General features: G+C 41.6%; 9 protein-coding genes across 9 annotated transcripts; 5 read left to right on the top strand and 4 right to left on the bottom strand.

The window, feature by feature from the left end:
• Nucleotides 1–40,640: 40,640 nt before the first annotated feature.
• K441DRAFT_705171 (lanosterol 14-alpha-demethylase) lies at nt 40,641–45,532 on the top strand. Its single transcript, XM_067653574.1, has 10 exons — nt 40,641–41,034; nt 41,097–41,646; nt 41,708–42,300; nt 42,353–42,483; nt 42,543–42,559; nt 42,614–43,288; nt 43,700–43,932; nt 43,991–44,188; nt 44,237–45,304; nt 45,357–45,532. Exons 1-10 carry the CDS (start codon nt 40,987–40,989, stop codon nt 45,414–45,416), a joined length of 3,573 nt encoding a protein of 1,190 aa, XP_067504876.1. The 5' UTR covers nt 40,641–40,986; the 3' UTR covers nt 45,417–45,532.
• A 2,487-nt stretch (nt 45,533–48,019) lies between these two features.
• Nucleotides 48,020–48,550, bottom strand: K441DRAFT_501276 (prenylated rab acceptor 1; the record flags this gene model as incomplete). The annotated part of the gene is made up of 1 exon (XM_067642011.1): nt 48,020–48,550. The coding sequence occupies one exon, from the start codon at nt 48,548–48,550 to the stop codon at nt 48,020–48,022; it is 531 nt and encodes a 176-aa protein (XP_067504875.1).
• Nucleotides 48,551–48,817: 267 nt separating this feature from the next.
• On the top strand, nt 48,818–50,802 carry K441DRAFT_609786 (uncharacterized protein). The gene is made up of 3 exons (XM_067645516.1): nt 48,818–49,342; nt 49,437–50,341; nt 50,394–50,802. Exons 1-3 carry the CDS (start codon nt 49,270–49,272, stop codon nt 50,619–50,621), a joined length of 1,206 nt encoding a protein of 401 aa, XP_067504874.1. The 5' UTR covers nt 48,818–49,269; the 3' UTR covers nt 50,622–50,802.
• Nucleotides 50,803–50,804: 2 nt separating this feature from the next.
• On the bottom strand, nt 50,805–51,265 carry K441DRAFT_80512 (uncharacterized protein). Its single transcript, XM_067654463.1, has one exon. The coding sequence runs from the start codon at nt 51,160–51,162 to the stop codon at nt 50,932–50,934; it is 231 nt and encodes a 76-aa protein (XP_067504873.1). The 5' UTR covers nt 51,163–51,265; the 3' UTR covers nt 50,805–50,931.
• A 53-nt stretch (nt 51,266–51,318) lies between these two features.
• K441DRAFT_557147 (uncharacterized protein) lies at nt 51,319–53,309 on the bottom strand (the record flags this gene model as incomplete). Its single annotated transcript, XM_067643365.1, has 3 exons — nt 51,319–52,400; nt 52,475–52,586; nt 52,647–53,309. 3 exons carry the CDS (start codon nt 53,307–53,309, stop codon nt 51,319–51,321), a joined length of 1,857 nt encoding a protein of 618 aa, XP_067504872.1.
• Nucleotides 53,310–53,766: 457 nt separating this feature from the next.
• Nucleotides 53,767–56,524, bottom strand: K441DRAFT_80392 (P-loop containing nucleoside triphosphate hydrolase protein). The gene is made up of 7 exons (XM_067654462.1): nt 55,606–56,524; nt 55,515–55,552; nt 55,220–55,274; nt 54,931–55,140; nt 54,841–54,870; nt 54,701–54,777; nt 53,767–54,651 (listed from the first exon to the last, which is right to left on the bottom strand). The coding sequence occupies exons 1-7, from the start codon at nt 56,240–56,242 to the stop codon at nt 54,097–54,099; spliced, it is 1,602 nt and encodes a 533-aa protein (XP_067504871.1). The 5' UTR covers nt 56,243–56,524; the 3' UTR covers nt 53,767–54,096.
• A 547-nt stretch (nt 56,525–57,071) lies between these two features.
• On the top strand, nt 57,072–59,163 carry K441DRAFT_658789 (ornithine aminotransferase). Its single transcript, XM_067648420.1, has 4 exons — nt 57,072–57,492; nt 57,548–57,909; nt 57,962–58,663; nt 58,733–59,163. Exons 1-4 carry the CDS (start codon nt 57,312–57,314, stop codon nt 58,916–58,918), a joined length of 1,431 nt encoding a protein of 476 aa, XP_067504870.1. The 5' UTR covers nt 57,072–57,311; the 3' UTR covers nt 58,919–59,163.
• A 1,832-nt stretch (nt 59,164–60,995) lies between these two features.
• K441DRAFT_695880 (ABC multidrug transporter-like protein) lies at nt 60,996–66,031 on the top strand. Its single transcript, XM_067652844.1, has 3 exons — nt 60,996–61,587; nt 61,639–64,056; nt 64,105–66,031. Exons 1-3 carry the CDS (start codon nt 61,204–61,206, stop codon nt 65,695–65,697), a joined length of 4,395 nt encoding a protein of 1,464 aa, XP_067504869.1. The 5' UTR covers nt 60,996–61,203; the 3' UTR covers nt 65,698–66,031.
• A 371-nt stretch (nt 66,032–66,402) lies between these two features.
• Nucleotides 66,403–67,430, top strand: K441DRAFT_80314 (uncharacterized protein). The gene is made up of 2 exons (XM_067654461.1): nt 66,403–67,277; nt 67,330–67,430. The coding sequence occupies exon 1, from the start codon at nt 66,415–66,417 to the stop codon at nt 67,249–67,251; it is 837 nt and encodes a 278-aa protein (XP_067504868.1). The 5' UTR covers nt 66,403–66,414; the 3' UTR covers nt 67,252–67,277; nt 67,330–67,430.
• Nucleotides 67,431–69,998: the final 2,568 nt, after the last annotated feature.

The following is a 69,998-nucleotide window of genomic DNA, read 5'->3' as shown; positions in this document are numbered from 1 at the left end:
TTACACGCTATCGAAGATATATTAATTCGGATATTTAAGATTCCCTTAGAGCTGTGCCTCTTAAAGTTGTTATATGGAAATAGCTGCCGTAAAGTAATATCTTTACTCCTTCAACCTAGGAATAGAAGTAAACTCAGTGTCTATAAAGTAGGGTTCAGTAAGACTTAAATAATATAGCTTAGCTAAGAAGTATTATTAATTATAAAGCTAGTGGATCTAGCTACTTATAGCTACATAGCGTGGTTTTTATAAGACATAATTATTAAGTAGAAGGGAATTTGTTACTTTATTTAGTAAGTACATAAGAGTACTTAAATATAGCTAAGTTTAGGCGTTATACTCTTATAGGAATCTTTATATTAGCTTTATAACAGAATAGTTTAATAATATTAGTATTTAAGGTAAAAAAAAGCTATTTATATATTGTAATAAAAATAGAACAAACCTATTTTAACTAGAAAATGCTTTAATATACCTGGAAAGGTTAAAGTTAAAGACAATAGATTCTAAGTTAGAGCGCGACTTATCTCTCTTTAATAAGAAATATAGTTATTTTCGTAGAGATGTAAAGATCTGCTTATTGTTTCTAAAGTTTAAGGACTAAAAGGTTAAAGGAGCTCGGACCCTAGGTCGGGAAAACATTCTCCGACTTATTAACATCTTTAAGACAGAGGGCTGCTACCGCTTAGAGCTGGAACACTATATATCGGCTCTAATTAGCTAAGAGACGCTTAATAAAGGTCTGCGTAAGTCTAACTTAATACAGGCAGATCTTCTAGACTGTTAAAGCGAGCCGCCAGAACTACTGCTTGACGATAACTCTACGGTGGTTTGCTTATATAGTCAACATTGCATTAAAGTAGGTAAAGCTTATCTTACCGTAAGGGAAAAGTAGTAGGTTATAAGGTTATATCTTAATAGTAAGTTAACCTAAGGTATAGAACAATGTAATCTAAAACCAATCTATAAAGGCCTTCCATCAAGTTATATCTTAGAACTTCGAACGAAATATTTAAATAAACGCCCATTCTGCGATGGCGATATATTTCGACACCTTCTATATTTCTAGCGTTGTGTAGATCTTATATAATAAAATAAATGGCTTTCCAGGCTTTCTAAAAGCAAAAGAAAGGATATTAAAAAACTACTTAAAAAGGTGCCGCGTCTCCGCAATGCATTTAATAACCTCCTTCCACTTATTGGGCTTTAGCTAGCACTTTAGCTAGGCACTTTATATTATATCCTTACTTTAAAATGCGATAAGGTAATTATAATAACTAAAGCTTGCTAAAATTTATAACTAACATTGTATAGGAGCTCATTTACTATCTTAACTATATTTATGGTTTATAGTTATATATATTTAACGATAATAAAGCTCTTATACCTCTTTTAGATCCTTATATAGTTTTTCTTATTAAGCTTCTTATTCCCTAAGATTCGTTACACAATAGATTAGAGATTAAAAATCTTATAAAAGATGGTTAACTCTTTCTAGCTATTATTTCTCACTAGGTACGAAGCGGAATCTTAAAGCGCCTAAGAAATTTTCTAGGACGAATTCCTTCCCTATATACATTTCTTGAGGATATAAAATATCTTAAAGCGTGCTTTAAGGTGGTTAAAAGACTTCTGCCAAATAAATTTAAACGTATAGTGTGGATAGCTATAGGACGAGCCTACCTGGGATTAAATTAAAGCTAAATAAGTATATAAATAGTAGAAAGCGTTTATACTACAGAGGAAAGTAATTTAAGGGAATTAAAATTTAGGCTCGGCTACTTGCAAATTTAGCTTTTTACTATGCGACACTTTCCTTAACTTACTAGTATAACACCCCGGAAGGACCTTAGTAAGCCTAAACTAGAGGTTAAGCTATGCAATATATTATAGAAATAGCTGGGATTCCTTATATAAAGACTAGGCTTTAGCTCTAATAAGATTACTTAGTTAATAAATGCGAATTATATAGAGAATATGGTATAAGACTTCCTTAGCACAACTCTCCTTAGAACTCTCTCTAAGCTTAAGCCGAGCTTTATACTTTAGTAAGTGCAGCAAATTTATTAAATAATTAGAGATATACCAAGTCGCTATCCTTAGATAAGTTTCCTATCTTTTATAAATGACTCTATTCGTTAGCCAAAAATATATTAATATGGTTAACCGTTTAAACAATCCCATATTGCTAATAGGAGATATTTATTTATTAGAAATATAAATAATCAGCAGCCTACTTAGGTGAAATAATATGCCTTAACGTTTTATATTAAGCGAGATATATTCCATGCTTTTTTTAGGGTTCCCGATAAACCTTTAGAGCCGCTTATTAGACCAGTAGGCACTCTCCTAAACCCTAACTTAGAGCCTCCCTTAAGCTCTAACTTAGGAGCCCTAGGCCCTAGCATAGGGAACCCCTTAAGTCGTGATACGGAGAACACGACGAATCCCAAGTTAGAAGCCAGTCAAAGGCCAACTACCGACGCACTATTAAGCGAGAATGACCCAATACCCTTACCCGATAACTCTGCGTTCTCAGAAATAATTTAGAAAAAGCTAATTATTCTATATCTTTATGCGAATCGCAGGCTTTATATATTCTTAGCGTTATCTCCAAGATTTAAATACACTTTAGTGGATTTAGCAAATACTAGGCATAATTTTTTTGTTGCCAATAGAGAGCGTTTTAAGTGGATAGGTGTAAGAGGTATAGGGGAGATAATAAAAGGGTTGGTCTTTATAGGGGATACAAATAGGCTTAGGGAAAATGCTTAGTCCTTAAATCCAATTCCAATCCCTAACGAAACAGCCTATAAGATACGCCGAATCTCTTATTTTATTTAAAGTGGAGATAATATAGATACTCTACTACATTAATGGCCTTTTAACTAGATCCCTAAATAAATGTATATATTTTTAGATATCTTATATATAATGTTAAGAGAACTGTTTTAAATTTATATAATATTCTAGCACTTGTTTTATTTTCAGAATTCTTTTTTTAGAAGAAGTATATATATATATATATATATACATTATAGTAAAGCATAATGTTTTAATAAAGAGAAAAATGTCCTTATAAAGACGGGTTACTAAATTCCTAGCACATAATAAAAACGCCAAAACGATTAAACCTATTACAAATGAGGATTAGGATCAACCTAATACACTTATAAAATAAAAATACATTTATAAGCGCAAGCGTATACCATTCTATATTCCGCTTAAAGTTAATAAAGATTTAGGGCTCTTCTTATTATTATCTACCACTAACAGTAAAAAAACTACTCTACTATTAAAGGTACCAGAGACCCTTATAGTCTTAGGAAGTCCGTAGAACTACTACCGCAAATTACTTAAAGAAGATTAGGCAGGACCCGCGGTTATTACCTTTAAAATAGAGCCAACTTTCCCTATTGTGGTTGTTAAGATAAAAGTAACAAGTAAGACAGTAAACGGTTTAGAATGCTTAAAGTTACCTCACCCTAATATTGTTAATATTCTGGAAGTATTTAAAGAGGGGGAAATGGTATATCTAATATATAAGTACCTATTCGTATCGTTAGCAGATATCTAGGCCAGCCCTTCTAAAACATTAGTAGAGTTTAAAATTACTATAGTCTGCAAGGAGGTAATATAGCTATTCTATTTAAAGCCAGCCTCTAATTTTAAATATAGGTAATCTAAGGACTTCTATTTATCCACAGCATTTATATTATTTATAGCTTACTAAATTGCTAAAATCTCCTAATTTTAAGGAATGGGGAAATTAAGATTAGTAAGTACTTAACGGTATATACTAAAATAAAAGGCTAACGGTTAAGTAGCAAATATAGGTGAAAGTATACTTTAATTGGATTCTTATTTGGAGGATGTTAATATAAAGGCTGTTAGTCATATTATAATGCAGCTAATAGAGCCCAGAACGGTTTTGTAATAACTAACTAGTCTTACTCTACAAAACCCAGAACGCTGGTTAGATATAGCTTAGGACTTCCTTAATGGAACCTCTTTATAGCCGCTATTTTCTCTTAGTAAAGTACAGTTTCTAGGTTTTATCTCTTGTTATAGGTTTAACGGTATAATAGGACGAGTTTTTGCTTAAATTACCAGGCCCGTCGTGCCTAATCCTATATATTTAGGTAGCTAAAAGAACAATAAGGCGGAAATAGAAGATATTTCCGGCCTTATTCTAACTTTAGATACAGCGCTGAATTAGCTAGTTATAGTATAGCGCGTATAAACGCTAGAATTAGTTAAGACGTAACTTAGCGTGCCTAAAATGTTGTAGGGGGCATTAGAGCGGCTAGTATAGTTAGTAGGAATATAATCTTTAAAGTAAATAATAAACTTAATTAAAGATGCGTTAAATAGCTAAAAGTGCAACTTATAGAAATACGCCTCAGGTTTAATCTAGATAAGGCCGTAGCTTACCTTTTACTTGGCTGGCAGCTTACTTAATTACGCTAAACGCTTACCTAGCTTACTTAGCTTACCTTAGGCGCTTACCCTAGGCGCTTACCCAGCTTATACTAGATACCTTAGGTCGCCTAGTAGCCTTTATAATAGCCTATGCCCCAGTCCTTTTTTTGCTATATGGCTTAGGAACTTTTAAAGTTCTATATAAGAAATAGCTTTACTAAGATCTGTACACTTCCCTACCTCGCCTACAACGTCTTATTGTCGGCAACTCTCTATATCGGAGACGTTAACACTAGACCTACTTAAAGAACACATCCGCGAATATTAGTACTGCACACCTATGCTTAAAAAAAGGTGCTTTATTGGCCAGGAACTAATTTATGACGCTATTAATATAGTATATAAGGGATTAGACGGTTAAATGTATAGCAATATAAAAGAGGACAATATACTAGTGCGGATAGAGTTACCGCTAAAGTATTCTATTGTTTATAGAGTGCTTTAGTTAAATACTTTAACTAGGAATTAGATAGCGCTAAGAGATATAACTCTACTAAAGGCCTATAACTAAATAGAGCCAAGTTATTAGGATATAGCATTGGTTAGTTAAAAAACGTATATTTTATTTCGTGGATATTAGAGTGTAACTATAAATGGCGGCTACTGCGTTGCCTTTTTAATATTAGACATATTAAGCCCCCTAGTACTTTTGGCCTTCTTTACCTTCTCTAATAACTGAGCGTAATAGTAGGCCTATAAACTTCCCCGGGTTCGACCTGGGAATTTCTTCGCAATATCCTTCCACCGGACGTTATTACTCCTCAATAGAATTAACTTGTCGTTATCCTCTTTCGTAAATGCTTGTCTTATTTATCGGCGTAAACCTAATAATTAGGAAGATGTAGGCGAACGGAAACCCGATAATGCGCGTAAATGGGAAATTGGTTTTTGGGATAATACGGGTAGAGGACTTTTATGTAATAAGGTTAGATGGTTTTCTAGAGGCGAGAGGTATAGGTCGTATATTCGATTCCTAACAGTAATAGTTCCGGCCTAAGTTAAACATCCCTATATAATTATTGGCTTTACTAAGGAGCGAGGAGATAGAGCGTTGGGTAATAAATAGAGCCTAGTATTTATTGGGTATTGTAAAGTTATTTCCTTAGGATAGATTAAAGGGTTAAGCTTAGCAAACTTCTTTAACTATAGTTCTCGCTTTGTTTTAGGAGGATTGTTATTATTAAATCCGACTATAGTCCCCGGGCTACTGCATTCTAGTAAATTAAGACTATTAATCTTACTATTGGGATTAGAGACGGGATAATTGAGACTTTTACTCCGTATGCTTATAAGGGTCTCTATAAAGTTGTTAATATACGGTTTATAGGTTAGGGTTAGGGTCCTTAGGCCTAACCTATAGCATTAAATATACGGTTGGGGCTTATAGTTCTAGACTTGGGGCTTGCAGTCCTAGACTTTAGTAGAGAATATATTCTAGTAAATAAAAGACGTATACTACGAGGGGGTGATGCTTAAAAACTACTAGCGAAAGTAGGAGCTTTATATCTTATAGTCTAGGGGGACGGTTTAAAATCACCTTTTTAGGGCTCGCTAACGCGGATAGGCTTGTAAATACTATATATAGCCTCTAGCCACTAATACTTACACCTTAGAGATGAGTATATTAGTAGCGGCGTTTACTATCTAAGTAAAAGATCGGGGAGGTAAAGGCGCTATATACCGAGTTTAAATTCGATCCTATATGCCGCAGTCTGTCACGCAGCTTAAGTGTCTTTTAGTAACCTAGCGCTCTAACTTAGAATTACGTAGATCTACTATTAAGTTAACATTTATACGCTAGTGGCGAATAGGTAGCAACTAGAGTCTTATAGATACTTCTTTAGCTAGATTATTAGCTATTAGCTAATATCCTATAGATGCTTATAGAAAATCACGTAAACTTCTAGCTCTATATGTTTAGGTCGCCTATATGCCTAAAAGTTGGCGATGTATAAATAAAGGATGCCGTGTTTATGGTAGCGAGTGGAGCTCTTTAATAATACGCCTACCGCCTACTTTATCGTCGTATGATTAGACTTAATGGTGGCGAGCGGGGCTTTCTAGTATAATTGCTGTATTACTAATACGTCTACCGCCCACTTAATTGTCGCCTAATTAAGCCTGCTATTGGCAAGCGGGGCTACCTAATATATTGTAAACTGTAAGGATAAGGCCTAAGCAAAGTCTCCCTGCGGGTATAGCAATTATATAATCCGGACTTTTTAATGGTAGCACTACCGTGCAGTATAGAGAGTACTAGGGAGTAAGTACGGATAACCCGTTTTTACCGTAGACTATAAGATAAAACAGTAAAGTCTAAGCAACCCCTTAAAGCTATCCTATGTCCGAGATCGTTGGCTAAATCGCTATAATGATGCTGTAAGGCGCTAAGATAAGAATTGTCTTATAGGTTGCGGCAGATCCTATACCGCGTCATATTAAGGGCGAGTGGAGTTAATGGCCGGTGTATTAAGGCCAGAACCTAAACTAGCTTACGAGCTAATAAGCTATAAGACAGCCAAGTTTTAGTATAATAGAGTCTCTCTAATGGTAGAGTAAGTCTTTAAATAGTCCTAAGGCAGCTGGAGGTGGTATAAACTCATAGTTTATATCCTTTAACGTAGGCGTATAATATAGGACGCCAAAGTAGTTAAAAGATAACGCTGTCTAATCTAAGAGTTAAATCGCGCTGCTGATGGGGTTGCTAAGTAATTAAGATATATCTTTAAGCGCCTTATATACAAGATAATAAGTATAACTACTAAAAGGTTGCTATATTAGCTAATAGAGGCGATTTATAAAAGGATATTCGCTATATAACTATCTTAAGCAGAGAACTCGCTGGCGTGGCTTATTATAATAGTGGTGCGCAGAGCTAGACGCCGGAGTTGCTTACTGTAATAAGGATCCTACAAGCTGGTCCTTATAGATTATTAAACGGCGGCTTAATTAGTTGTAGTGGCCTAAAATATAAGCGCCTAATCCTATTAGTTGTAAAGGACTAACTTACTAATACATACTAAGCTAAAAGGACGTGATATAATCTGCGCTGTTAGTTAGGGCGTTGCCTTACCTAGTATAGAGGACTTTAGTAAAGCCCTTTAAGCATTACACATCGCGGTAAGAAAGGAATGTTTAAGCTTACTATAGTTAAAGGCGTGGTAATATCTTTTACGTAGTTAATAGTAGTATTTAAATTAAAACAAAAGGGTGTAGTTTATACGTAGTTTTACTATTAAAGAATATCTAGAGCTATAGAAGGAATAGAAAAGGGTTAGCGGTATAAGTAGTATAGATAATATAAAGCTGTAGGAGAGGAATAGTGGTTAGAGCTGGAAATAAAACGGCGATAGGAACTATGCTTTTATAGATGACGTTAACGCACAGGCCTTTAAAAGCGGCGGTGTTCGCCTTATAAATCTACGGTTTTTATTTACTAAGGGGTAAATACTTAAAAAAAATTTACTTTTAACCTAGGGTTTTACTAACTATCTACTAGAATATTACCTTATACAGTTAAAAGAGTTTAAGGAATCCGATTTTATGACGTAGGACTACGCTAATGCTACTACGGCTCTTCTTAACCGCATTAAAGAACACTTATTTAGGTAAGTGCTGAGAATTTCACTTAACATTATATCATTAAGTGTTTAGGGGACTTGTTGGTGTATGCGTGTAGGATCTACCGGACCTCTTTGCTGGCCATTTAGGCCCATAGTGATTTGCTTAGACGATAGACTGGTGCCAGGACGCTTAGAATCCAACTTTAAAGGTGCCGTTTCCTGGCTTTGCAAGCCCTCTATAGACCAACTAATCCTATTAATAGGAGACGCCTTTTCTATATCTAGCTCGACAGATTACGGGGTACTCGGTCGTTAATAAAGCTTAGTAATTAATATACTGTATTTAGAATCTCGATCCCAACTATAAGCGGCTATTAAAGTGCCAATAAATGCTTTATAAATTCGAGCATCTAGTTATTAAAGAAAGTCTACTAGGGGAAATAAATATATATTACATAGCTAGATTAGTACGTATATCCTATCTATCAGCATATAATTCTTAATGGCTTTAAGGACTTCTTTACACCGCCTATCCTTTTTATAACCAATAAACGCGAAACTGCATCTTAGTGACTATCTATTTCTTTCAGCCTCATCTAACGCACGCGTAATAACTACCTTTGGCGATAGATACTAGACTATCCTTATCTCCTCTTTGCCCTTATTTATTTTAGTCTGCACTATAAGTATAGAATAATACTAGCGCTTTAGAGAATTATTATAAGATCCATCTACTACTCCGTTAAGTATAAATACCGGCCTATCTTTATCCTTAGAAATTCCCGTTAGTATCCACTCGCTAGCAGGGCTATAAATTATATTAATGTACTTTAGGAGTTTAGGATCGTCCAATGACTAGTGGACGATCTTTATACTGTAACGTCTATATCCTAATACCGCTTTAAGCCCAAATATTTAACAATTATTAAGATGAAGTTTTGCCGTTATAAGAAACTTATTAATAAAACTCTTATAGCGGTTAGTTTTCTTCTATAAAAACATAAACTAGTTACTTATATAAACTTTTAGATTCTTAAATACTCTAGCTAAACTAAAAGCAGCTAGCTAAAGAATATTACCCCCAACTAGTGCTCCTACGGCTGAACTAAAAACGGTTGGCTAAAGGACGTAGTCCCTAACTGGTGCTACTGGAGTAAGGCAAGGTAATATCTTGGTCTTATTATCCTTATCCGTTAGGGATTTAAGAGATGATAATTGTGTAGGGGTTAAGGGTGCGCTTAGTTCCTCCTTAAAGTGGCCTTAAGTAAGCCTATTCTCTACTCTAGAGTATATAAAGGGGGTTTTAATATCACTAGGGTAGGTCAGGTCCTTATTAGCATTCGTAAAAGAGGGAAAGGGCTGGCTTAGTATGCTAACACTAGAAGGAGTTGCCGTCGCTCTAACACCGCTAGGAGAGTTGAGTTTAGAAGGTATTAGCCTCTTATTAATACCTACTAAAGGGCAAGAAAGATAGGGCCAAACGCTCGTCATTATATCGTCTATACTAGAGTTAGTAGTAATTACCGTCTCCCTAATACTATAAGAAGAGTTAAGCCTAATAGGTATTAGTTCCTTATTAATATCCACTAAAGGGGGGAGACGAAGATAGGGTTAGATGTTGCTTGTTATATTATTAACGCAAGAGTCTATAGCGTTCTTATTAGCCTTATCTAATAATAAGTCTCTAGTGCGTATAATTCGCCTTTAGTTACTTATAGAGCTAGCAGCCTAATAGCTCGGAGTTTCTATAGGAAGTTGTTAATAGATTTTCGTTGCCGGTTATAGGAAATAGGAGTGGGGTATACTAAGTAAACATTTATATAAGGGAAGTACGGCAGAGCTGCTGGCACTAAGCGGCTTCCTATACATAGGGCTGCCTGAATCCTTTACAAGCTAAAGCGCATGGCGTATACGCCTATAGCTAAATCAAAACACGGTAACAACTTAGAAATACTGCAAACGTTTATATATAAGGTTTATTATTGGTTGCACTTATATCTAAATACCTTATTATATCCCAAGGGAACAGCTTAGCGTTTAAATATAATAAGGCCAAATAGAAGCAAATAGTAAGGCCTACTCCTATAGTTCTTAGAGCTTAGAGAATTGCGCTAAGACAGTTGGCATGTATAGGATATTCTACTCTTAATTTTATAGTGGAGACTTAGCGACTAGAAGAGCAAATGCCTTGCATTTTTAGGTACTGCTTATATAGGCAGTAGCATTATAGGGCATAAATTTGCATAAGGCATAGCCGCGTTAATTAGGGTACGATACACTGCTAATTTCATAAGGCGAGACAGGCACTGCTTATATTAGGCTTTGATTTAAGTGCCTATCTTTAATAATCCGTATAGCTATACCCCTACACGTACCACCCGCCACTTATTTTTATATATTATTTTATATAGGATCCCACGGGAGCCCCTAAATAGGTTTATCGGTTAATTCCCCTTAGGATTCCTTATTCTCTAGAACTAAAATATAACTTAGTGAAAACGTGCTGGTTATAATATTTACATTAAAACTAACCAGTAGCACTTCTAATAGCTTTCGGTATACGCCAGCTTATAGCCTTTTAGTTTACTTTATTTAACCTATTATCTCTTAGTCTCTCATTTACGCGTTCTAAAAAAAATTCCCTTTTAGGTAAATTTATATTATTCCAGCCGCGCCCTAAGCTAATAATATTTCTAGCTTCCTTATTCGTAAATTTCTGTTAATCCTTATTAAAAAAAGGTGCCTTAGCCTAGGCCTATATACTTGCTAGAAAACGCTACTACTGCTCTAAGTTATACTAAACTGCATCTCGCACCTGCTTTACAGTAGCATTAGCCCTAATATCCATTATGCGTAGTAGCGTTTAGAAATGGGTATTAGTGAAATTACTAGGTCCTAATATGTTATAGCGAAGCGGGGTTTCGCGAACAGAGAATTTTAAGTTATTTAAGTGTCTTAGCTAACGCCACCAGAATTACCCCTACTAGTTTAGTTTTATAAGACTGGTCCTCCCGCCTTCCCTGGGATCGCACTAACTATTTGGCTAAACGCCGCTGGTTCTAGCAGCCGCGCCAGACGCAGCCCACCTAATACTTCTACCACGTTACGGAATATGCAGAAGAACTATGCAAGGTTACGATCCAGGCAGCCCCTAGCTAATACGTTAGATCTTTCTCTTACTAATTGTCACGGGACACCCCCGTAACACCTTGCACACGTCCACCTATTTCCACCGACTTAGCAATTAGAGACTAACCACAAAATGGCAATCTAACGGCAATCTAATGGCAATCTAACGGCAATCTACGGCATTCTGCCATATTCTGCCAAGTTCCACTAAATTCTGCCAAGTTCTGCCAGGACCACAACCTAAACCCTATTCTGCCTATATACGTATTAACTAAGNAACTAAGTTAACAATATATNCCCTTTCTTTCCGTTTTCCTACCTTCTTTCCTTACGTAACGTCTTAACTTTATTACGCAGTTTATATACATAGCTTAATAATACCTACTTCGCTATATATTATTACCGCTTATGCTTACTCTATAACACTACGTTACATTAAAAACTTACACTACCCTCTAAAAATACAAAACGACCCTAAAGCCCCCACAACAGCCAACGCTATTATAGCTGCACTCTAAGAATAATTAGTAGGTATATAGAAGTCCTTTACGGACGCCCTTATACAGCACTAAGCCACTTTAATTTAATAGCAAGCCAAACAAGAAGTATAACAATAATAATTAATTAAAGCACTTTAAGAAGAAGTCCGCATCCTTAAAATACCTATATTAAGGCCCTAAGACCGAACGCTATCTCTGGAGATAAATACGCGGAATATAAGCCCTAAATTAGTAGTAGTTACTTACCCTATAGAACCGACTACTGCACTAAAACGATCTGAGAAACTACTAGACCCCCTAGTATTCACCAGTAAACAATAAGAGCTTTAGTTATTTTTAAGCCGGCTTAAGAATAAGCTAACCGGTAATACTAACCGCTACCCAACTAAAGCTAACCAACTCTATTACGCCCTAAGTTGACTAAGAGGAGACACAGCTAACCTTATTAAACCTTTTTAACCAAACTTAGTATAAAGCCTAGTCACACTTCTTAAAGCCACATATAGTAACCCAAACCGCTAAGCTACCACTTAAAGAAAGATAAACTAAATAACTTAAGAAAAGAAAAGTTTCCTAGTATACTTCCCCAAATTTAACCGCTACACAAAGGAAACAGGCTAAAATAACTCCGCACTAATTAACAGCCTTATTAAGTCCTTAAGCCCTAAACTAAAAACCTCCCTAATAGGCGTAGACCTCCCAGAAACTCTTAACGCCTACGTAAACATTATTAATAAACGGTATAACAATATACTACGCCTTACACTAAAGCCCGTTTATTAGTATAACATAACAACCCTATAAACGTCTATTAAGTTATCATCTTAACCTAAGCACCCTAACGCTATGGATATTAACACTAGGACCCTAGGATACGCCCTATTAGGGTCCTCTAAATAAGAATAACGCATTAAGCTAGGCCTCTGCTTTAAATATAAAAGTAGCTCCTACCTCTTAAACCACTGCTCCGTCCCTATACCCCAAAACAATTTACAAATAGCTAGCACTGGCAGCCGTTCACCACATTAATCTTCCAGTTACCGTCCCCGATCTTCATCTAGTTCCACCCCTACGTCTAGTAAGTACTATTTATAAGGACGAAGCTACAGCCGACGTCCTATAAGAACCCTACCCTAATTGCCTCTAAAAGGAAGGTCCTAGAGCTAAGTCGCTCTCTAGGACAGCTCTACTATAGGATCTCGTTAAACGCATTTAATGTTATAAACTCTAACTCTTAGAACCATAGCATAACCATTAACTGTTATCTTCGGTAGAATGGTTAATAGGCTAATGCTTAAATCCTAATTAACATAGGAGCTAGCGGCATAGGATTTATTAATAAGATCTTTATATAAGATAATGGTTTTACCCTAACCCCCCTTAACCGGCATATTAACGTATTTAGATTTAATAGCAAACGCACCATCTTAGGCTATATTACCCACGTAGTAACCCTAAAACTCTAATACCTAAACTATAAAGAACTAATTAAGCTTTTTATTACCACCCTAGGTTACTTAGTAATCCTTAAATAACCCTAAATAAAGCTATATAAGGTGACTATTAATTAGAATAACCTTAAGCTTCTATTTACCGCCTTCCGTTATAAGCAGAAGTGCTTTATAACTCGCTGCTTAGACCTAGAACCAAAATCTAAAGATTCCACCAGATTTTACTAACGTAAGATTTCTACTAAATTCCACTAATATAAGAATTCCACCGACACCCACTAAGGATCCGAAAATTCCACTAAGCTCTATAAGTTATTACTAAGCACTATACCGCCCTAAACTAAACAGAAACTTAAGCTTAGCACACGAAACTACCAGAAGGACTAGTATCCTATAATAAAAAGAATACTTAAAGAACCCAAACCTAAATCTAACACTAACTCTATACCTAATACTAAACCTAAACCTAAATAAGAAACTACAGACGAGCCGAACGAGCTCAGTACCCTAGATATCCGCATAATTAGAGCTACTCCGTTAGCGTAACTTGCTAAGAAACCTAAATATACAATCTTTGCTGTCACTATAGCTAATATTAAGAAGGCCTTAGCACCGAAGAAGTATACCGACCCTACTACAAAGGTACCAGTAGAGTACTATAACCGCCTAGAGGCATTTTTACGGAAAAAAGCTAATAAGCTACCGGAACACCAATTATACAACTATAAGATTGTACTTAAAGAAGGAAAGCAGCCTAGATTTAGACCCTTATATAGGATATCCTAAAATAAACTCTAAGTACTATAAAAGTATTTAGATAAGAACCTAAGTAAAGGATTTATTAGAGCAAGCTTATCGCCTATAGCCGCACTAGTAATCTTTATTAAGAAACCCGGCGGCAGTTTACGCTTCTATATAGACTACTAAGCTCTTAATACCATTATTATTAAGAACTAATATCCGATCCCATTAATATAGGAGACACTAAACCAACTAAGTAAGGCTCGTTACTACACAAAGCTTAATATTATCTCTACATTTAACCGTTTTCGCATTATAAAAGGGGACAAATAGCTTACTGCATTTTGTACCCAATATGGACTATTTAAGTACTTAGTAACACCCTTTAGCCTTATAAACGCCCCAAGCTTATTTTAACATTATATAAATAACACCCTGCGCCCCTACCTAGACATCTTCTATACTGCTTATATTAACAATATCCTAATATACAGTAATAACCTAACCGAATATTAGAAATACATTAACCTTATCCTATAAGCCCTATACAGAGCTAGTCTATAATTAGATATAGATAAATACAAGTTCTATAAAACAGAAGTCCTATACCTTAGACTCCTTATTTCTATAAATAGTATACAAATAGACCTAAAGAAAGTCGAAGTAATTATAAACTAGCAAGAACCCGAGAACGTTAAGGACGTAAGAGCCTTTATAGGATTTACTAATTTCTATTAACGGTTTATTAATAACTTCTCCGCCCTAGTTTTACCCCTTATAGCTCTAACTTAAAAGGATAAAGTCTTTATCTTTAATAAGGAATATAAGAAGGCCTTTACCTATCTAAAGGTTATATTTACTACTGCGCCTATGCTCTAATACTTTAACCTAAACTAAATAAGTGTTATAAAAGCCAACTTATCTAACTACGTCACTAGAGGCATCCTATCTTAGTATAACAAGAATAAAGTATTACACCCCGTAGTATACTTCTTAAAACAACTAAGCCTAGCCGAATATAACTACGAGATCTATAATAAGAAATTGTTAGCTATTATTAGGTATTTTAAATAATAGCGACCCAAACTAAAAGGCGCTAGATTTCCAATTAAGGTCCTTAGCGACTATAAAAACCTACAGTACTTTACAACTATAAAACAGCTAAGTTATTATTAGGCCCGCTAGTTAGAATATCTATCTTATTTCCAATTCTTAATTATATACCGCCTAGGCGTCTAAGGTTAGAAGCCTAATGCCCTAACCTAACGCTCATAAGACGCGCCAGCCCTAAAAGAAGCGCGCTCTTACCAAAATCAAATCCTACTTCGCCCTAAACTATTTAACCCTCCCACTAAAGATCTTACGGTATACGTCCTTAAAATAACTAATCAATCGATTAAATAGATTATAGTTAATAAATACCTAAATAACAAGTTTATTTAAGAGACGCTTAAGCTAATATAAGATAGTATCAGACGCTCTAAAAAGATTTCTCTAAGTAAATACGAAGCCTATAGAAATCGCTTATATTACCAAAACCGTCTAGTTATCCCTAATTACGATAAGCTTAAGCTCAAACTCCTTAAATATATACACGATCTACCTATCACCAGCCACCCAGGCCAAGGAAAAACCCTAGAACTACTTTAATAGGAGTATTATTAGCCGAACATATATAACATAACATAAAGGTATATCTCTAGCTACTATACCTACCAACAAGCTAAAGCCTCACATAAGACATATAACGGTCTTTTAAAGCCGCTACCCGTTCCAAACCAAAGATGGAAGGATATCTTAATTAACTTTGTTGTTAACCTTCTTAAGAGTAGAGGCTGTATAAATATTATAGTAGTTATAGACTAACTATCTAAAATAAGATACTTAATCGCCTACCCTAATATATTAACGCCTACCGTCGCCTAACTATTCCTAGATTACGTATAGAAACTCCACAGACTCCCTAAAACGATTATCTCCAATAGAGGCAGCTAGTTTATCTTAACATTCTAGAAGAAACTAACTACTTAACTCCACATTAAAGCACTATTATCTACCGCGTATTACTTAGAAACGGATGGCCAAACAAAACGCGTAAATACTATAATGGAACAGTATATTTAGATATACACGTCGTATTTATAAAATAACTAGATTAACTAGCTCGCATTCACTAAGTTTACTATAAATAATTCCGTCTTAAAAACTATAAAAGTCTCCCCGTTCCTAGCTAATTACGGCTAGCACCTACAAATAGGTTTTAAACCCTTTAGTAATGTTCCTTACCCTGCTTATTACGCCTTATAAGTTACAGAAGCAAATAAATTCGTAGAGAAGATGGAGGAACTATAACAGTTCCTTACTAATAAGATGATATGGGCTTAATTTATCTATAAAGCTGTAGCGAATAAGAAATAAACCCTAGCACTGGCTTACCAAATTGGCAATTTTATCTGGCTAGATATAAGAAATCTAAATATAAAACGACCTACTAAGAAACTTAATTAGAAGAACGCTAGCCCTTATAAGGTTAAAAAGGTTATCTCTCCTTATACCTACTAACTAAAGCTCCCTAATACGGTTAAAATCCACCCTATATTCTATACGTTAGTCCTCTACCCTACTGCCCCTATATTAGACGCCCTGCCTAAACAGATATAAGACCCTCCCCTACTAGTTAAAGTAGATAGTGAGAATGAGTACTTTATTAAAAGAATTAACAATATTAAGTACAATAAACGGAAACGCTAATATATATATCTTATAAAATGGAGAGGCTTTACTAAGTCCTTATAGGAACCCGTTAACTCTATAGGACTTATATAAGCCACAGAAGACTTTTACAAACTCCACCCAAAACTACCACAGCCCCATCTCACAGAAGCTCGAGTTTAAAGGGGGGGTACTGTTACGGGACACCCCCGTAACACCTTGCACACGTCTACCTGTTTCTACCGACTTAGCAATTAGAGACTAACCGCGAAATAGTAATCTAATAGCAATCTAATAGCAATCTAACGGCAATCTACGGCATTCTGCTATATTCTACCAAGTTCCACTAAATTCTGCCAAGTTCTGCCAGGACTATAACCTAAACCCTATTTTACCTATATACGTGTTGACCAAGCAACCAAGTTAACGATATATGCCCTTTCTTCCCATTTTCCTACCTTCTTTCCTTACGTAACGTCTTAACTTCATCACGCAGTTTATATACATAGCTTAATAATACCTACTTCGCTATATATTATTACCGCTTGTGCTTACTCCGTGACACTAATAGCCCTAGGGTTGCTACGAGGAGTTAAAGCGCCAGAAGTTGCTTGCTATAGCCAATTCGCTATATTATAGAAGCGAGAGGAGCCGGGGCTAAGTTAACGATAACAGTTATATTTTCCATAGTTATTAGAAGGATAATTTATTTTATAGATTATAAAACCTCCCTAATGCTCCGCATAAGCCAGAAAAAGAATCTGCTTATAAAGTAAAACATTATCTTTATATTATTTTCCAATACCCTAAATATAACTCTTAATAATGCGCAATTATAAAAATAGCTAATGCGAGGCCTGCGTAACTATATTATATATTAGTAAACCAATAGCTAAAATCTAGGGGGGCTTCGTATATTAAAGCTTGCCCTATAGCCTAAATTACCGTCTTTGTGGTTATCGCTATTATCCCAATTATGCTTATATACTAGAAACTTATTACCTAAACAGATAATGCGTATTTAGGGCGATCCTGTTAAAGCCATAATTGTAAATTCTAACTAAGAATAATAATAGCGTAATAAAGCCAGACGCGCTAGACGTTGGAATCTTTAGCTAAATTTTCGGTAAGGTATATTATAAAGAAGTAAATAATAAGTAAGCAGGAAAAGGCACTAAATAACCCTATTTTAATAATAGAAGGGTTTGGATATAATAAAAGCTAAGCAGTTATAATGAGGGTAGGGTAAGTAAATCTGCTAACGGGAGCCATAATCTTAAATATCTAAAAAAAATGGAAAAGAATGAAGATGAAAGTGGGAGCAGGCTAGTTTATAATGATATTTTTTCTTAGAAATAAGGCGGGCTATGTAAACGCTATATTATTACCGCTAAATGACTTAACTAAGCGGCTTCCTAATGAGTTATTGCCCCAACCTTAGGCGATAAAAGGCACTTAGGGCGTATAGGGGTTAGTCACCTCCTCTATTCTATTACTAGATTAAGTATTTAATACCGTTTATAATTTTAGGTAATACTAAATAGAAAAAGAGAAGAGTATGAATTTTTTATTTCAGCTGGTAACTTGCAAGTTTTCTATATCCTTATACCCCGCATTAATCTTTATCTCCTAGCTGTACGCTTATAGTACGGCGCTATAGTTTATAAGCACCAAAACTGTGTAGATACTTTACCGGACCTTCTATTAACTTAGTCTTAATATTAAACCCAAAATGTCTTAGAATAGGCTGGCTTGCTAGTATAGTTAACACCTATATCTTCTTTCCCTCTTCGTCCTACTTTTCTACTGCTATTTTAATAAGTGTACTGCCCTAACCAGACTTCTAATAAGACTCGTGTATAGTAAAAGTAGAGATTTTTATTAGGCAATCTTAGGAGTACCTAGCGCAAAATTAGCTACACCCCTAAGCCTATAACTTAAGAACCATACTAATGCCCCTTAGCGTGAGTTTGTTCCTTATAAAACTTAATATTATCTAGGTTTTTATCTTAACGCAGATTTTTAATACCCTTTAGGAGGCTGTTAAAAATACCTTCGTTTTATTAGCTTGCAAACTTATACTAGATAGATGGTGGTACCGTATAAATGTCCCCCTTTGGCAGTAGCTAAGGTTCTAGGCCACTTATAATAAGGATGCTAGAAATTATAGTTTCGCTAATTAACACTGTTGAATCTTGCCTGGCCTATAGCGACTTAACTACCTTAGCTTCGTTTTCATTGTATAGGCTTTCCATACTATAAACCCTTAAGGTAGAACTAAGAAACGCATTAATAAGATTAACTGTATAGGAGTTGTATGTGTCTATTAGGAATTCTTTAAAATATAGTCTCCGAATCTTAAAAGATAGGGAGGTTTTAAAAGCTAAAATAATAATACAGGTTGCTTGAAATACGTCTATATGCGTAAGCAGTCGGATTTAATAAGTAGCCATTATAGAAGAGAGTGAAGAAAAGCAAAATTGGTAGCAGAAGGAGGAATACCCTTAAAAGATATATGGAGAAGTTATAATATTAATTAGATAAGAGCTATTAGGACCATCGCGGATATAACAGCTATAGCCCCTACTCCGACCAACAGAATTAGGTTCTTTAGTATTACTATTCCACCCTTCCTTTAGATAGCATCTGGTAAAGGATTCCGTACGGTAGGCATAGCTAAAAATTATCGCTGCACGTATTATGCTGATTTATTGTTATATATTTTATATCTGCTTAGTATTACCTAATGCTTAACCTTTAGGAACGTATATATATGAGCCTAACGCTGCCAAATGCCATTAGATGCAAAGATAAGGTGCTAAGGCGAAAGATTTAGTTTCCTAAGCTAGATACAAATAACTACTATTAAGGGTTTATAGTGGATAGACGCGGCCTCTACTTTAAAACATTCTCTATACCTTTCTCTTTAATATAGTCCTCTAAGCCTTAGAGATTCCTCTAAATTATAGTCTGCAATTTAATTAGAATAGATACCGTATAAGAAATATTAAACGTACTTAAAATATATATACGTTGGAGTGGTTATATATTAATTTAAGGAAAGTAGTTAAATAGATAATATCCTATACTTATTACCCTCTAGTTTTTCTATAAAGAGCACTAAGGAACTCCTGTTAAGACTTAGAGAAGAAATAAATTAAGGAGTAAGAGAGTTTATCCGCAGTTCCCTCCTCTAGGTAGATGCAGAGAATTTCACTTAATATTAAATCATTAAGTGTTTAAGCGACTTGTCGGTATTTTAGGCAGTTAGAATTTCCCAGACCCGCACCTGCCGTTTATTAGTCTTTTAGGCCTGTAGTAATTTAAACCTCCAATAGGCCGGTGCTAGGACGCGACTTTAGAGGTTCCGTTTGCTAGCCTTATATACCCTTGAGTTAGTAAGTGCCAGAACGCGAAGAAGTTTTAAGCTTAGTAGTTAATCTAGGACGACTTTCTAATGTAATTAAAAACGCCTTTTCTAGATCTATACCGGCGTATAATAAGGTACTTACTCCTAGGCTAAGGTTAGTAATTAATATACTATAGCTTAAATCTTAATCCTAGCTGCTAGTGATGGTTATAAGAGGCTGCCAAATATACTAGTTTAAGACTAGTAGGGTTTAGCGAATTGCGGCTTAAAAGAGCGAGCTAATTGTTAAAAAAGTAGCACCTATGTTAAAGAATAAAGTGGCCGCAAATGGCTAGTAGAAATAGGGTAGACTAGGGAATGGTTTAAAAGGAGCGGTAAAAATAGTAAAGTTAAGGAAGTAATGAATAAAAGCTATAGAAGAACGCGATAAGGCAACCAGTAAAGTAGACGGTAAAGGCAATTATACATCCCTAGTATAATGGGGCGAAATTAGCTTTATATATTACTTATCTTTATCCTATACCCTTAAGATTTAAAGCATTCCTAGGTTTATTAAGGCGTTTTAGCCTTTAATTCTTATGGGACGCATTATTGCATTATTAAAAAGAAATTAATAGGAGCTTCTAGACTTTACGGCAGTAGATAGGCTACATCTAATTAACCAAGAAGACGGCTGCATATCCTTACTTTAATTAGCTGTTTAGTTTTCCATCATGGATCTTTAGAGGAGCACGAGTTGTAGTAGTAGAGTTTAGCATAGTATAGCGTCTTAGGGGTAATAAGGTGAGGGGCCAATGCACGCCAAGCTAAAATTGCAGGGGTATTATTGTTGTAATCGCAACGATAATCCCCTACAACATTTCTTGCTTCTTTTACTCTTATACCCCGTTACCTTCTTTTCTTAGTTTAACTAACCTATAGGATTATAAATGCCTCTCCGCTTTAGCAGTGTAGTAAAATGGATTTTAGCACTATAGTAATTCTATTCTATGGCCTTTCCCTTTTTAAGGCTAATTATTATTTACTATAGGATAAAGAAGTAGTCCTTCCCAGTGTACTGTTATAGCTCACTTACACCGTCCGTCCTTATTACGCCGTAGGTTTACCTTCTATTACTCCTCTCCTAAGGGATACTTATAGATAATAGTTATTGTTAAATAAGATTAAGCTATTTGCGTAATTCCTACGTTCTACTAACAAAGGCAAAGCAGTAAAAGCCTGTAAAAGAGTAGTAGATAAAATTCTGGAGGCCTTACCCACCGACTATAAAGAGGCGCTTGGCTTAAATAAAACCCTAACGGTCTTAGGCCCCTAGAATACCCTAGTAATCCCAAAAGCCGCGAAAGCCGTAAAAGCCCCAAAAACCGCGAAAGCCCTAGAGGCCTTAACGACCCCTATAGATCTAGAGACCAAGAAAGCCATAGTTAAATTTATTTTATTATTCCGGATTCTTAAAAGATAAGGAACCCCACCTCCTAATAGAAGCCCAGACCTACTTTACGGAGGAAGCCCTAAAAAACGCTAGAATTTATCACCGGCAGCTATAAAGCGACTGGTTATAGTTTACACGAAAATTCAGTCTCTAGATAATCGTGAATTAGAACAGTTTCTTAAGCTTTATAATCTAGCTAAGGGCGGATTACTTAAAGCTTTCTAGGAACTATATATTAAACCAATAGGAGCTAATAACTAGGTAATAATTTGTAACCTAGCTGATGTCCTTAACGTAGGCAAAAATGCAGTTAGTTGTAGGTTAATAAAGTCTATTCTATCTAAGACGCTAGATAATAAGGTAAAGCGATTAAAGAAAGAAGGTTATAAGCCTAAAAAGGGCCAACGATTTAGAGCTTTGGTATGGGAGATGGCCTATTTATTAAGAGGAGAGCGCCTTAAACTAAACGATATTACTAGCTAAAAATAGAGTCGTCTTAAACCTAGAGTACTTATTAGTCTCTATAACCTAAATTCCAGTATAATATTAGTTTTTAATTACCTCTATTAAATTAATAACTGACCTATAATAGTATTAAAAGGCATATAGCACCTAAAGAATTTGATATATTAATTGCTTAGATAGAAACATAACCACAGTGCTAGAAATGGATGGAATTATCTCCCTTAGCAAGGAACCTAAAGGATATATATCTCTATTGTGCTAATACTAACTCTATAAGTTAGCCTAAAGCCAGCAGCGCTATCTAAAGCCCTAGGGGTATAAAAAGATTAACTACTACTAAGCAGTCTAATACCAAACGTACTAGGCGCGAGTTATCTAAAATAAGTAGTCCGTAAGCCGTCCCTAACGGGAGTTCTAATTAAATATTTTTAATATCTTTAAGGGACCAATATAGCATAGCTAATCTTTATTTAGACCCTCCTAAAATACTATTACCTTTTAAATCTACCTTAATCCCTAAGATCTACTTATACCCTTTAGAAATCCCTCTTAACCCGAGCTATTACTTAACCCCTAGGATATCCTTCTCTTTTAAACCTACCTTAATTTCTTCTAATGCAAACCTAGACTATTACTTAAATTCTAAAGTACCTCCCCCTTTTAAACCTCTATTAATTCCTAAAATCTATTTAGATCCTTTGTTAATTCCTCTCGATTTAAATTCTAATCTCTAGCCAATTACTCCGCCAGCTACTACAGTAATAAATAACTAGCTTAATTTATACCCTATATTTCTATATATAGTAAGCCTTAACCTAAACCAGAATTCGCAATATAGCACTCCCTGCACATTTTAATATTATTCCTACTCTACTTCCAAGGAACCCACGGCCTTAGACAGCTCCTATAAGGCTACGGCCTTAAACGGCTCCTATAAAGCTACGGCTATATAGACCCATAGAAATATATAAGCATATTTACCCCCCTTCCCTATAAAGTATTAAGGCGTATTATTAAGTGCGCCCATTATATTGCCGCTCTAAAGTTTAGGGTATTTATATTTTATAGAAATCTTAAACCCCAGTAAACTATTATCTAAACTTAGCAGGCTAAGTGCTAATATTACTATAGCCTTTACCGTGCTATCCCCAGGGTTCGCCTAGATTTCCTTATTTATATTGTTGTAATATACTAGATATTGTTTTTTAATAAAGACTACATCTTTAGTAGTACGGAGGATTTTAGCAGCGTACTGCCTAGCAACTTTCTAAATATTTTTTATTAGCATACTGCTGATCTACCTGGCGTTAAAAATACCTTAACGTATAGTAAAATATAAGGTGACGTTGCTTTACTATTAGGTATTTTATAGAAGGGGAAGTCCTCCTTTTAGGAGGATAAGGATTGGCTCTGTGCTAATAGAAAGGCGCGTAAGTAATTTAAATATCTACTATCTATGCCAGAAGCTATCTATAGTGCGGATATAATAAGTCTAAGAAAGTAATAGACGCATTAGTGAATAGATATAAAGACCCTTTAAAGGGGCTAATTTTTCTTTAGCGGGGCTAATTTTTAGTAGGGCTGATTTCCGGTCGGGTAGGGCTTATATAATACCGCCCGTTCCTAAGAACCGTTATCGCACTAATGCGCGCCTAAGCATTAACGCGCCTTACGGAAGAGGTGCGGGCGACTTATAGAAATTATCTTAATATTTATAGGTAAAGAGAATGTATTATAGGGCGCATATAAATATATATCCTCTAGTCCTATATAAAGAGGCCACTAGACCTTTACTCCCGTTATTATCCTTACCTAGCACTTTTACCTTAAGAATAATATTGTAATAAAGCTGCCGGAAATTATAAAGGACGATTTAATTCTTAGACTAGATTATCCTCTTATTTCTCCTTAAGATTTCCTATAGGGCTTTAATAAACCTAGCACAGATTATAATGGTGTTAAGGTAAAAGATACTATATACCCTTTAGTTATATTAGTCTAATAGTTCTATAGGTTAAAGATATTTTTACCCTCTACTATATACGGCAGTGCTAGCAATATGGCCTGTACCTATATTACAGCGAACGTATCTTTTTAGGGATATTTAATTCTAATAGTTTAGTGGTTAAATGTATGGTATTCTTAGGTAATCTCGTACTTATAAAAGGCGGGCTGGAAATAATTATATAGGTAAAACATAAGGTAGAGGATAGGAATAATTGGCTTTAGATAAAAAATGCTCTATTTTCTTAAAAATTCTTTAAATAGGTCTCCTTTAATAATTAACTTAAGCGGGTTAAGATAAATATTATAAATAATATAGCTTTTTATAAGTTAACAGTTTTATAGGTCTTAGATATAATTGGTTTCCGCCCTACTTTAAGCGCTTCCCCCCTATATAGGAGACGGTTTACCCTACTTAGGATTTTTCTTTTAAATAGGTCGCAGAAGCTAGGTAAAGTGCTATTAGATATAGTTAAAGAGATGGAAAACGGAGAGGAAGCCATGGAATAGGTAAAGCGTAAGCTATAGCGTTGTAAGGACGAAGACTTAGCCAGGCAGATATTGTCTTTAAGTTTTACTTAGCTAATGCAAGAGCTACCTTTATAAGGAGGATCTTAAAATATAGAATCTAATATTATTAAATAGAGTTAGTTACGTAAGCGGGTTTCCATAGCAAAAAGTAATTTACTCTTAAGATTCCCGTATAGGGTATAAACCTATATACTTGCTTGCTCCTGTAACAATAAGGCCTATATAGTAGGCTATGGCGCGGGCGAATTGCTAGGAGAACGGAAGCCGTAGGGGATTAGTTCCCATAGGGCGGTAAAACATATTAGCATTAGTACCCGTAGGGGATTCGTTAGCGCAGGGGATTTGTTAGCGTGGGGGATTTGTTGGAGTAGTTGGGATATAGACTAGGCTCTATTTGCCTACTATAGTAGTTACAAACTTAAGAAAATTAAGGTAAAAGCTAGGGGGGATTTTTTTTTACGCAACCTAATAGCTTTACAGATTCTTGATATAATGGCTATCCGCCATACTTTAGCCTATTTCCAATACTATGGCTAGAAAACTGTCTTTAGGGAATTTATTTACTATAGGAATTGTTATAAAGTTCTTACATTCTTAGGTATAGTTAAAAAGATAGTAAAAAAGAAATCCTATAATAGATAGAGCGTAAGAAGAATATATCTCTCTACTAGCAACTGTTTCTTCTGTAAATAGTATAGCGAAGGCTATTATATAACGTTTTTATATTTCTACGTATAATTATAGCGTACCAATTTATGCCTCCTCCTATGCTACGCAATTACACTCGCGGCCGGCCAAGCTAGGTTTCTCTACTTATAATAGGTTAGCCTCCTATATTCCGTAAGTATACTTAGTCTTACCCTTTACTAATTCTTTACCACCTATAGTAAGGCTAGAACCCCCCTATAGGGTAACTGGCGTCTTCTTGTATTTATACTATCTAATAAGTCGAATTTAGGCTTGCTTTTATGTATTCTATGCCGTTTACGGCCCAACTTAAATTTATATACTTCCTTGTTACTCCAATTAAAACTCTTATAAAGTTTAACTTTGCTAATACGTATGCACCGCCTCTACTAGAGTTTTACTAACTAATGTATAAATAGACCTCTATAGGCCTCTATAGGCCTCTATAGACCTCTAAAGGCCTCTAAAGACCTTAACTTACCCGCTAAGGTAAGCAGCACGTAACCTACCCCTCCTATATCTTTAGTAATCTAATCGCTACTCTTAGGTACCTATCGTTATGATAGATACGTCTAATTTAAGCTAAAAGTCGGTCTATTGGGTTCTAAAGTTAGGGGGAAATATTTCCGAGGAGGATAGAAAACGAGATATTACCTTTATTAGGTAGGAAAAAGGCGATTTACGTAAAGTAAAAGTAAGTAATTACCTATATTATAAGTAAACAGGTCCCTAATATCTTAAAGATTTATAAGATTATTGGGATTATATATACTTAACCCAATATTCGCTAGGTTGCAGTTCCTATATCTAATGCGATTATTTAAATAAGTTCAGTTATACCACGCCATTGTGGTGGCGGAGTAGTTATAGCGGAAATTAATTATAAAGGAGCATTAATAAGGTCTAATTGCTTTTCCGGCAATATATGGTTTATAAAAGGTAGAAAGGAAGCTTTAGAATAATTAAAAAAAGAGGTATAGGAACTTAATAACGCCACCTAGGCTACTGCGCCCCCCTTTATAGTTAGACTCGTGTACTAGGCTGTTCCATTACTTATAGCAGCTTAGGTACTCCCGTATAGAGAATAATTAAGTATATAATGCTTAATTTTGTAAACTATATAAGCATAGCTTTTAAAGTATAGAACGCTATTTAATGTTATATACCTTTCCTTACACACTAGATAGCTATAGGGAATTTTTAGATCTAGTGTAAATAAATAGAGATATTTATCTTTAACAAGATCTATAATCTTAGCTGGCCAATTCTAACAGAAAATCCTCTGCTAGTAAGGTAAGCGCTTATTACCTATATAAAATAGACACTAGCAAGGGTTACATTTTAAAGGGAATGAGTAAGGCGTTGCTAAATCTTCCTGCTTTATAGCTATCCATTTTAACAAGTTAGGAGGCGTATTTTGTCGTTAAGCCTTTTAACATAAGTATAACTTTATAAAATTTCGGATAAGATCAATCCGCTAGTTAAGGCACACTCTATTTATTCTATTAAATACTAGAATAGGATTAGATAATAATAGACTAAAATAAAATAAAAAGCGACAAAGAATAATAAGATAAGCGCGTAATAACTAGGAAAAGGCCCTATATATAAGGAACGCATAGTTCTTAATTTACTAGTTATATACCTTTCTATTAGTACTAGAGGGTCAGCATAAAATTCTTGTATAGGTAAGGCGACTTACCTAGCGGTGCCTTTTAATCGGATGCTATACGCCATATACGATAGCTGCGTAATTTTTGAAATGCTTAAGTCCTTTAATCCACTCTAAATAATAAGGATGCTTATAGTGGAACCCCTACCTAAACACTCCTTCTATAACGTGATTATTAAAATGCTTCTATAGTATATCCTTCTTTATAAATAGGCGGGTCCGCTTTAGCGTTAAGAGTCGGCTATTGCTAATGTAGATAAGGCAAACCAGATTAGTAAACGTTATAGAATATAGGGTTTAAATAATCTTAATATCCTCTTCCTTTAATGGAACCGCGCTTTGCGTCACTTCTAGACTTTTTTAGAGAGGCGAGTCTAAGCTAATCTATTCTTTCTACTATTTTACCTATTAGTACGCACTAGTATTAGTATTAGCTGTACCTCTTTTTACGCCTATTATACTTTTATCTACTTTAGATCCAAGTCGAGATTTAATAGCCTTACTTAGGATCTTATCCTGCTGGCTTTCTTACTGATTATAATACTTAATGAGATTGCGGATAAACTTTATATAGAGTTTTATAGCGTGCCCTTCTTTAAGCTTATATAGCGGCTAAGAGAGCAATTTGGCAATAGCAGCATATTTACGGAATTTATATTATACAGCTAAACAGGTAGGAATGTCCGTCCTAACGTTACTACTAAGCTGCCTTTTAATATTGTAATTGTTAATAGCATTATAAAAGTTAAGAATAGCCTAGTCCTCTTTCCGTTTATGTAAAACGTTTATAAGACTGTTAAGTTTATGTTTGGCTTCGTCGTAACGGCCGTATAGTTTCGTTCCCTTCGCGGCGTTAATAGGGTAATATCCCTAGCTGCTAATCTTTCGCTTATATCGCTCTCGTTTCTTGTGAAGCTATAGAATCTTAGGGTGTTAATTAAGTTCTAACTGAAATTAAAGTTTCTGCTCGTTAGTAAGACCTATAGGGGCTTACTTATCCTATAAGATCCCCATCCATACGGTATATTAGATAAGGTTATCCTATAATAGAGTTCTAAAGTAAATCGACTGGAAATTGCGTTTAATTAAATTAGGTAAATAAAACCGTTAGTAGGTATTACCGTAATAACCTATTGTCTAATTTCGCTCTTCTGGAGTAAGGATGCCTAGAAAGCTCAGTTAACAGGTGTACTTACGTTAAATTAGATACTTACTATTTAGTTTTCTCCTAGAGGCTTGTTATAGCTAGTAGAGCTTAAGCAATTATTTAAATCCGGCTACTCGGCCTAACCATATATAGTACTCGCGGCATTTGTGGTAGGGGAATGCTTTAATATCCGATACTTCCCTACCAGCCATCTTCTTAAAATCTTGAAATATCAGCTGCGTTTCCTTCTTCTTCTTAAATTTCACTTTAAGACACTCTTTATGCGCTAGGATTTCTAGTTAAAAAATCTCTTCTGGCGAAGTATAGTAGTATTAAAATACATTATTAGCAATAGTAAGGCTTATTAGATGGGATAGAATATAAAATACTAGGATACTTTTAAGACGGAAAATAAACCTTTTGCTATAAGTCTATTAGTGCTATATACACCGTCTTTAATTAGCGTAGCTATATACTATCTACCTATGCCTTTAGCATTCTTAATATACACAAGATTTATAAGGGCGACAGTTATAGTTAGATTATAATTTTTCGCGTCGCGAACTCTTAGGATTATAATATATTTATATAAAAGAGCTTTATTTAAGCCCTTTGCGCTTAAACTTTTAATAAGGGCCTAGGGTCGTGTTGCCGTAGCACCGGAGAGGAGGAGGATTATTGCTATTTATACTCGAAAACAACTATGGCGAGGCTTTGCATCCATCGTCTAGTGGGCATTAAGAACTATATATAAGTCCTGCACATATATTGCATGCTTTTCCTTTTTTAACATGTCCAACTTAAATGTTAGTATTAAGTAGGTTGGAATCCACTATAATAAATAAGCCTAATTTCTAGGGAGAGAGGGAGTAACCGTATATCTTATATATTAAGCTCTGCGCTATTGTTTATACTGTGGCCTACCATATCTATAAACTTATAAAGTATTCGTCTCCAGTACGCCTAGATTGCGCTCTCCTTCTTAATTTAAGAATTCTCTATACGCCATTTAAGGTATATTTTAAACGTATTAGCCTCGCACTAATAAAGGGTCTTAATTGGGTTAGACCTAACTTTTAGGTAAAACCTAAATACTAACTATTAGCATTATGGAGTAAACCTTAGTTTAAATATATATAAACTCTTTCTACTACTGGAACTTATGGTTAATAAGGGCATTAGACTATTTGCTCCGTTTTAACTTCGCCCTACCTTAACTATTATAAAATACCATCCTTTGCCGTAAGTATTCACCCTTAAAATTGGCGTCTTCCCTAGCCTTAGAGTTAGAGCTTAAGTTAGAGCATAACCCTAGCTTAGAATAGGACCGCTATCCTAGTTTAAAGTCCTAGCCAGAAGCTAAATCTATATCCTACCATTTCTTAATTTAAGAGGGCATAATAGTTAAATGCGTAGTATCTTGGTGCCTTAGCTGCTTCTAGTTATCTACACACTAAAGCTAGCTTAAGAGGAGGTATTATTAACGGTAACTCTTAAAAGGGGTTTATAGGAGAAGGGGTTGGAACGTGGTCTTAAGGGCGGAGCTAGGCAGGGAATCTTGTAAATAAAAAAACCTAAAATTTAATTATTAGAAGTAAGTGGCGTAATAGCATAGGAGGGCAAACGCGTACTATAGCTGCTGTAGAAAACGGGTTAAAGGAGCGTAGTGTAGAGGAGGGGTTATAGTATAAAGGGAGTGTTGTTTATAGAGGATAAGGGCGAGGGTAGGAATAGGTTTAAATAAGTAGTAGAAATCCATGGCTTTATAAACCGCCGTAGGTGTTACGGCACTGGCAGAACCTGGCAGAACTTGGCAGAACTTGGCAGAACTTCGCGGTCACGTGACTAGAAGACCGTATAAAAAGAACCCTACTTCAACCAGCGCTGCTCTTCTTCTCCTTTCCTTTCTCTAGCTTTAGATCCTCATTTATAGACTACCAATCGTACAGGCTTACGCGCCCCTCTTGCCGTGCTCGTGCCTCGATTGACTGAGTCGCTAACAGTAGGCAGCTTAGGGAGCTTTAAGCGGTGCCTAGGAAGGGTGCTGCGCGCGCTTTTAAGTTTGGCGAGGGAGCCAATAGAGGACCCCGCCACCCTAGCACGCTTGGCACGCTGGAAAAGCGGCGACGGACATAGATCTAAGCGAGGGGAAACTGCCTCCCAAAACGGGGGGCAGCAGCCTCTAAATCCGGCTGTTCTTTTACTAACAATAACATTCTAGTAGGTATTATAGGGTAGTTATAGTACTAGCTAATAGTAATTAAGGCTACTTTTAGATTATCCTTAACGCTATTAATACTATATGCTATATTCTTAATAAAATCTTTTAATAACTTTATATTATATAGGGTAACACTAGGATATTCTTTACTATATCTATTTAAAAAAAAGGTAAAGAATTAGAGTAGGATAAAATCTAGCTACTATAGCATGTTAATTGTAATTTACTAGTTTTATAGCTTTACCTTCCTTTAATAAACTCTCTTTATCTTTAACTAGAGATGTTTTTAAACTTTAGTGCTATTTATGCCCTTTCTGCTTTACTTAAAACCCTTTACCCTTACTACAGCAAAGAACTAATAAAGGGTTTTTTTTGGCATTTTATAGAGAATGTGTAAGGTAAGTAAAAGTTAGTATAAAAAGGAAGGGAAGAAGAAATATAAAGATAAGCTTAGAAGAGTGGATAGGTGGAAAAGCTAAGGAATAGCAGGTAAAAGAAGAGGGGATAGGATGGAAATTAAGTGGTAGGTAGATAAAATAGAGCAAACAGACATGGTCGGGAGGAGATTTTATAATAAGAGGGATAAGGTGCCTCCTCTTTAACCAAAACCTTTGGGGATGCTATGTTATAATGTGGATGCGGCTTAGGACGGACGAATGCTCTATTTTAAGAAGGGCCTAGTTTTAGGAACCCCGGTGACCCCAAACGCGGCCCTTTAAGATTGTTGTGTAGAGTTGACAATTCGCATTATGAGGACGTAGCATTTTTAAGGCATAATTGGTTGCTAAGGTGGAGGAGCAGGAATGTGACTGAGTAGCCTGAGCGGGGCCTGAGCAGCGGGTGAGGCAAGGGTGCTTGGCGCCTGAGTAGAGCGGCGATGCTGACTAACCGAGTCGGATTCCGCCAAGGGGAGTTTTGGTCTGTGACTGCCATCGTAATACTGTCTAACAGTGTATCCAACAGTCAGCGACGCTGGCAGCGTAGCTGCCAAGAAGCTGATAATGTAAGCAGTCAGTCAGCGTATAGGGTAGTTACAGTCAGTCAACAGTCAGTTAGCATAAATTCTATAGCGCGCTGAAAGCTCGCTGCCTTAGTGGTAAGATTAGGAAGATTTAAGAAGATAAGGAAGATNAGNAACTAGTTAAGCCGTAANGCAGGAAGGTTTCTTATNAATCNAACGGCGATTTAGCTAATAAATATACGCAGTTAGTAGTTGTTAATAAAAGCCTTCTAGACGCAATTAAAAGCAGATTAAGCTCGCTAGTAAGCTTAATTACTACTATAATATAGGCCTTAAGTTTAATAAGATCTATACTAATAACGGTAATAAGGTAAATATTATTATTTCTAATCCTCTTACTTAGTGGCTTAATATTAATTAAGTTCTCTACCTAACGTTTACTAAGATCGCTCTTAATATATTCTCTATACTAGCTATAAGCTCTATATATATATAAGTCTTTAGTTAAGCTAAAAAGATTATTACTAGTAAGCGTAATTAATTATTAGCCAATACTATTAAAGCGGATTAGTGCTAGTGTCGGGAATGAGGCAAGTTGCCGTCGCATGAAGCATATTGCCGTTACGTGTCAACGTGGCCCTAGCGTGGTAAGGAACCTTAAGTTCCTCACCCCTTTCCTCATTCCTATCAATAAGAATTAACTAACATCACTATAACCCTACTCGAGTAGTCGTTATTGGTAAGTCACCCTGTGTTTCTAATACTGATCAGTGGTTAAATACATAGTTAACTATAGAGCAGCTAGGTTTTCGAATAGAAGAGACAGTCTCATATAGGGGTGCTATATGCGCTTATATAGAATAGATCCCGGCGATACTGTGCTACCTTAGACTTGCGGAAAACTAGTAATAGAAGTGTTACTAAGTACTAGGAGATACCAAGTTGCGTCTATTACGCAGAACAACCACGTTTATAAAGATTTGGTTGAGTACTTTAGGTCAGAAGTGTTACTAAACCTACGGTCCTAAAATTAACGTCTAAAACGCGTTAAACAACTACGCATACGAAGATTTAGTCGAGTACTTTAGGTCAGAAGTGTTACTAAACCTATGGTCCCAAAGTCAACGTCCGAAACGCGTTAACAATATCTTAATTGCCTACCTTTTGACAGCAAACCTACGAGATTCTACAAAGCCAAAAAAAAAAAACCCCTACCTACCTTCGATGTACGACACCCCGTTAATTCTATACCTACTATAGCGTTAACTTACCCAAAGAAGTATAAGAAAAGCATTAACCCGGAGACGTAGGACATAGATATTAACCCTATAAACGCTAAGGAATAGGACCTAAACAGATTCTTAGTATACCGTATAGTACACTATATAGATAGCGAATATAATAATACTGAGCTATAGTGTTATATAAAAGAGGACTTTATTAAATAGATAAAGGAAATATAGGCTCTTATGAAGAAGGATGTTATATAAGACTTCCGTAACTTCCTTTAGGAGAATAGAGTATTTGTCCCTATAGATAGGGGTATTATTAGAGATAATATCTAGGAGTAAGTTATTAATATAAAAGAAAAGCACGAATGGACTCTATAAAAGGTTAAGTACTAACTATATACTAAGAGGAAGCTTAACTTACAATAAAATCCAAACGATACGCTAATAGAGACGCGCTCTAATTCCATTGCTCTAGGTATAAGTTCTTATATTCTATATCTATTGCTTCCACCTCTATCTCTAGCTCCTTAAGATCCACTAATTTAACCAGTAATGTTAACTACTACCCCTTAAGAGCAAGCGCAAGATCCCCTTGCTTCGCGATTTAATAACCTTTAAACTCTACTATAGGAAGATTAGGTACCACGCCGTATTCCACTAAGCCCTATATCTCCACTACAGCCTATAAAGCAATTTCTACCTTAATCTTTAATGCAATTTTAACGTGGTTTAATACTACTTAGAGGCACCTTAAAAATGCTTATAGAGCTTACAAAGCTCTATACGGACTAGGAGAAGAAGTTTAATAGGGAACTATATAACATCCTTAATTTGAAGCTGTGTATCTTCTATAATTGTTACTAAAAGGTTAGACTAAAACCTAACTAATATTACAACGCCTATTCCGTTATACTTAAGGGCCGCGCTAGTACCTTCTATTATAATTATTTGGTAGGAAAAGGATACGATTTTAACCGAATAATATATAAGATAAGATGCCACTTTAAAATAAAAGAGAATAAGCAGTAATATATATCGGAGTAAAGAGAGACTACTTTCCTAAGAATTATTGCTACGAACCCAGGTGTCTCTCGGCTTAATTATCTTTAAAAGCTCTTTAATTAACTTTAGATAATTTAGCGTAGTTTATCCGAATTATATTAAGAGGACCTTAGCCTACGTGATTAAGTTATTAGCGTATGCCGAGGTATTAAAGAATACAATCTCGCTCTCTTTAACTCTGTAAGTACTTATAAAAGAGTATATACTTAATTAAGATCCTCTATTAGTACCGCTCTACGCTCTTAAAAAGTATAGCAATTTAACGCTTAACTCTAACCTATCTTAATTAACCTAGCTAACTAACACGATTATAACTAGACTAATTAAATATATAGTAGACGTAGTAGGGGATACGGTAAAGGGTATAATTAATGTTAACTATAAGGCAATTATAGAAGTCCTTATAGAGGTTCACTTTGGAGCGATTATTAGAAGAAGTACTATATTTATAAAAAGCTAAATTGCTAGTTAACTAGACACCCTCTTAATAGATAAAAGGAGGTATATAATAGGTTTCGCCAGAGCACACAAAACGTTGGAAACTAAGAGGTTACTATAGCCTACTTCTAAAACTTCTTAGTTTAATATAAAGGCGAAGAAGATCTTAAGGGTAGGGTTAATAAGGCTGAATAGCTCCTTATAGATATAGAAATTAAGGACTACTCTTCTAACTAATACTTTACCGAGTATAGTAAGGTAAATGGTACATAAACTGTTGCTATCCTTAATAACTAATCTACGCTCTATTCTATTATAAAGTTAGATATCTTTAATAAGCTAAAGGAAAGTTCCGCGTTCTCCTTTAACAATAAATACTNNGNAAANNTCTTCTATAGNATTATNCNAGATACTANAGCCGNAGNAGTATCTATAGNAGNAGAGCCTNAAGTTTAAGCTCTTTAGTAGCTTAATAGCTCTGTTTAAATTAACTAATTAATAGTAGGCCAATATACAATTCGCTTTGGTAAGGGTACTATAATCTTTCTTAGTATAATTAAGGTCCAAACCCCGTTAGGATATATTACTTTCTATATTATCCCCGCGAACACTTTGTTTCTATTCTATATCTAAAATATAGATAAATTAGGTATTAAGCTTAACAACCTTAAGAATATGCTTATCTAGGGAGATAATTAGGTACCCGTTATACGCAAGTAGGGTTACCCTTAGTTACTCCTTTAACAGCCAAAAAGGAGCGTTGCTTAAAGCCACCTAACTAAGTTAGAGTTACGTTAACTACACCGTCGTTTTAGCCACCTATCTATTTACTAATTACTTAAGGTCCTTTAGCGAGTAGGTTATAAAGTTAAGGTTAAGGTAATTAAATATCTTATAAAGTACTACTACCACTACTAAATAAACCAGAAGTCCCCTAGCCGATTTAAGTTTACTCTTAAAAATAACTACGACTTTAACTTCTGCATTATTATAGATATTATATATCTTAGCAGCAAGCTAGTACTCTAAGTTATTGACTTCTTAACCTCCTTCTAAGCCGCACGCTTTTTAAAAGATATGTCAGCTAGAAACGTATAGGATACTCTTTAATTATGTTGGATTAATATCTACCTAGAACCCCCTAATTAAATTATTTATAACGTAGAAAAGAACTTCTTATCTATAGAGTTTTAATAACAGGCAAAGGCAATAACAATTAAGGTTAAGGAAGTCCCCGTTAAGGCACATAATAGTATTAGAAAAGTAGAATGATATTATACGCCATTACGCCGCGTATATAAGATTATTTCTTTAGAACTAGAGGGTGCTAGTAAAGAGCTTATCCTATAGATGGCTATTAAGGCTGTTAATAATACCGCTAGCCTAGATAGGCTTATACCTATATTACTAGTCTTTAGCGCCTACCCTTAAATAACTAATAATTCTCTACTATCTCCCTTTATTACGTAATAAGCTAAGGCTATTTATAAGGTAATAAAGGAGGTGCGACGTCTTTACGCTATACGCTAGGTCAACAACGCACTAGGAATAAGAAATAGCCTAAATACCTTAACTACGCTTAATCTGCCACTCCAATCGGAGGTACGCGTATAGCGTGAAAAGGGAGGATAGTTAGGCCTATATAAACTTATTACAATTAATAATTAAACTTACACTCTTTAGATACCCTATAGACCTACTTAATTCCACTTAACTGTTATTAAGCCCTACTATAGGGATAATAGCTCTAAGCCTTTATAGGATGCCCTAGAGGATACCTTAAAGGAGAACTATAATTAATGTGCTCTAGAAGGCGAAGGCGATTCTAATATAATTATAGTAGACGTACCGCAACTATAACGCGGTAGAGGTTGCCTAAAGGGATTATAAAATTGCTAATATCTTATTAATTTTAAAGAGCAATTTGTTACCGCTATTAAGAATAGAGATAAACTATTAATGGCCTTTATAACAGCTAAAGAGAAGGCTAACTTTAAACTCGCAAAACAGCTTTAAAAGGAAGGCCGCATTATAACTTTAGGAGCTCCTTTTTAAGCATCTAATAAGTAGGAGATCAACGGTCTTATTATAAGAGGAGTCTTTAAATTTAAGAAATATGACCCTACTAAGTTCGATAGAGTCCATATATTTAAGTTAAAAATAGTTAATAAGATTAAAGGTAAAGCTACTAATACCCTATTTAAGAAGTCAAGGCTAGTTATTTAAGGTTATAACAATAATAATAAGGAAGTAATCCTTACGTAATCCCCTATAATTTAACAAGCTAGTTAATAAGTTATTATTACGCTAGCTCCCTCCTTAATAAAGAATAGGATGGCGGTTTACCTATAAGATATTACTTAGGCCTACACCTAATTAGAGACGCGTCTTTAGCGCTTAATACTAGTATACCTTTTAGAGCAAATTCGCCACTAATATCCCGAGGATATAATTATAGTTATACTTAAGCCATTATATAGAATCGCAGAGGTAGGAACTTATTAGTGGGCTACCTACAGCAAGCACTATAAGGAGAAGCTTTTAATAACTACTTCTATATTTAATCCCTGCTTCCTTATTATAACTATAGGAACTCTATTTAGAATTATCGGCATATAAACAGACGATATAATTATCTTAGGAGATAACCAATTCTTAGCTCTTAAAGAAGATAAGCTAGTAAAGGCAAACCTTATAGTAAAGCTAAAGGAAAGACTTAACTTAGTAACACTATTACTCTTTAATGGATATATCCTCTCCCTAAATAAGGGCTCCATTGCTCTACGCTAGAAGGGTTAAGGCAAGAAGATCAACGTTATTAACGTTAATTCTCTAAAGTAAGAATACGTGGAGTAACGCGCTTATAGAGCTTATATAGCTTCTATCTGTTAACCTAAGGCTTTCTTTAATCTCTCTGTTGCCGCTTAATACTAGGAACTAATTAAGGATAACGTTCTTACCCTAAATAAGCGTCTTTTCTAGTAAATGAACTATCTTAACAGGGGACTACTCTACGTGCCTATTAACCTTCCTACCGCTAAGCTCTTTATATTCGTTAATAGATTATTTATAAATAATAAAAAATTTAGCTCTTAGCTAGGATATAAAATTATTATTACGAATAAATCTACTAGAGAGAATAACTTTATAATTTACGGTAACCTTATTTATTAGAGCTTAACTAANAGTAAGCGCGTTACTTAAAGNNTTNTAGNNTNAGAGATATATNGAATAGTTGGCGGAGTTAATATGGCAATTATAATTGGAACTACCCTTAAGATAATTATAGACCGGCTTAAACTTCCCGCTATCCCTACAATTATATACACCGACTTATATTCCCTCTATAAGTATTTAGTTAAGCTTAATACTATAAAGAAGAAGCGTCTTATAATTAATATTATAGCACTTTAGCAGTTCTATAAGCGTTAAGAACTCTTTAAGATCTAATAGATTAATGGCTAAAATAACCTAGCAGATATAATAACGAAGGTAAACCTAAATAAGGTACTAAAGACGTTTATTAATATAAATACTCTATATATATAAGTTAAAGGTTAGGTTAAGAGGGAAATTTAAAGAAGTTAAGATCTTATAGAACTTTAACCGCTAGTTAAAGTTGTCTAATTAGTTAGATTCTTACTAAGAGCGCCACGCCTAATTAATTTAGGTGGTAGTATGGACTTTTGCTAACTAATTAGGATTTTCCATACCCGGTATAGAAAATCGCCATTAGCTTGCTTACTACTAGCGTCTTAGCGGCCTACCCGTCTTCGCGTTATCTACTAAATTCTACTAACTACCGTATTATCGTATATTATCTGGTTTTATTACATATTATCTAGTTTTATTATATATTGTCTGGTATTGTTATATACTATCTATTTGTATATATATATATAGCAACCACAAAAAGAAGAGTTACCAGTGTTGGGAATGAGGCAAGTTACCGTCGCATGAAGTATATTGCCGTCACGTGTCGACGTGGCCCTAGCGTAGTAAGGAACCTTAAGTTCCTTACCCCTTTCCTTATTCCTATTAATAAGAATTAACCAACATTACTGTAACCCTACTCGAGTAGTCGTTATTAGTAAGTCACCCTGTGTTTCTAATAGCTAGAAATAGTAGCTAATTAAAGGCCTTTTATTAAGTAGTTTAATTAACTATATTAATACTAATAAAGCGTTAACTATACCCTAGTCAATAAGCTTAAATATTAATTATACTAGCTATAAGCTAAATATAGGGATAGAAAAGCTGGCTTAGTAAGCTATATTTACTAAAGTTTTATATTTAATTAAAATTTAATACTAAAATAGAGCCTTTAGAGCCCTTACTACTTACTACCTTTTTATCTTTTTTAGCCCTCTATAGGCGTATAGGACAATTTTAGCTATATTAAAACACTATATTAGGTAAATTAAGGTAGATTTTTAATTAGGCAATATTAATATTTATATATATAGAGGCACTGCCAAAAATCTGGAATAAAACACCCTTAAATCTATACTAATTGCCTAATTAGGAAAGCGAGCTGACAGCGGAACAGTCAGCGTACCTTAATTTGATGCAGCGGACAGCGAGCGATCTGGTTGGCCGCAGTCAGTCAGCTATAGGGCCTCAAAGCTCGCTGGAGACTGACTGTTGGACACACTGCTGTCTAACGACCTAGATCGTCTATACGAACTATGTCTCAGTTGTCTCGTATCTTAAGCTCGTATGTCTCATCAAACGTCTCATTACCTGTTTCCCTTAACTATGACCTACTACATGACGACGTCGTCGTCATTGTATTTGGACCTACCTGATGTATATAAGAGAGCTTCTAGAGCCCTCTTTAATAAACAGAGTTCTCATTCTGAATTACCAGTTCAACAAACTCTGTTTTATTAAAGAGGGCTCTAGAAGCTCTCTTATATACATTAGGTAGGTCTAAATACAATGACGACGACGTCGTCATGTAGTAGGTTATAGTTAAGAGAAATAGGTAATGAGACGTTCGATGAGATATACGAGCTCAAGATACGAGACAACTGAGACATAGTTCGTATAGACGATCTGGGTTGTTAGACAGTATTACGATGGTAGTAAGGAACTTCGATTCAGGTCGACAGAAATAGAAACCGGGGTTTTTCATCCTACTAAGGTGGCTCATAGGGTTTTTCCTCCCCCTAATATACTAGAGGTTTTCCAGTCAATATTTCTTTTCCCCTGTGTATACGGAGTAGTCTGCGCGGGCCGACCTAGGACCCGTATATATAGATATAAGGCTTTTTAGGGTGAGACCCCCTAGACCTCCCCTATATAGAGCTTTTACTTAATATAGAAGTAGTAGTAGGGTTAAGGCGACTTAGTTACTACTAGGTAATATTACCTTACTAATAGATATAGATTTGCTTTGCAAATCCTATGCCTCTATTGTACTTTATAGTAGGGGTAAGCTTCGTGCAGAGCCACGTGCAAGCGTGCAGACGTGCAGACGTTCGTACGGGCGTTTAATTGATTGATTGTATGGCGTTTGATCGATCGATCGATTGATCGTATGGGCGTTCGTACTGGGGATCATGCAAGCGTTTGTAGAGTCTTCCTAGTATACCAGTGCTACATGTTAGAGCTTTGGAGCTCCGTATCAAGCTTCGAGTAGCTTCGAGCAGAGCTTTTGAGTAAAGCTTTTGAGCAGAGCTTTTGAGTAGAGCTCCGTGCAGAGCCTCGATAGAGCTTCGAGCAGAGCCTCGTGCAGGTCTTCGAGCAGAGCTTTGATAGAGTTTAAAATAGAGCCTCGTGCAGAGCTTTGAGCAGAGCTTCGATAGAGCTTCGAGCAGAGCTTCGATAGAGCTTCGAGCAGAGCTTCAAGGGGGAGACCCACTTGGACCCCCTGTGCACTGCGTGCTGCATTTACTGCATAGGCAAAGCTCTTGCAGAGCATTTGGTAGAGCGTTTAGCAGAGCTTTTACAGAGCTACGTATAGGCGTATAGGGGCAATTAATTATAGAGACATTTATAGAAATGTTTATAGATACGTATAGAGACATTTATACGGGCGTCTGATTAATTACATAGGCGTATATACGGGCGTTTGTATGGGCGATTGATCGATTGATTAATTATATAGACATTTGCAGAGCTGTATATAGAGCCGTTCGTAGAGCCGTTCGTATAGGCGTCTGATTGATTGTATGGGAACTTAATTGATCGTACGGGCGTTTGATTGATTGATTGTATAAACAATTATAGAGATGTGTACACGGGCGTTTAATTGATCGATTATATGGGCGTTTGATCGATCGATTGATTGATCGTATGGGCATTTGTAGGACGTTCGTATGGGCGTTTGTATAGGCAATTGACTGATTGACCGATTGACCGATTGATTGTATGATCGTGTAGACCTTTGTAGAGCCTTTTGTACGGCGATTGATCGTATGGGCGGTTATACGGCCAATTATAGAATCTTCCTAGTATATTAGTGCTGCGCGTTAGTAGAGCTTTGGAGCTCCGTGTAGGGCTTCGAGTAGAGCTTCGAGCAGAGCTTCAAGGGGGGACCCCCTTGGACCCCCTTGCGCACTGCGTGCTCTATTTCACTGGGCGGGCGGAGGTGTTGCAAAGCCTTCGGAGACGCGTTTTGGGAAGCCTCTACACACTGACTCTCACTGCTCTACTATTTTATGAAGTTGGGCTGTTACTCGTGGGAAGAATTTTAAATGTATTGAGGCTGGGGGGTGACATCTCGCTATGAAACTTCGTTATTATAGTATGCGGGGGAGTATGGGTTATTGTGAAGCCCAGGGAGCCTCGTTTCTTCAGGCATGGAAGCGAGCTCCGTGCTCACCCCCTTCCACTGGCCTTTCCATTTCTCTAGAATATTAGAATATCTAAAGTATAGATGTTACAAATGACCTAAGTTTATGTCCCAAAACGCCAGAAACCTATTGTAACAAGTGTTTTCTAGACGCTGGTGAATAATCCCCATCAGGGTCTCGTCGCAAGTCTTGGCGCAGTGCTTGGTGCCTTTACTGGCGCAGACTCTCTGTCAGGCAACCCTGGAGCTCACACCAACATCAGACCTGAACCTCCCAGAGTCACCACCGCCTACAATCATGGCCTTTGCAAGTCGGACTCATCTCTAAGGAAGAGGCAACATTGCACAGTCTCAGCCCTTACCCTTGCTTCTCTCAACTTGCCCGATATGGCTCCGAAGAACGAAAAAGTCAGCAGTCAATTGAAGCGTGCTCGTGTATGATTTTCCCGTTCCAGCGCACCTTCCGCCATTGCTAACAGTTCGTGCCCTTCTTGCAGCAATCTTTAGGCGAAGCTGCCGTGGAAAGCAAGAAGCCGCGCCGTTCGCAGCGGATCTTATCCCAGTCTCAAGATTTCGAAGCGGAGATCAAGCAGGCCCAGCTCCCGTCTCCACTTACTCACAAAGACACGACAGCTACTGAGGAATTCGAGGATGGTACAATTACGCCTCCTAGTCAACGACCTAGTCAATTTGCCCATCCTGCGAACGTCCGTAGCCCTCTAGGCCTAGGTCTATCATCACCACCTTCAGATACCCAACCTTTTTCTCAGTTTGTCTACCCTCCCCAAGCACTCTCGTATGAGGTACAAGATGAAGAAGGCGAGGGAGTATGGGGCTATCTTGTACCCTTGGATAGTAAATCTGGCGATGCTTTAGTCCTGCGAAAGAGAAGTGCCTGTCCCGCTCCGCTTGGAAATAATGGCAAGATCACTGGGAGAGAGCGCGTAGACTGTAGGACATACAAGCGTCAGGAAGAGGAGTATGAGAATAGAAAGGCTGGAGGTGTGACTGCCGGTGGTTATCTCATCGGACGACACCCTGAATGCGGTACGTTCTTTTACTGCACTCCCTGTAGATCACAAATCTCCCATGCTCACTATTCTTTTAGACCGGGTTGTGGACAACCCTACCGTATCGAACCGACATTGCCTTATTTTCTCTGAGAATAAGGGAGGTGGTACGGTTGCAATCCTGGAAGATCTTTCAGGCAACGGTACTTTTGTGAATGAGGCAATAGTTGGACGGAACAAACGACGGGAACTCCGCGATGGTGATGAGGTGGCGGTCCTCGATGAAGCCCGCTTCGTCTTCCGATACCCTCATAAACGCGAGGCACATGGATTCAGACAACAATACAGCATCCAGGAGCAGCTCGGCAAGGGACACTTCGCTTCAGTGTATTTGTGTGTTGAGAGGAATTCCGGTATACGCTATGCTGTCAAAAAATTCGAGAAACGCAGTGGGCCAGGAGAGCGGCCCAAAGTGGACGGACTCCAACAAGAGATTGCTGTCCTTATGGGGGTTAGCCACCCTACACTACTGTGCCTCAAGGATACATTCGATGAAGACGATGGGGTTTATCTTGTCCTGGAACTTGCTGCCGAAGGAGAATTGTTCAATTGGATTGTCATGAAACAGAAATTAACCGAGCCAGAAGCTCGTAAAGTTTTTATACAGCTATTTCAAGGAGTAAAGTATTTGGTGAGTGCGACAGGTGGCAGCTTAAGCTTGCGCTGCTGATATATCATGCTAGCACGAACGCAATATTGTCCATCGTGACATTAAGCCAGAGAACATACTGTTGACAGACAAGGAATTACATGTCAAGCTTGCTGACTTTGGTTTGGCTAAAATTATTGGGGAAGAGTCATTTACAACAACATTGTGAGTCGAATCAGCACTTTGAGTACTCCGGCATGGACATGAAACTGACTAAGTCACAGATGCGGAACGCCCAGTTGTATGTAGCAAATGTAAAATGCCCTTTAGTACAGTTGTGACTAAGCGTTTACAGATGTTGCACCAGAAATTCTCGAGAGCTCAAACCATCGCCGCTACACTCGTGCCGTGGATGTATGGTCTTTAGGCGTCGTTCTGTACATCTGTCTATGTGGATTTCCTCCTTTCTCGGACGAATTGTACAGTGAAGAAAACCCTTATACCCTTTCCCAGCAAATCAAGATGGGTATATTCGACTACCCCTCTCCGTACTGGGATTCAGTCGGCGATCCAGCGCTGGACCTTATTGATCGAATGCTTACTGTAGATATGGACAAACGCATTACCATCGACGAGTGTCTCGAACACCCTTGGACGACTCAGCGGGAATTAAATCCTAACGATAGCACTGATGGACTCACTGGTGCTATTGCGCAGTTAGATTTCTCTAAGCGGAAGGTTCAACGAGAACGTACTCTACTGAGTAGCATTAACGACATCAAAGTTACCAGGGTCATCGAGGGCCGAAGTGGGCAGATGCCAGTGAAGGTATATGAGAAGAACGTGGCAAAGACGCCACCTCGGAAGGCACCAAAGCCGAAAGTTGGCCCAGTGAAGGAAAGCACGCCTGCGGCAAATAGACAGGCAGAGGAGTTTATCAAGTTAGGGGGGAAGGGCGACCAGACCCTTTATGGCGATGATAACGGGTCGCGATACGTGCCAGATCAAGTAGTCAAGGCTGGGAAGCCAGGTAAGGGAAGAAAAAAGTGACAAGTATCGTACGATCAGCTTGTGAGGCTTTGCTAGAGGCGTTCGGGACAATTGTGGGACCAGATAAAATGTGCGTAATAGTACGGTGGCGCAGCAGTAGCTAGTCGCAACAATATTAGCGTATCTGAGCGGTGTCGTGTCATGTCGTGTCGTATCGTTGAAATTCGTTTGAAATGGTCTTAATATGACCTGAGGTCAAGGGTTGCGGAGTGAAAGGGGCCCGAGAGCTGGGACCAGGTGCAAGCGGGAACGAGCATCACGCTAAGCTTAGTCTCGAAATTGGTCTTCATTTTTTGTATAAACTCAAACCCCCAACGCCAGCTGCTCCATATCAACCTCCCACCCCCCCATCTTCGCTTTCTTCCCATATCCTCAACTATGGGTCTCCTAGCCGCAATTACCGGCCCTCTGGGCGATTTTGTCATAAAGACGCCTCTCGCCCTTGTTATCGCCACCGCGGTCGCCTCCTTCCTCACCCTTGTTGTTATCCTCAACGTCCTGCACCAATTGCTCTTCCGCAATCCCAAGGAGCCGCCCGTAGTATTTCACTTGTTTCCTATCATCGGCAGTACTATCACTTACGGCATCGACCCCTATAAATTTTTCTTTACCAATCGCGAGAAGGTTGGTTGAAGAACTTTCGCACGCATACCTTAACGGCGCATACTGACGTGCTTTCCAGTACGGCGACGTATTCACATTCATTCTACTGGGCAAAAAGACCACTGTCTGTCTGGGAACCAAGGGAAACAATTTTATCCTAAACGGCAAGCACAGGGATGTCAATGCCGAGGAAATATACAGCCCCTTGACTACCCCTGTTTTCGGGCGTGATGTTGTGTATGATTGTCCAAACTCCAAACTCATGGAGCAGAAAAAGGTATAGTGATCGAATGAAACCAAGGCGCTATGCTAACCCTTCGCGCAGTTTGTTAAGTTCGGCCTTACCCAAGACGCTCTCCGTTCTTACGTCACACTTATAACCGCCGAGGTCGAGTCCTTCATGAAGACATCCTCAAGCTTCCAGGGTCAAAATGGAACCGTCAATGTTCCCTCAGTCATGGCCCAGCTCACAATCTTCACTGCCTCTCGCTCACTGCAAGGCCAAGAGGTTCGCAGCAAATTCGACGCGAGCTTTGCTGATCTCTACCACCATTTGGATATGGGCTTCAGTCCAATAAACTTCATGCTACCATGGGCTCCGCTTCCTCATAATCGGAAACGGGACTTTGCGCGCAATAAAATGATCCAGACGTACTCGGAGATTATCCAAAAGAGAAGATCTAACGATGTCAAGAAGGATTCTGAGGATATGATCTGGCATCTTATGGACTGTAAATATAAGGACGGAAAGCCTGTGCCTGACCATGAGATTGCTGGTATAATGATCGCGCTGCTCATGGCTGGACAGCACTCATCTTCCTCTACCATCGCTTGGATTATGCTGCGCCTTGCTAGTCGACCTGACATCACCGAGGAGCTTCTGGCAGAACAAAAAGAAGTTCTCGGTGCTGACCTACCTGCTCTCACATACGATGATTTGTCCCGTCTGCCTCTCCACAGCCAAGTCGTCAAAGAGACTCTTCGCCTTCACGCTCCCATCCACTCCATTATGCGGAAAGTGAAATCGCCCTTACAGGTGGATGGAACTCCTTACACGATTCCGACCTCGCATGTCCTTCTGTCATCTCCCGGTGTTTCGTCTACGCTAGTCGAGCACTTCCCCAACCCGTCTAATTGGGAACCACATCGGTGGGATGCAGGCATGGGTGATGATTTTGATGGCGAAGATGACGACGAGAAGATTGACTACGGCTGGGGCGTCGTTTCCAAGGGAACCAACAGCCCGTATCTACCTTTTGGCGCAGGCCGTCATCGCTGCATTGGTGAGCAGTTCGCATACGTGCAGCTGCAGACAATTTTGATTGCGATGGTTAGAGAATTTAAGTTTAGGAACTTGGATGGTTCGAATAGTGTGCCAGGAACTGATTATTCTGTAAGTGCTGTGGTCTTCCCAAAGCCTCTTACGGTTATCTAACTTCTTGTAGTCTCTATTCTCTAGGCCTCTCGCCCCTGCGGTTGTCGAGTGGGAGAGGAGAAAGGCATAATTTATGGATTTCTAGGAGCGTTAATTCATAGCGAGGCGTAATGGGTGTTTGGAGGCTGTGAGTCGCTTCGGCCATTGGAAGGCGTGAATAGCTAAGGATGGTTGGTGAGGAGTGGTAAATCTGTAGATACGATAAATAATAGCAACTAATATCCGTATTGAATAATATCATTCTAGAATTTATTGTCTCTCATCTGCAAGTAATGCGCCAGTTCATTTGCAGGCTCGATGCGATTCATGAACAACTTGGAATCAGAGGGGGGTGCGAAATCCAAATGACTCGAATCTTCCCAGTTGTGAGTTATGCGGAAGCTGCGTAAGTTGCTCTACTCGAGGGTTGTTCTCCTTTAGAAAGTACTTTGAGGACATTCAGAGGCTCTCATTAGACCTAACGTTGAAACCTGAACAGACTGGGGGTCGTTAGCATGCTAAGAGCATAGAAAATGTAACAGAATGAGGATTATAAGAAAAAACCCTAGTTTTTCAAGTATTAGGAATCTTAAGTAAAGAATCTCCATGATAGAAGCCTGAACGTGGCAGAGGGGAAATAGCGCAATACGTTTCCCTGTTTTCATCACATGCATACTTTTAATAAGTTCTTGAAGACAAAAAAAGCTCACTGGATCGAACGCATAACCGTGGCCCGTCCAGGACCACGATTTACGCGTCGACCTATTCTTTCTGGCGTGGTGAGACCCAACAAGCTAAGTCGGGGGGCCGATAGGAAACAAAAACTGCTCTCCACCCATCACCATAATATCAAAATTAAAAATCAAGGTCAAGCACAGTGAAGAGTAGAGAAACTAATTTAGAGAATTCTACCTCACATCTCGTGTACCACGCCCTGGGCCACGGACTTGTTTCTATTCCCAAAACCAAGCCAACCGAATCACGCCAGTGTATAACCCTACATTTTTTACTCCCCTGAAAACAAGCGAACAGGCGCAGCAGTACAGAAAAAAGGCACACCAAGTAAATAGAAGCTAAGAATTAAATCAGAGTACCCCATAAACCACAAGAGCGAATCAAACAGAAAGGAACCACGAGCCGCCCCATCCTATCCACACTACCTCCTCCCCCGCCTCCTCCGCTTCTCTCCACTACCACTACCGCCACCGCCACCGCTGCTTGTCGCTGCTCCACTGCCGCTGCCCGGCGCGCCCGGCTTGACTACTTGCAGGTTGTAGCCCGAGCCGGCGTCCGGCACCACGTCGACTAGTACGCCCTGCTGCCTGTTGTCGTCATAGTCGTCATCGTCGCCGTCGGAGTTAAGCTCGTCCCGCAGCCCGCTGTTGCGATAGCCGAGCGCGGGATCTGAGTAGCTGCTCTGCATGCTGGCCCGTGGCATGCCGCCGCCTACGGGAACGCGGCGCGAGAGCGGGACGTACGCGCCATCCGAGGGGCTGGAGGTGATGCGACGAAATTGCGCTTGCGGCTGAGCGGACGACTGTGTCTGCGCTGGGAGGACCGAGGGTGCGGATTGCGGGGGCACGTGATACTGGTAGGGTTCCGCGGTATGGTGTTGGTAGGGTGTGACTGGTTGGAGAGAGAGTTGGTGGATGGAGGATGATGAGGAACGGCTGCGGGAAGAGCGAAGAGCCCAGTCTGGATCGTCGGGGATTGAAGAGCGGCGAGAGGCGCTGGAGGTTGGCCGATTTTTGGATGCGTTGGGCGGTGTGATGTCTCGATAGCCACGAGCCGGTGAGCCGCTTGGAAACGCTCCTGGGGGTTCGTACGGCTGGTTAGGAGGCGTAGATGGGTTTTTATCATGATGGCTGCTTGAAGAGGCGGAACGTGAGCCTGGACGAGAAGGAGAGGAAGTTGAGTGCCCAGATTGAGGCTGAGGAGTGCGAGTACTGTACGTTATGGGTGCATATGTTGGCTGACCGTTTGGTCCAGGGGTCATGAATCCAGGAGCCGGAGCTGGAGCTGGAGCTGGGGCCGGAGCTCTGTTATGTGATGATGGGCGCTTCCAACCGTTGATCTTCTGATTCTTGAAAGATTTAGGAGCTGCAAAAAGCGGCGGTCTTGTCTGTTGCGTTCGTTTTGATCGCTGGGCGCTATTGCTGCTACTGACATTCGGACTAACCCTGCTTTTGACAGGTGTACGCACTGCAGGCGCCACCTGCTGTTGTCGCAAAATCCTGGTCTCGTATGCCTCGAGTTCTTCTTGGCTAAGACTCACATTCGGCTCGCCCGTCTCTCTCGCTCGCCTAATCCTCTCCAACACTCTTTGCACTAGAGCCTCCTCACTATCGGGTGGAGCAAGATGCAGAACGGCACCTCTACCCTCTCCATAATAATCATCCTCCTCTGAATAATCATAGTCATCCCCATACGCCAGATCATCCTGCTCCGCCGATCTCTGCTCCCACGCTCTTGGGTCCATGCCATTAAAAAATAACTCGTCTAAATTGAAATGCCTGTTTTTCTGCATGAAAGGATCCAAATCCACGCCTTGCTGCCCCTCATCTTCACTATCAAGCTCTTGAAATCTGTATACATCCTCCAACGGCGCCTCCCATTCCCTCCGCCTCCGCCCCTGGCTTCCCCCTGGTGGTCTTCCCCTTGGGGGCATAGAATATGGAGTTCGCGGCCGACCACCTAGACCGCCTCCTCGGAAAAAGCTGACTCGATTGGTTTGTCCATGAATGTGGCATGGCCCAAAATAGTGACACCACTAGCGCCGATAAGCCACAGGACTGTGGCAAATGGAGAGGCAATGATGGCAAGAGGAACAGAGATAACCAAGAGAGTGGTGTAGAGCTGTGACGTCGTGGCGCGGAAAGTGCCAATCTCAAGGTCATTACCCTGAAGTTTGCCGATACCCCACATGCCTCCGATGACGAGGAAGATAACAAAGAGCAGTGTGAGGTTGGTCAGCAAGCTGTAGATGCTGAGCATAACGAAGACCACAGCATAGTTGCTGGAGAAGTAACCAAGGTTGTAGTTAACTCTGCTCTGTACCTCGCCAAAGTTTGCGGGCTTTGAGATACGCTTGAGGTCGAGGAACTCGGAAATTGGCTTAAGGTTTGCAAAGCGCGAAGTAATCGACTGAGAGCGCACGCTGTCGAAGCGGCCAGAGAGGTTCAGCCTGGACGTCAGAACGTCTAGGGGAATGCTGAGCCGTGACATGATTGTATGGAAATGTGAAGAGTGCTGAGACTGTTGAGGCTGTTGAGGCTGCTGAGGCTCTTCAGGTTGGAGAAATGGCTCTCGCTGCTCTTCAATATCTATCAAGGGGGCCATGATGGTCAGCTGAAGAATTTCAAAAGGAGAGCTGATTAGGGTACTCAGAGTTGTAGAGTGCAGTAGGTCCAAATGTAAAAGCTATAAAGAAAACGGCAGCCTTACAGAGATCGGATACGGGTGGAAGCTGACGCGTCGTGGTGTTGGACGGAGCAATTCGAGGCAAAAAGAAAGGTGTATACGCGGATGAGGAATTGGGTGAGAAGTGATTGCTCAGCCCCTGCAAGAAGAGGCTAAGCAGCTAATTTAGGGAGAGAGGCTAGCCCACCAAGCCACGCCAATCTGGCTTTAACTCTTCAAGCGACTCCCATCATCCCCTAGAAAGACCACGCTATATCAAAGAAGGGAGGGAGAGAGAGAAGAGAGAAGGAGAAAAAAGGTGAAGCGGTCGGGGAAGACTTTTTTAGATATACACACGCACTTGACGCTACGGACTTTTCCATCAGCTACCGCACCTGCACTTCCATACCGGCAGGCTGCGTGATTGGGCCACGTTCAACGTCACACTTGGTGCGCTACCGACGCACGTAAACCATTCGAACCGCTTGCATCAAACTCTCTCCGACGAACAACACTACCACCCAGGAAACAACCTCACACTCGTCATGAAGCCCAAGCCGTTGCTGTTGCTGGTCTTATGCGCCCTCGTCACCATTGTGGCTGCGTGGAGCAAAGAGGGTATGCCAATTCCTACTTTCCCTTGTGCCTTACGTGTATCATGCAGCTTTCCTCCCATCCGAGACTGACCCTTTTTCTTATTTTTCAATTATAGATCATGAGATCTTCCGCCTCCGTGATGAAGTTGCCATTCACGAAGGCTCCAACATTACATTCTACGATCTAGTGGGCGTGAAGCCCTCCGCTACACAAGACGACATTGTCAAAGCCTACCGCAAAAAATCTCGCCAGATCCATCCAGATAAAGCGCGCCAGTCCTTCATCGCCAGCTATGCCCTCAAGACCCCGAAACCCAAAACTAGCCAGAAGAAGAAGCCTGGCGTACATGTGCGCAAGCAGCCGACAAAAAAAGAGATAGACACTTTCACAAAGCAGGCCACGGAGCGCTACCAGAGATTGACTGTCGTTGTGGAAATACTTAAAGGACCGTCACGCGAGCGTTATGATCACTTTCTCAAGAACGGTTTCCCGAAGTGGAGAGGCACCGGATACTATTATGCGAGATTCCGTCCCGGTTTAGGCTCTGTGCTTCTGGGTCTGCTCATCGTGGGCGGAGGTGCTGTGCATTATGGCGCTCTGATCTTGAGCTGGAAGCGACAACAGGAGTTTGTGCATAGATACATCAGGCATGCAAGGAGGACAGCGTGGGGAGACGATATTGGCATTCAGGGCATACCTGGCGTTAATGGCGGTTCGAACAATGCACCTTCTCAGTCTTGGGATGTACCCAGTAGTGATGATGCTGGCATGGCAATAAACAGGCGGCAGAAACGGATGCAAGAGAAGGAGGCGCGAAAGGGCAAGAATGGCAAAGCGGCGAAGGCGGCCAGGACCTCCGGCATCAGCACGCCTGCAGAAGCAGAACTGACTTCTGGACCACGCGGGACAAAGAAGCGGGTAGTCGCAGAGAACGGCAAGGTGCTGATCGTGGATTCTGTCGGGAACGTCTACCTAGAAGAAGGGACAGAGGAAGGAGAGACCCATGAGTATTTGCTTGATGTTAGTGTCGTCTACACCGCATTTTTCGGAACTCTCGACTAATATATTCCAGGTCGACGAAATCGCCAAACCAACTATCTATGACACACTTCTTTTCCGCATTCCGAAATTCGCTTATGCAAAGAGTGTTGGCCGTCTACTGGGCAAGAACCCTTCCGAAGACGCGCTTGAAGTTGAAGAGGATGAGTCTGCAGACGAAAACTCAGCACTAAAAAGAGCCACGGCAGCTAATCCTAATGGAGAGGCTAGGAAGCGGAAACCAAAAATTCGGGCGCGGTAAAGGAAAAAAAAGTTCTGTGAGTTTCTTTGTATGGGCAGCGTTTGATACCTTAGAAGCAACGAGGTTTCCTGTATTTTTACGAACAAGATTAGTGGTATTTTGTTAGACGAGCCCAGAATCATAAAGGGTGGTCAGTTACTATAAGCTCTAATCTTCCTTCAAACTTATAGAGTCTCGAGACATATTGTCAACATATCCGGACTTGCTCATGCTTTACACGATGTTACATTGCTAAATAACAGATGGCCTCCCAAACAAAATGCTCAATGCTAAGCCAAACCGCGCCGGTCCCCTAAAGTAAGAAAAAAAGCTACACCCAAAAAGCCGGAAGTAAGACAGTACAAAAAGACAGAAGCCGCCCAAGGTATGAGGCAGAAACCAAGCATAAAAAACTGAGCAATCTGACTGAACCCGGAGCGCCAGCGCTACCATAAAGCCAACCAAGTACCCAGACAAAAATCCCAGAGGCGGAGAACCCAATGCAAAAGCTCTCTCCCAACGCCCCTGTATTGTCTGTGATGGTCGTACAGTCGTTAATCATCGATGGGGAGATCTCCAGCACCGTGCCGCACAGTGCGAGATCTGCATCCCCTGAAGCTGTTGATCGTAAGATACGTATCCCCCCCCTCCTCCCCTTCTCACCAACACCCTTCCATGGTCCAGCTACGTTCTTCCCTCCTGTCTTGAGTTCGCTGCTCTAAGACACCTCCAACAATTTCGCGAGCAGCCGGTCAAAGAAACAATTCATGTCCTCGAGCTTCTCTACACTCACGCTGCGCCGTTCCTGCAAATACGGCTCCGCGTTTCTAATCGCACCCCTCAGCGCCTCCACAAACCTCCCCTCGGGGCCACTCACACCAATGCCCTCCACTCCATCCCCGCCGTCCTCGCCCAGCCGCGCATGGCAGCCGCCATAGCAGGCACGGTAGAAGCCGAGCAGGGCGTCGACGCCCTGCTCGTCCAGCGCCTGGCACTTGGCGCGCTCGAGCTGCTGCTGCGCGGGCTGCGCGTCGTAGCTAGCGTGGTAGCCGACTTTAGCGGCGTGGTACTGGATGCTCTCGACGGTCATGAGCAGGACGGCGAGCGAGGAGACGATGACGGGCCACTGGGAGCACTGGCGCGAGAGGGCGAGGCGCTCGAGGCGCGCCAGCACGTCGCGCATGAGCTCCTGCGCGAGGGCAGGCATCACGCCGCCGAGCTGGCCGCGGATGAAGCACGGGGTTGGCGCCGCGGGCGCGCCGTCCGCCGACGTCGTCTCGAGCCCCGCCGCCGCCATCATGTGCGCGACGGCCGGGTCGAGCGCGTTCAGCGTCGTGTCGCCGCCGATGTGCACCAGCACCAGCAGCTTGAGCGACTGCTGCAGGATGCGTGCGTGCGCGGACGGCAGCTTCTTGTACAGCACGTAGATGTCGCGCAGGATGCGCAGCGGCGAGCAGAAGAGCGGGAAGTGCCGGAAGTGCGCATCGACGAGGACGGTCAGGTGCGCGTCCAGGCTTTCTTGGAGGTCCGACGTCGAGGAGAGGATGGCGGGGAAGACGGCGTGGTGATAGGGTGTCCCGTTGGAGGTCGTCGAGTGCGTGGATGGAGGCCAGTCGTACACAATGTGCTGGTGGTAGAGCTGCCTGATGTCGGTTGGCCACACTTGGCGCACGCTACGGTAGAGGTAGGGCCCGAAGCCTAGACTTAGTGGGATCATATATTCAGTAGAACTAATGGTAAAGCTGCCGGGGCCAAGGAATGATTCGAGAGAGCGGGCACTTGGATGCCAGCCAAGTCGTTCTACTAAAGTTAGTGATAGGCCTAAAGAGAATAGAGGTATAGGGAGAGATTAAGTGAAAGAGGTGAGAGCATACCGGAAAGGAATACTGTGGATAAGTCGGCTAGCAATTTCTCCCGGCAAGGATGGTTGATAAGGTCACCCTTGAAATGCTCGATGCAAGATTTGCACGGGATGCCAGGGTCGCACTGGAGTCAAAATAAGCGTAAGTCACGGGAATTAATACAGGAGGTCTCAGGTTCACATACCCGTTCCTTGCGCTTTCTACAGTTGGAGCATGCTTTGACGACCCGCATGAGTGCTGCATTCTTCCTTTGATCGGGAGTGAGCCCACGAGTTCGCCCACGTTGACGTCTTCCGCTATTTGGGCCAGCTCCGGATGGAACCAGTCGGCGAGTGCTACTGTTGACTTGGTACTGCACCCATCCCAAGCCCGAGGATGAGGAGGTGGAAGTGGCGCTGCTCGGGCTGCGCCGAGGGATGCGCTGGGGAATGGCAATTCCCCGAGGGATTTCAACTTCGAGGGGAGGTTCATTTATTTGCGGCGGCTCAACCCATGAGGAGGAGGAGGAGGAAATGCTGCTAGAGCTTGTGCGAGGATTAGACTGAGGGATGGCGATTGCTCGAATACCCTCGATGTTCGGGATAGGTTCAATAATTGGAGGCTGATCGGCCCACCCCCCTAAATTCTCGAAATCTTGATGGAACGCCAGTGAGTTGAAAGGGTCGAAAGACTCGGTATGCACTCTATCATTATCACATCCGAGCAGGAGCGGGGAGTTGGCGAAGGTGGTGGTGGATGCAGCAGAACTTGACCACGAGAAACGATGATCAGAGATTGGAAACTCCTCCACAGACGGAGGCGCAGACGGAAAATCGGAGCTGACGCTGTTGCTGGCGTCAACCTGCATCAAGCCCCTCGACCCCGCAAACCCAGCATCACCCTGAAAGAAAGGATCGAAGAACTCGTCGCCATCCCATACAAACTCTTCCCAACCCTCGCTTGCAGTCTGACTGCAATTGGTGTCGAAAGAAATCACATAATTGGTTGCCATGCGAGGGGCGCTAGTAAGCTTTCCACCTGTCTTGTTTCGTTACCTATCCGAGTAATCCGTGTGTTTGACTTTTAGCGACCTTTAGCGACTCTTAGGGGACAAGGGGGGTGATATGCTTATGCAAGTGTACGAATAAAGAGAGGAGGGTAAAAAGGAATTCTTGTTGAGGAACAACGGCAGTCAGAGATAGCTAGAGATGGCTAGAGATAGTCTGCAATTGTTGAGAGGGCGGGTCATGCAAGAGGGGCCTGAAGTTTTTTAACCACTGCACAGGCACCTGAATGGGGCTGTTTGGCGGCGAGGCAGAAAGTAGGCAACATCTGCCTCCAGCCTCATCGGAACCCGCCGACCCAGTCAAACAGGGCGGCCTTATCTTGTATCAATAGGAATCGTGTAATGCTTCTCAGTCGCGAGTCGTATACAAGGGATATGACACTGGCCCGAACCTAACCGTCCACGCCGTGCCAGCGCAGAAGTCATCCGGGACCGACACCCTCTCACCGGACGCCATGTACCGGTCACCGCTATGCGGCCCTTTGTGACAACTATCATCAATTTCAAAGCAACTCCTTCACAAGATAGCGGTCAGTGTCGGCTTCCCCGCAATCTCGCGAGTTTATACTAAAACCAAGCCTTAAAATACTCAAACCCCCCATTCCCACACTCCATTGCTGAGTTTTGCTATCTTATTCGTCAGAGGGTCGATGGAGCTAAGAGGGCTGAGGGCTGCTTTTCCCAAACTCTGTGCTTTGAGAGGCTGCAGAATCGGGGCTAATATCGGAGCCCTATGAGGCTGTGAAGCGTCTCGGAGACTGGCATTCTCGAGTAAAGGAAGCATTTCCTCGTACTCTGCAGAAAGAGCCTCATAATGGCCGTAGCAGCCACCTGCAGTAGGGCTCCCGCTATCCATCTCATCTCGGAGAATTTTGACTTGCACCCTAAACACCTTCCAGAACTTATATTTGTCCAGCCCATCGTCGTCGTCATCGTCGCTATCTCCATCCTCATCGCTAGTGTCGCCCGTGGCATGATTCCGAGCAAGGTCAAGGAGAGTTGCAACAAAAGCCTCCTTCATATATGCAAAGCTGAAATCATCAGTGATATCCGCAACGGCGCTGCAAAGTTTTTTGGGGAACTCGATCGCCGGCTTGTTCTTCAGCTTTTCCCTCCAGTATTCGGCATACAGCGTTCTCTCTTCCTAATTCAAATTAGAAAAGGTCAAACGTGGTTTGAACGGCGATGTCTACCTTGTTCGGCTGAGGGAATAAATACTTCCGGTCAAAACGGCTAGGTCTCTTAGACAAGCCGGGGTCAAGCAGGTCCACTAGCCACATATTAATTATATAAACCCACCACAGCCGCCATCATGCTTAATAATTATACGTACAATGGTTGGTGGTTGCGATCATTAAGATTCCTAAAAGCTGTTCGTCAGAATGCGCTATTACAAGTGTAGATGTAAGGAAAGTAAATTTACCGTCGTTATTCTCCAAGCCATCCACTTCGTTGAAGAAATAGCTACGAGTCACCGGAGTCACGATGGTGTCGATATCTTCGAGCACCAAAAGGCACGGTGTCATTGCTCTTGCCATCTGGAAAATCGCTCGAATATGGTAGCTTTGAGGTGCGGACTTGACATAGAGAGTCACGACTGGAGAGTCACGATGGTAAAGGGTACGCATGAGAGCTACGCCCGAAGTTAATAAGGTAGAATATTCTAATGCCGCTTCCACGACTGCAAACAGATTCGCATGATGCCGACGCACCTTTCAGCGAGATAGTCTTCCCATTACCAACTGGACCATGGAAAATGAGACCGCGCTATCGCTAATGTCAGCCGCATGCTCTTCGTCATTTTGAACGACCAAGGTTCTCAGAAAAGCTTCCAATCTACTAGCTTTTCCAACCTGGGCCTTGACCTAGCAAAGTACTACTAGTGGCTCTGAAAGTATTTCACCGCATTCACCGATATATTGATTCAGCGCACAGGCTCTCCATTCGGAATGTGGTAGAGTCCAAAAATGAGGCACGGTTGGCAAAGAGATAAGAGGCGTAGCATACCTTCCATGGCACACCATATTCATCGTATATGTCCTTGCCTGTTTCCTGTGAATAAGGCAAACTGGTCATCAGTGCGCATACAGAAACTTACTGTCGAAGAACTTCCCGCTAACTTCCGTCAAGGCTTTTTTCATCTTCGGATCCAAGATAACGTCATCCCAGGATGCCTTTTCGACTTCTTCCCACAGCTTGGTACTTCTAGCCCAGTATCCATCGAATACATATATCGCCGGGACTTCTTTAATCAACCATGCTCCAATAGATGTAAGGAGAGCGTCCGTGACGGCGGAGTGTGAGGAGGGGGTTTCATTTCCTCTTGGTTCCTTGAGAATATATTGCACACTCCCGTACCCAATCCTGACAGTGTAGAGGATAAAGTCTTCATTGTTCCACTTATAGTGATACTTGGCAAAGAAAATGTTATCCGCAAGAAATCCAGATCCTCCACGATGCGAAGGGCCAACGAAGCCGCGCCATCGGAGAACTGGTTCCGAATCTTCATCCACATCAGCGGTAGCAAAACCGGCAGCCGCAAACTGCAGGAGATTACAGTTTAGGGATGGTACGCTTGTTACGATTAGATCTGGGTGTTTCTCACGGAGGGCTGTGACAAGCTGGACATCCAAGTCTGTCATCTTGCCTGAGGTACCCTTTTGATAGTCATCGAACAGCCTGGGAGGATGGCTGCCATCATCCCCGATGATAGTGAACGCCTCAGAAGTAGCCATGATTATGAAGGCAACTGATGTTGAATTTGCGACGGAATTTACTGTTGTAGGCTAAGAGTGGAAGTTTGCAAAAGATGGAATGGAAGCGACTCCCTTAAAGCAATCAAGACGGAACAAGTGTTGATACCTCAAGGCGGCAATCGAATAGAGGAGGGCTTCCTTGATGCCTACCCTAGCGGTCTTAGCTGTTCGTAGAAGACAGATATACCTACCTACGATGATCCTGCGGTGCTGCTACGTTGAGGAATATGTAGCCTTTCCTCAACCTGTGCCTCTGACTCCGCCTCAACTACAACCCTCACTTGGATCGATAGAGTTTGGTGGCCGATAATTCAGTACAATTTCATTGGCTTGGTAGAGGTAACACCGAGAAGGATTCTGTCCCAGCCTGAAACATGGACGTACACCCAGGCGTATTTTTGGACTACGGCGAAGCAGGCTTTTCTTTGCGGGCTCGACATTATTGGAAACTTAAGTATTTCGCCGCGACCCCGGCCACAGCCACGCTTCTGCCCAACGGATTTTATGCGTGAACCCCCCTAAACATCAGGGTGCAGTCCGGGGGATGGTTGGAGAGCCAATGACTATGCGATGTCGTTATCGAAAGCAGGACGGCTGTCGACTCGCCTTCCAACCGCATTCGTATTCGAAGGCCAAACATTATAGCTGCCGAACACATAGTCGTATATCTTGCCCACATTCCTCTCGGGGTTTGCTGTTGCGCATCGTGAACCATCGCGATGACAAGAGAAAACAAAGTAAAGCGAATGCCCCGCTTGCCCAGCCAATGAGTTGCCGGAAAGCTTTTTCTCGGCATGCAGGCACGAGGTCATCTTCTCACAATCTATTCCCACTTCGACCGCTAAAAGCAGGTCGAGTCGATGATGGGGATTTCTCCAATTCCTCTAATGGCAGGAAGAGGCTTTCATCGGATGACTTTGTTTTTTAAAATCCTCGCCCCTACTTTCTTCTTTCCACCTTAATCCTTCCTTCCTCTCTTCCACAACAGTTTTTTACCCCGCTAACAAAGCGCCCCACCATCGATACTTACGACTTCAACAGCCTCAACATGTCTCCAGCTGCAGTGAATAACGGCGTCAGTACGAATGGCACCAGCCTCAAGGCTACTGCCCGCTCCTTCCATCCAACAGGCACTCCAGACCCTTCACGGTACCATACGTCTTCCTCCAAGGAAGCTTTCGCTGCAGAAGCTGCATACGCCGCCCACAACTACCACCCGCTACCAATCGGTAGGTTTTGGGAATATCTTTTCTAATCGGCCATTTTAATTGACATTTTGTCTAGTTTTTTCTCGCGCGAGCGGTTGTTCGGTGTGGGACCCTGAAGGCAAGCACTATCTTGACTTTCTGTCGGCTTACAGCGCTGTGAATCAAGGTCACTGCCACCCAGAACTTGTCAAGGCCTTAACTGAGCAGGCCTCGAGGTTGACACTCAGCAGTAGAGCTTTCTACAATGATGTCTTCCCCAGGTTCGCTGAGTTCGTTACAACCATGTTTGGTTTCGAGATGGTCTTGCCGATGAATACTGGCGCGGAGGCTGTGGAGACGGCAGTAAAAGTTGCCCGCAAGTGGGGGTATAAAGTCAAGAACATCCCAGAGAATCAAGCCCTAGTCTTCAGCGCACAGGAGAACTTCCACGGACGAACGGTGAGTCCATCGCTGGGATACCACTCTTTTTATTGACATATTCTCGTTGCAGTTCGCTGCGATCACTATGTCTACTGATTCAGAATCACGCGACAACTACGGACCTTACTTACCCGGCATTGGCAGTTTCGATCCCGAGACAAAGCAGCCAATTCGCTACAACAATGTCGAGGATCTCCGAAAGGTCTTGGAAGTGCACGGAAAGAACACCGCGGCGTTCCTTGTTGAACCTATCCAGGGCGAGGCGGGGATAGTGGTACCAGACGATAGCTACCTGCGCGAAGTGAAGGCATTATGCGAGAAACACAATGTACTGCTGATCTGTGACGAGATCCAGACGGGCATTGCAAGGACAGGGAAGCTCCTCTGCCACGAGTGGAGTGGCATTAAGCCAGACTTAGTCTTACTAGGCAAAGCCATTTCGGGCGGCATGTATCCGGTATCGTGTGTTCTGGGTTCCAAAGACGTAATGCTCACTATTGAGCCCGGTACCCACGGTTCAACCTATGGCGGAAACCCTCTTGGTTCTGCAGTGGCCATCAGAGCACTGGAACTCATCCAAGAAGAGAACATGGTTGAGCGCGCCGAGAGTTTAGGTAAGATATTCCGTGACGGGCTGCAGAATATCAACAATCCGATGATCAAGATCATCCGCGGAAAGGGTTTATTGAATGCCATCGTTATTGATGAGAGCAAGACGAATGGTCATGGTGCGTGGGATCTGTGTATGCTCTTCAAAGAAAAGGGATTGCTGGTAGGAATAGCCCTCAAGATTGCGCATGTGCAGGATGTATCGAGACAAAATACTGATATTGGAGGACAGGCGAAACCCACTCACCAGAACATAATCCGTCTAGCACCGCCATTGGTCATCACTGAGCAAGAGATCCAGAATGCCTTGGATATCATTCGAGAAGCCGTGGAAGAACTTCCAACACTGAAGGGAACCAAAGAAGCAGATATTCTGCCTCCGGGAGAGAAGATTGTGCATATTGGCGTAGACAACTAAACTACAGGGGCATACTCATCAACGGCGTATTACGGTAGTATAATAAGTTGCCAAAGAAGAAGCGGATATCACCTCAGGTGAAAAGGATCATTTCAGGAAAAGCAGATCAAAGATGGAACATTCATCACTAACCGGTGATCTACGGTTATAAATCACATTTGGCGGTTGTTGGCGAATGGATAGGGGTTTCTTCATCAGACTGAAATAGCGATCACGATAAAATTCGTATCTGCGCGCTACTTGGGGCCAAAATGTCTCGTGGCGCGCTGGAATTAGAATATAGCTGACACCATCAACAACGGAAATTCCTTCTACACGAGCAAAAAAAGTCCTAGTGCTGACAGCCGCACGTGGCATTCTCTGTTGAAGTTCGGACAATCGTGTCTGTCAAAGCATTTCAAGTGCGCTCGCGTTGTATTTAATGACGGCGATTCCCGGGAAGTTGGGTTTTACTTCAGTAGAACCCGACGAAAGCTTACCTTTTTTGGTTAATCAGCATCGCCGCTTTACTCATATTGGCTTACCCCCCAGCTCACCCTCTAATTTGCCCCTACCTAAGAGGCCAAGATATAGGTTACCTTCTACTCAGCTGTGTTTAGCCACGTTCGTGTTCCTCTATCCTGTACAGATCACAAGGCCCTCTTCTCATTTCTACTCACAATCTGCTAAGAATTGAGCCACCACGAGCACCAAGCATGCGGCCTACCCTCCCGAATCGGGCAGAACAGCCAGACGAAAATGGAGTTGAGACCGTTCAATTCATTAGAAGCAGGTCCTGAACCAGAGCTACCCACATCCACTTCTTTTTCAAGCAAAGCATAGATGAGCCCAGATACTGTATTCGAATAGAGGGCTCAGTATAAAAAGTTGACAGCGCCAAATGTGAGGACTTCGATTACACTGCCAACGTCAATCTCGCCAAATCAGACGGCGACACTGAGTCTAATCATACATATCCGGATTTCGATGCCATATCCGAGAACGATATGATCAAGTATAATAACAGAATCCTAAATAATTTCGTACAAAACTTCATAGGAGAGCGACTAAACCGTGCTATTTTATAGGTTATATCCCACAACGAGGCCATGGAGTTGGCACACTCCAACCGCGGCCAATTCCTTCAAGTCGTCCTCAAACTATACGAACGACTGCCAATTAGAATTTACTATAGACAGTTGAAAATTAATGTCATTACTAAATCGCTGGAAAGCACGCTAATTGGCTGCCGCGTGCGCAGTGTCGGCACAGTACCCTTAGAAGAACTCTACACCCCCCAATCTCAACCAAAGCATCGGTTTCTGTCATTTTTAAAGTCGCATACTAATTTCCTACATAAATTTAGCGGTTCGGCGAATTTGCATTTACTATGCATAGCTAGAACCGGGTGCGCATTAGCTGCAGAGTTGCATCGCTGTATTGCCATAGTCCCGTGACTGTAAGTACAGCTCCAATTGCTCCCTGTTTAATTTACGGTTAAAACAACATCCTGCCAGAAAGCACCTCTAAAGCCCCCCTCCCGTTCCGACAAGGTGGAAACTTAATGAAGGCCTCTTCTTTCTAGTAAGTCTGATAGCGTGGTCTAGTGTATCCAGCCGTCCAAATACGTTCGAGACCAGCTTGGTCGTCTTACAGTCGCTCCCTCACTTTGTCCCTATGACTCCTCCGTGCAGCCATCTAAGGAAGTGGATGATGCCTGGCAACTGAGGCATGCTCCCATGCAGAACAACACCAAAAGTTAAGAACTTGATGACAAGGGGTTTCCAGGCAGCATGGATGAATACGCAATGGCGTTCCTAGACCGGCAAAGACGGCACATGGCGGTCAGCTTAGACTCACCACCACAATACACCACAACACACTAGAACAGGAGCAAATAGTGCCCAAGAGGCCATGTAGACCCATAGCGCCAAAGCTAATTGCAGTAATCATTGCGATTTCTAAGCAAAAGCGAAGGCTAGACAAGCGAAGAACGGCGCACTTGGTGGCGTCGGAAAATTGCCTTGATGCCACAGTACAGACAAAGGCAAGCAAACTCGGTACTACGGAAGTTGTGACCCACCGATGATCCACCGCAACGCAACACCTTTGACATGAACCCAGGATTTTTGTGACTGTTTGACCAATGATATCTCTCGCTATCCGACTGATGCACTTAGGCATTAGCAGGACGGCAGACGCATTTACTGCAGTCACTTACCTCACCACTCCGAGGTATTTGTACCCAGCTGCCACCCACTATGATCATCCACCCTTGCTATCAGATCTAGAGGTTGTACGTGAGGATGTCCACGCCTGGAGACGAGAAAGAATGGCAGCTCAACAATAAAGAGGTGGCGGCTGAAAGCACGAGAGATTCTGAACCAGTTGCAACCGAACCATTGGAGGTGGTGGGCACCGAAAAAGAACTGGAAAAAGAACTCAAGGTAGGCCCCGAAAAGCTCACCCAAAAATATCTCTCCCGGTTTGAGAGTGGCGTCACCGACTCTAGCGATGATGTCGTGGATGCAAAGAGCGAGGCGAGTGGGAAAAAGAAGTGGTACCGGCGGTTGAATCTACTCAAACGAGGCAAGAAGCCAGAAGTTCCAAAAACTCGCCAGGTGTCTCGAGAGTATCATGCGGGTTTTCTCAGTTTGTTGACTTTCCAGTGGATGGCCCCACTGATGTCTGTAAGTGAGATTTTGGCTGAGAACCTAATATGTCGCTAACGGTGATCTTAGGTTGGATACCAACGACCTCTCGAATTGAACGACATATGGCTCGTCAATCCGGACCGAAGTGCAGATGCAATGGTAGAAAGGTTCCAAACTTCGTTCAAGAAGCGAGTTGCTCGTGGTGATAAGCGCCCTCTACTCGGAGCCCTCTACGAAACGTTCAAAATGGAATTCCTCCTTGGTGGCTTTTTTCAGCTCACTTCCAGTCTTCTCCAATCCTTGTCACCCTTCGTGCTTCGATACCTTATAAACTTTTCGGTGGAAGCGTATATTGCACAGCACACTGGAAGGAAACCACCGAGTCTTGGTAGAGGTATTGGTCTCGTTGTCGGCATTACCATCATGCAGATGTGTCAGAGTATGGCTACGAACCACTTCATGTATCGAGGTATGATGGTAGGTGGCCAATCCAGAGCTGTCTTAATAACGGTAATATTCGACAAAGCCATGAAGCTCTCTGGTAGAGCAAAAGCTGGAGGAAAAGCACCGGATAAGCCTCCGCCGGAAATTAAGCCAGGTACGGATGCAGAAAAGAAGTGGTACAGGTTGTTGCTACAGAAGAAAAAGAAAGAACAAGCTACAAAGTCTGATCAGAAGGGTGTTCTGGGGGATGGCCATGGGTGGGGCAATGGAAGGATCATTAACTTGATGTCAACGGACACGAATCGCATCAATCAAGCCTGTGGCATGTTCCACATGATCTGGGCATCCCCCATAGCTATCCTGCTAACCCTGGCTCTACTTATAATAAATCTAACGTACAGTGCTCTTTCCGGTTTCGGTCTTCTTGTAATAACCATGCCGCTGCTTGGACGAGCAGTGAGAAGCTTATTCAAAAGAAGAGTTGCAATTAACAAGGTCACGGATCAGAGAGTCAGTTTAACCCATGAAATATTGCAAGCAGTCCGCTTTGTTAAGTACTTCGGATGGGAAACAAGTTTTTTGGCCAGAATTTCTGAAATACGAAACCGGGAGATTAGAGCAGTGCAGGTTCTCCTTTCTATTCGAAACGGCATTCTTGCGGTTGGCATGNCAATGCCAGTATTCGCATCTATGCTCTCTTTTATTACTTACTCGCTTTCGAATCACGTTCTCAACCCAGCGCCAATTTTCTCCTCTCTGGCGCTATTCAATTCCCTTCGTCTTCCCCTAAACTTCCTACCCATGGTCATCGGGCAGGCCATTGATGCCTATTCGTCGATCAATCGTATACAAGAATTCCTTCTAGCTGAAGATGTGCAAGATGAAGTCGAATGGGATTACAGAACTAAGGACGCCGTGGTTCTGAAAAACGCCGATTTCACTTGGGAAAGGACCCCAACTCAAGATCCGGATGATACCCCAGGCAAACCTCCGCACTCTCCTAAGCAAACCAACGAGGCTGCAAAGGCACAGAAGAAGGCACAGAAAGCAAAGGCCAAACACAACGAGGACGATCAGGCGGCTGTGAGCTCTCTAGATACTTCAAGTACCGTAGAAGAAGAGAAACCTTTCAAGTTGCGGGGCATTGACCTGACCATTGGCCGAAACGAGCTGCTTGCGGTCATTGGGACTGTAGGTTCTGGCAAAAGCTCATTGCTGGCAGCACTAGCTGGCGATATGCGAAGGACAAACGGAGAACTCATCATGGGTGCCTCACGTGCATTCTGCCCGCAGTATGCATGGATTCAAAACGCTACCGTGAAAGAAAACATTGTCTTTGGGAAAGAGTTCAAATCAAGCTGGTACAATCAAGTCATTGATGCCTGCGCTTTGCGACCAGATCTGGAAATGCTTCCCAATGGAGACCGGACTGAGATCGGTGAGCGAGGTATCACCGTTTCCGGAGGACAAAAACAGCGTCTGAATATTGCACGTGCTATTTACTTCGATGCAGACATTGTGCTCATGGATGATCCATTATCAGCTGTGGACGCCCACGTAGGTCGACACATTATGGACAATGCAATTTGCGGATTACTTAAACACAAATGCCGGATTCTGGCAACACATCAGCTTCATGTTCTTAACCGTTGCGATAGAATTATCTGGATACAAGACGGTCATATTGAGGCAGTTGATACTTTCGATAATTTAATGGCTCACAACCCAGAGTTTGCGAGGCTCATGGCTACGACGGTTGTTGAAGAAGAGGAGAAAAAGGAGGAGCATGTCAATGATGATGAAATCGAGGAAGATAAGAAGAGGACGGGAAAGAAGCGAGGCTCCAAAAGGCCTACGGCTGCGCTAATGCAAGCCGAGGAGCGAGCTGTCAAAAGCGTCTCTTGGAGCGTTTGGTTAGCCTACATCAGAGCTTCCGGCTCCATATGGGTTGCGCCCTTAATCCTAATACTTCTAATCCTTTCTCAGGGAGCAAACATCGTGACCAGCCTATGGCTTTCGTGGTGGACCTCGAATAAATTTGGATACTCTGAGGGTATATATGTAGGTCTTACCTTCTCCAATTCCGAGATATCTTACTAACAATTATAGATTGGTGTATATGCTGCCCTTGGATTTGTCCAGGCCTTCCTCCTGTTCGTCTTCTCCGACTTCCTCTCCGTGTACGGTACCCAAGCCGGTAAGGTCATGCTCCACCGTGCTATCAACCGCGTCCTTCGAGCACCAATGTCATTCTTCGATACAACTCCACTTGGACGCATCACCAACCGATTCTCTAAAGACATCGATGTTATGGACAACAGCCTCACAGATTCGATGCGCATGTACTTCATTACTATGTCTATGATCATATCAGTCTTCATCCTAATTATTGTATATTTCCATTACTTTGCAATTGCATTAGGCCCGCTGTTCATCCTCTTCCTATTCTCAGCAGCGTATTATCGAGCCTCTGCTAGAGAAGTCACGCGTCACGAATCTGTGCTCAGAAGCAGTGTGTTTGCACGATTCAGCGAAGCCGTCCTTGGCACGGCAACAATCCGAGCCTATGGCCTACAAGATCGATTTTCCAAGTCAATCCGTGAAGCCATCGATGACATGGACAGCGCCTACTATCTTACTTTTGCCAATCAAAGATGGCTTAGCGTTCGGCTGGATGCGATCGGGAATGTATTGGTTTTCACGACTGGCATTCTCGTTGTTACCTCCAGATTTTCAGTTTCTCCAAGTATTGGTGGTTTGGTCCTCTCATACATTCTCGCTATTGTACAGTTGATTCAGTTCACTGTACGACAACTTGCGGAGGTCGAGAACAACATGAACGCCACAGAGCGCATTCATTACTACGGTACCGAACTAGATGAAGAAGCACCACTCCGTCTAGGAGATGTACGACCTACCTGGCCAGAACATGGCGAAATCATCTTCGATAATGTCCAGATGCGTTACAGAGATGGTCTTCCGCTAGTACTTCAAGGTCTCAATATGCACGTCAAAGCGGGAGAGCGCATTGGCGTGGTCGGTCGTACTGGTGCGGGCAAATCTAGCATTATGAGTACGCTGTTCCGGCTAGTAGAGCTGTCTGGTGGCACAATCACCATCGACGGTGTCAGTATCAGCCAGATTGGCTTGCATGACCTTCGCTCACGTCTGGCAATCATCCCACAAGATCCTACGCTTTTCCGCGGCACGATTCGGTCGAATCTCGATCCATTCAACGAACACACGGATCTTGAGCTCTGGTCAGCCCTCCGTCAAGCTGATCTGGTAGGCTCAGACGCATCGATGGAGGACAAAACAGGTCGCATCCATCTTGATAGCATTGTTGAAGAAGAAGGGTTGAACTTCTCGCTTGGGCAGCGGCAGCTCATGGCTCTGGCCCGAGCGCTGGTACGTGGCTCACAGATCATTGTGTGCGACGAGGCAACCAGCTCGGTGGATTTCGAGACAGACCAGAAGATCCAACGCACGATTGTGGAAGGTTTCAAGGGCAAGACGCTACTGTGCATTGCTCACCGGCTGAAGACTATCATCAGGTATGATCGTATCTGCGTGATGGATTCAGGGCGCATCGCCGAGCTAGACACGCCGCTGAGCTTGTACGAAGCTGGAGGGATATTCAGAGGAATGTGCGATCGGAGCGGCATTCGGAGGGAAGACTTTTTCGAGCACAATACAACTTAATAGATAATTAATTATTATGACGGAGGCATTTTTCCGGAGCTGTTTGGGATTTTGAGCGACAGAACTCATCTCTACATTTTTGCGCTCGGCGTGGCTTTGGCATGGATGGAGGCGTTATTGTTTCGTTGCCCACATGGCGCCTTTTCAAATATTGGGAGCTTTTGATAGGCTTAGTTCTAAAGCTCCACTCCAAAAGTAGAAGCTACATATCTAATCTCCTATCTAACTTCCTGCAAGTCAATCATAGCTTGAACTCTGAGCTGATCGGTGATGGAAGACAGGTTTTGTCGAGGCGAATCTGTGGTTGTGGCAAGCTACTATTAATACGCGTCCGTTTTATTAATTTTATGCAAAAAATGCTGAGAAAGTCTAACTGGAACAGGCGGAGGAGGCGCTCCCGCTCTGGGGTTCATCTTTCGACAGGTCGACGCTAACGCAAGGGACCCGAAGCAGTCATGATAGCCAGCGGGGACGGCTCATTGTCGATTGCAATGCTGCTCAGCTTTTGCCTCTGCTGTCCATGCTGTCCGGCTGCCCACCCTACCCATGAGGCGCGTCGTAGTAGCGGGGCTGGGCTCTGGATGTTCATGAAACCCTCCGGAATGGCAAATGATTGCGCGTTTTTGCTCCGCCTGCAAAACAGGATTGGAGGAGACGTTAATTTTGCTCTAACTCAGTTGAGATAGCAACAGGGGGTTTTAGCAACCCCAGCCAACGATGGGCCACGCCGAGACCCTCTCCAAATTCAATTTCCACTCATTTCGCGAGCCATCCTCACGGACCTCTCAACGTCACGACTTTTGGATTTTTGTCCTAACTATCCACTTGTTCATTTATGCTTCCGCACTCCATCGACGGCCCCAGCCACAGCCGTTAGACTTCACGGAACCCTTTTCTCCACCACCTCCCTATTTTCTACAGCACGTCTCTATACTATCATCAGCGCTCTCAATTACCGTAAAAATGTCTGCAGACGAGAAGACAGCCTTTGGCGCCGTTGTCGAAACGACAACCCCATCCCACCTATCGCAGCCAACTCCACCCCACTCGCGCTCTGCCCCCTCCCACGAGAGCACTCTCTCCACCATACCGTCCATCAAGTCCACACCTGTCACCCCAGGCGAAGGGCATGATCCTACAAACCCATACTCGGCCTTCTACTCACACCCAGACGCTCGCCGCTCGATGGACGAACAGACTCCCCACAGCAAAACCCGCCTCGAGGTTTGCGAGTACGACCTCGAGTCCGGTAGCCCGATATCAGTTACGACAACTGTCTCGCCGCCCAAACTCTCAGTCGATGGCAGGGTGAAGGAATGTACAATGTGGCCGTCGAAGCAGACAATGATGGAGAGAGCGAAAGCGAGGAAGCGAGAGCAAAGCTGTGCACCTTTTCGGAACCTGACCAGGAAACAGAAGCTCTGGGTCAAGATCCTCATTGCCCTGTTCGTGGTGGCGGCTGCGGTTGGACTAGGTGTGGGCATTTCGAGGGCTGTGGGTGGCGGCGTTTGGGCAGGAAACGGGCACAATAAGCAGATTCCTAATGGTTCCTAACTCGTGAGCGTCTTCTCCAAAGTATTGTAAGTCTGCACACGCGATTTGTTTGTTATAGGGTTGCTGACAAGGCTGAAGTATTCTCAACACATTCGACTTCTTCCGCTCGATAAACTCGGCTTGGGTCATGTTCATAATGCCGCTATCATCGATTTGGTTCTTCCATCATTTTCTAGGCGTTCTTATTACCAGACATGCTATCGTCTCACCATTGGTGGTTTCAAGTTCCAAAAGCATATCCTCACTCCCAAGAGCTCAACCATACTTTTTGAATACGACGACAATTGAATTCTTATCCACTTCGCATGGCGTTCGGACGGAGTACCCTTCGGACAGGACATGGCATTTACCTCTTCCCCGCTTCCTCGCATCAGATATGCCACTCGGGTCATACATGCAAATGTCAGCACTCACGTACATCTGCGTCTATCCCCCCACGTACTTTGCGGCTCAGCATAAAGGCTATAACGACTCTTTTAATGTACAGCTTGTGTTTTTTCCTTCTCGGATATCCATTTATTACTGCGAGCGTAATTTGGAGGCTTTTCCTGTTCTACTCCGGTTTCACGCTTTCCTAATCCGTTTAATTTCCTACTTTTCTTACTGTAAATACATCTTGAGCACGAGTTGCTGCGGGGAAAGAGTGGGGCATGAGTCTGGGTGCGGAGAACTAGTATATGTATCAGGGTTTTAGATTGTCCTGAACGTCGTAATGAGTAGTAGAGAGTTAGAGAAACGTTCAAGACTGGCTGTTAACTGCAGCGGAATTGCAAAGGCCGTTGTTTTTCGAGCTTAATATGAGATCCTCGGACTGTGAAGCTTATATTGGGACTGACGAGGACGAATCACCCTTGTGAGAATCAGTGCGTGATTTACAAGTGTTTTAAGATGTTTTATCTTTAAGTGGGCCCAATACCTTTGGGCTTTAAGGCTCTTATCTCAATCTAATTGACACGAGCCCTAGCGGCCCGTTCCGGTATGTTGGTGTGGTTTTACGTGAGACTCGGATGCTAGCGGAACGTGGATGGAGCTAGGGTACAGAGGCTCTCCCTTCCTAGACTCTTGACTTTCCGAACTTAATAGCCCTCCTGCTGGGAGGTTTCAGGAAGTGGGAGATCTTTTGACGGCTCTCCGCCGATCCGAGCCATTGAAGTCTCTAAAAGCCGATTATAGACTCCCGGGATGCGCTTTGGTCAGCCTGCTCAAGGCACGGGACATGGTGCAGTGCACTTGACACCCGGACCGTCGAACGGGTAATGTGACGTGGAGTGCTCTGCCTAGCATATGATTCAAAAAAAAAAAGCGCAGTGGGAGATCATGGGTCCTCCGCCCCAGCTATACCTGTGCAGCGCTGGATGATGGCGAGATTGGCCAACGATGAGGTTGGGCATCGTCTTCCGATTTGGTGAAGGGTGCATCATAAGTTCCTGCCGGGGAAGACCCATGAGAGATGTTGATGATATTGATGCCCATGAGCAGTGTAATCGTTCTGCTCGTTTCACCTCCATTCCAGGGGGTAGTCTGCCTGTAGCAAAATCCCAACCCTTTGCTGTTTGGAGCATTAAACCATTCCTGGGTATATGGAACCGTGAGAGCTGATCTCCTTCAGATGGGCTCTTCGTGAGAATGCTAGCAGACGCTCTGAAACCAATCTCTTTTATTTGCAAATACTACGCTTTGCTCTTATTTTTGAATCGGTAAGAGGCATGCGTAATCTATATTAATATTAGAGATTGGGTCACTAATCCACATCACTGCTTCTTCCCACCCAGAAGGTAGTCTTCGCTATTCGCCATCGTCCTAGGATCCAGACGCACGTTGTGTTTTTAGTAACACAGCTAGCTCTACGATGTACATGAACGGGCTACATGCAAGATTCCACGTAGCTAAGAGCACTTGGGCAGAGACGGTGATGCTAGAAAAGAAAAAGAGGGGTTGAGCAAACAAAGTAAGGCGTCTCCAAAGTCTACTGCATTATAGTCGAGACTCAAAGAGGTAAAGCAAGAGCAAGGGTTTTAAAGGGTCTGGTTGGACTGCTAATGCTTGGCACTGTCTAGCACAAAGACTTTTCCTGCTCAAGTGGATTTTTCTCGGAGCGCTTGGTGTTCACGGCTCGGCTGAGCGCCCGCTCAGTCGCCGAGCCGCACGTGACACTACCACCCGTCGAGATTCGCGAATGTCCACGGCCAAGCCTGCGCTGATGCGCGCGTATTGGGTCAGCCGTGCGCCCATGTGTTTACCCTATGCGGTAAGGTCACCCATCCGCTCGCTGAGCGGCCAGTAGGTATGCTTTCTCTACCTCTCCTCCCTAGTCTATGTCTGCATATATATAAAAAAAAATGGAACCCCCTCCCTAGGGCGCCGCTTCTCCAGCAGCGTTCTATTATTCTATTTTGTTGGTAAGGGGGGGGGTACTTGGGCAGTCTCTTTGAGCTCAGCGACGTGCACGTGGTATGTCATGTGACAGCGCGCAGGCCATCTTGTAGATATCTTCTCGGGCCACCGAACCCCTTAGATTCTTCCTCATAGAGCAATACATCTTTTCCACCAGACCAGTCGTCGGTCTGACATATTTTAAAAATGGCGTCAATTAGTCGCGTAGAGATTAACGTCGCGAATAATGCCGAACCACGCGCTAACGCGCAGAGCATCCTCAACCTGACGCGTGCCGAGAGACCTAAAAACACGTCTTTAACATATGAGCCGAAGCAGAAGGAGTTTAAGGTAGGTAAGTGCTTTACGGAGCA

Source organism: Cenococcum geophilum (assembly GCF_001692895.1).
Source record: "Cenococcum geophilum 1.58 unplaced genomic scaffold K441scaffold_17, whole genome shotgun sequence".
NCBI lineage: Eukaryota > Fungi > Ascomycota > Dothideomycetes > Gloniales > Gloniaceae > Cenococcum > Cenococcum geophilum.
This window is presented reverse-complemented; position numbering and strand designations above follow the sequence as displayed.

What these genes read in the sequence shown, in the direction of transcription:
- K441DRAFT_705171 (XM_067653574.1), top strand. Translation starts at nt 40,987, where the DNA reads ATGGCTCCGAAGAACGAAAAAGTCAGCAGTCAATTGAAGCGTGCTCGT. An exon ending in CGGACGACACCCTGAATGCG is followed by an intron (nt 41,647 to 41,707) that starts GTACGTTCTTTT and finishes CTATTCTTTTAG; the next exon opens with ACCGGGTTGTGGACAACCCT. An exon ending in TTCAAGGAGTAAAGTATTTG is followed by an intron (nt 42,301 to 42,352) that starts GTGAGTGCGACA and finishes ATATCATGCTAG; the next exon opens with CACGAACGCAATATTGTCCA.
- K441DRAFT_609786 (XM_067645516.1), top strand. Translation starts at nt 49,270, where the DNA reads ATGAAGCCCAAGCCGTTGCTGTTGCTGGTCTTATGCGCCCTCGTCACC. An exon ending in GGCTGCGTGGAGCAAAGAGG is followed by an intron (nt 49,343 to 49,436) that starts GTATGCCAATTC and finishes TTTCAATTATAG; the next exon opens with ATCATGAGATCTTCCGCCTC. An exon ending in CCCATGAGTATTTGCTTGAT is followed by an intron (nt 50,342 to 50,393) that starts GTTAGTGTCGTC and finishes AATATATTCCAG; the next exon opens with GTCGACGAAATCGCCAAACC.
- K441DRAFT_80512 (XM_067654463.1), bottom strand. Translation starts at nt 51,162, where the DNA reads ATGATTAACGACTGTACGACCATCACAGACAATACAGGGGCGTTGGGA.
- K441DRAFT_80392 (XM_067654462.1), bottom strand. Translation starts at nt 56,242, where the DNA reads ATGGCTACTTCTGAGGCGTTCACTATCATCGGGGATGATGGCAGCCAT. An exon ending in GAAGACTATCTCGCTGAAAG is followed by an intron (nt 55,141 to 55,219) that starts GTGCGTCGGCAT and finishes CTTCGGGCGTAG; the next exon opens with CTCTCATGCGTACCCTTTAC. An exon ending in TATTCCCTCAGCCGAACAAG is followed by an intron (nt 54,652 to 54,700) that starts GTAGACATCGCC and finishes AATTTGAATTAG; the next exon opens with GAAGAGAGAACGCTGTATGC.
- K441DRAFT_658789 (XM_067648420.1), top strand. Translation starts at nt 57,312, where the DNA reads ATGTCTCCAGCTGCAGTGAATAACGGCGTCAGTACGAATGGCACCAGC. An exon ending in CTACCACCCGCTACCAATCG is followed by an intron (nt 57,493 to 57,547) that starts GTAGGTTTTGGG and finishes CATTTTGTCTAG; the next exon opens with TTTTTTCTCGCGCGAGCGGT. An exon ending in TCAAAGAAAAGGGATTGCTG is followed by an intron (nt 58,664 to 58,732) that starts GTAGGAATAGCC and finishes ATTGGAGGACAG; the next exon opens with GCGAAACCCACTCACCAGAA.
- K441DRAFT_80314 (XM_067654461.1), top strand. Translation starts at nt 66,415, where the DNA reads ATGGGCCACGCCGAGACCCTCTCCAAATTCAATTTCCACTCATTTCGC.